Source organism: Parambassis ranga, chromosome 7, assembly GCF_900634625.1.
Source record: "Parambassis ranga chromosome 7, fParRan2.1, whole genome shotgun sequence".
In the NCBI taxonomy this organism is placed as follows: Eukaryota; Metazoa; Chordata; class Actinopteri; family Ambassidae; genus Parambassis; species Parambassis ranga.
In genome coordinates, this window is record NC_041028.1 from 8,928,958 (window position 1) to 8,999,580 (window position 70,623).

The 70,623-nt window shown below is 40.7% G+C and overlaps 7 protein-coding genes across 15 annotated transcripts; all 7 read right to left on the minus strand.

Moving 5' to 3' along the window:
* Positions 1-3,649: 3,649 nt before the first annotated feature.
* LOC114438327 (homeobox protein Hox-C4a) lies at positions 3,650-54,710 on the minus strand. Of its 8 annotated transcripts, none has more exons than XM_028409579.1 (5): positions 34,462-34,926; positions 20,255-20,296; positions 6,702-6,846; positions 6,202-6,374; positions 3,650-4,801 (listed from the first exon to the last, which is right to left on the minus strand). In XM_028409579.1, the coding sequence occupies exons 3-5, from the start codon at positions 6,803-6,805 to the stop codon at positions 4,242-4,244; spliced, it is 837 nt and encodes a 278-aa protein (XP_028265380.1). In that variant the 5' UTR covers positions 6,806-6,846; positions 20,255-20,296; positions 34,462-34,926; the 3' UTR covers positions 3,650-4,241. The 8 variants fall into 8 exon arrangements, with proteins under 8 accessions (XP_028265380.1, XP_028265375.1, XP_028265381.1 ...); XM_028409581.1 differs by lacking the exons at positions 3,650-4,801; positions 20,255-20,296; positions 34,462-34,926 and adding exons at positions 5,556-5,686; positions 14,575-14,929; positions 15,436-15,877; XM_028409575.1 differs by lacking the exons at positions 3,650-4,801; positions 20,255-20,296; positions 34,462-34,926 and adding exons at positions 5,584-5,686; positions 14,575-14,929; positions 15,436-17,169 and having other exon boundaries at positions 6,202-6,368.
* Positions 24,118-26,857, minus strand: hoxc5a (homeobox C5a). The gene is made up of 2 exons (XM_028409588.1): positions 26,266-26,857; positions 24,118-25,081 (listed from the first exon to the last, which is right to left on the minus strand). The coding sequence occupies exons 1-2, from the start codon at positions 26,741-26,743 to the stop codon at positions 24,873-24,875; spliced, it is 687 nt and encodes a 228-aa protein (XP_028265389.1). The 5' UTR covers positions 26,744-26,857; the 3' UTR covers positions 24,118-24,872.
* On the minus strand, positions 27,652-29,884 carry hoxc6a (homeobox C6a). Of its 2 annotated transcripts, none has more exons than XM_028409586.1 (2): positions 29,210-29,884; positions 27,652-28,753 (listed from the first exon to the last, which is right to left on the minus strand). In XM_028409586.1, exons 1-2 carry the CDS (start codon positions 29,604-29,606, stop codon positions 28,440-28,442), a joined length of 711 nt encoding a protein of 236 aa, XP_028265387.1. In that variant the 5' UTR covers positions 29,607-29,884; the 3' UTR covers positions 27,652-28,439. The 2 variants fall into 2 exon arrangements, with proteins under 2 accessions (XP_028265387.1, XP_028265388.1); XM_028409587.1 differs by having other exon boundaries at positions 28,146-28,750.
* On the minus strand, positions 37,910-41,579 carry hoxc8a (homeobox C8a). The gene is made up of 2 exons (XM_028409585.1): positions 40,795-41,579; positions 37,910-39,471 (listed from the first exon to the last, which is right to left on the minus strand). Exons 1-2 carry the CDS (start codon positions 41,228-41,230, stop codon positions 39,155-39,157), a joined length of 753 nt encoding a protein of 250 aa, XP_028265386.1. The 5' UTR covers positions 41,231-41,579; the 3' UTR covers positions 37,910-39,154.
* hoxc10a (homeobox C10a) lies at positions 40,048-57,669 on the minus strand. Its single transcript, XM_028409582.1, has 3 exons — positions 56,985-57,669; positions 54,979-55,228; positions 40,048-40,185 (listed from the first exon to the last, which is right to left on the minus strand). The coding sequence occupies exons 1-3, from the start codon at positions 57,667-57,669 to the stop codon at positions 40,152-40,154; spliced, it is 969 nt and encodes a 322-aa protein (XP_028265383.1). The 3' UTR covers positions 40,048-40,151.
* On the minus strand, positions 45,083-47,333 carry hoxc9a (homeobox C9a). The gene is made up of 2 exons (XM_028409583.1): positions 46,683-47,333; positions 45,083-45,678 (listed from the first exon to the last, which is right to left on the minus strand). Exons 1-2 carry the CDS (start codon positions 47,224-47,226, stop codon positions 45,431-45,433), a joined length of 792 nt encoding a protein of 263 aa, XP_028265384.1. The 5' UTR covers positions 47,227-47,333; the 3' UTR covers positions 45,083-45,430.
* Positions 57,670-65,330: 7,661 nt separating the features above from the next.
* On the minus strand, positions 65,331-67,630 carry hoxc11a (homeobox C11a). The gene is made up of 2 exons (XM_028410130.1): positions 66,910-67,630; positions 65,331-65,563 (listed from the first exon to the last, which is right to left on the minus strand). Exons 1-2 carry the CDS (start codon positions 67,628-67,630, stop codon positions 65,331-65,333), a joined length of 954 nt encoding a protein of 317 aa, XP_028265931.1.
* Between the last annotated feature and the right edge of the window lie 2,993 nt (positions 67,631-70,623).

Sequence of the window (70,623 nt, forward strand, 5' to 3'; positions counted from 1 at the left end):
TCATCTTGAGCAACAAGCATCTAGAGAGACTGGTGGGCAGCAGTTACTACAGTGGAGTGGAAAAGCCAGAGAAGGTTAATAGGTCATAAAAAGAAGCAAACCCCTGAAAGGGCAGGCATAAAAGTTCAGGGTTTTACTCCACAGTGGACCAGAGTTCTGGGAAGGTTTCACCTCTAATATTTAAAATTCTGATGTTGTAAAAGGAAAACATACGAAAAAGTAGTCTCCATTATAAACTAACAGTGATGACAATAAGAGAGCATACAAAAGGACACTTTAAGGACAATGCGGACAATTTTCGGTTTTCACTGTGTGCAAACTTTCTTGTCTTAAAATAAAAAATAAAATGGCAGAAGAACAATATTGTCACTATCACTGATAAGATATTTACCTTGTAGAGGACATGTAAAGGTATGCACAAATTTAGGTGACAGGGACAGGGCTTCATATCATTGAAAAAATAGAGCAGCCCTCTCTCACATTTATAATACTCTCCAGCCAAATGTCCAGGTTAAAAGTCTTAAAGTACATTCAACTACAAAAAAATCAAAAATGTATTACAATTTTTTAGTTCCAAAATTGAGGCAGCAGTACATCTTATTTATAATTACTACAGTTTTTTTGACTATAATAGCTAACTTTGTGATGTTATGATAAAGTAGCTGAAACTTATTTTACTTTATGCAGTTATCTTAACTATTATTGATCACAGGGTGAGCATCCTGCGTGATGCTTGTCCTGCCCACCTTCATAACATCATACCAACGATGGCATTTTGAACATGTGGTCTCACTGCTAGGGCTCAACAAAAATGTTTTTAATTTCATTTAGAGGATCACCCCAGCATAGTTACACCATTCCATCTGACATTATCTCATCGTTAATCTGGTGGGCAGCCTTAATTTTGTGGAATAACAAGACCCAGCTGTCAGCCTGCAGCACATACAGCAATCTACCATGTTGTCATTAAACCTGTATGGTTAAATGTGACCCTTTCCCTCTCCAGAGTGCTCTGCTTCACTCATCCAACATTTTCTGTTTTTTTAGGGGGCGTGTTCTTATCTTTCTTTTGACACACACATATATATATATATATATATATATATATATTAAGTATGAAAAACAGCATAACAATGCAGTCTCTTCTTTTTCACAAAATGTCCTTCTGCTTGATATACAATATCGCAAGTGTCATGCTAAATGTGTTCTTATATTATTTGTATATCTTGTGTATTTTGTCTGCACCGTAAAAACAGTACATAAGTGTGTTTTGCATGTCTTTGCATTCATGTTATGTTGACAATGTATCTTCTCATTGCAGAATAAAACCAGATGACAGCAGGGACAGTGTTGGTGAGTAAATGTGTTTTCTGTTGTTTTCCTAATTGTGTGTTTCTCATCAAAGGTTCACTCTGTAATCTGAGTTCATAAGTGATTAGGTGTAATCCATAAAGTTTTCCATAAAATGCGGTTTTAATTTTTAGAGAGGGATTTGAAAGTGTTTTCTTTAATGACAAATGCCATTTTTTTTGTTCCTACCCCCACACACCTGCAGATGTTTTCTTAATCACTATATAATGAGAGGGATATCTCTGCTCTTCATGGGTTTAGATGAAGCTGTGTTTACTAATTTAATAATACTAACTTGGTAAATAAAGACACTGAGGCCACAGTTTGACAAGAAATGATGGGGTTTAAATGAAATTATTCCTATATTTACTCTTAATCTTATTCTTAATCTTATTCTTAATCTTATTCTTAATCTTAATCTTATTTTTATTCTCATTATTATCATCTCAGTGATTGATTTTGGGACGTAATTCAATGGGCTCCTGTCTTGTTGAATGCAGCAGTTTTATTGTAATCTCTGTTAAGCACAGAGCAGTCTTGTTTTCATGGCAGCTTAAGAACCGTCCTCATGCACGGAACATTTTTCAAGTCTAACCCCAAAAAATTCACAACAGCTGCAAACAGGACAGTTGAACATCAGTCACTGTAAAGGACATAATGCACAAATTTATGAAATTAATGATGGACCATAACCAAAGCTGGTTTCATGGCATTATTTATCACTTCAAAGATCGACTTAAAGCAAAGCCAAGAATTTGAAAGAAACATGTGAGGGTTTTTGACTCGGCAGATCCCAGTCACCTCTACGGCTTAAAAACAGATGTCAGGGCAACAGAGTCAAGTGAGTGAAAAGGAAATAATGTCTTTAGCTGCTAACTAGGAGCGACCCTGTGAGTGAACAACTGGCTAACTTAATGTTGGATTGGAAGTAGACTGTTCCCCCTTGCAGTGGGGTCCTTTGGGGGGAGGCTTCCCTTGACCTCTGGGGATCCCCCTTGACCCCACACAGAATTACTGCACTCCAGTGTGTGGATCCTCCTGGCTTTTAGTGTCTAGTAGGAGAATGTGTTGAGGAACCAGAGGTAAAGGTCTTATTGAGCCTCGGCACCATTAACACCATAAATCACCCGACATATGCAAGAATCTCAGGAATCCAACACACTGTGCTGCTTCCTCCTCACAGTCCCCCCTTCTTTCTGTCTCCTTGTACGTGTTTTTCAGGGAATACTTTTCTTCCTTTTTCTTGCTCTTTATTGCCTTGCTCCTAGATTTTCCAGCTGTCTTCACCTATTTGATACAGATGTGGTATAGACTTTACTTTATTTGATGCAAAATGTTCACAGTTCAAGTTATAGCTGCTCATATAGTTCCCCTGACACCTACACAGACCGACTGCAAAAAAAGGTGTCAGCCGATGCAGAGACTGATTAGGTAATGAATATGGAGCAGGGAAGTCATTCTGTCAAGGACCACTAGGGGATCAACTTCCTCCTTATACTTCCTCTACTTCATAGCTGTCAGTGGTCCTCTGTGACAGCTCATTTACAGTAAGGCCACCGATATAAAGCTGTCAGCAAACCGAAATTTTGTGTGAAGCTTTGTTTAGGGTTATCAGAGAAGCTTCGCTCCTTCATCATGTAAAGTAGCTGTCTATGTTTGACATGTGAAACTGTTAGGACCCAAGAGAACATATGACCCACTTCTGTCAAATGCATGCATAAAATAAATGCCCCCTTTGGCTGAGCAAGACTTAATTTAAAAATAAAAAACAATAAAAAAAGGGTATAGTGGAGTCTCCCTCATTATACTTTAAGATAATATGTTATCATCAGTGATTGAGCTACATATGTCTCTTGTGGCCCTGTGGCATGTTGAAAGGGCTTCTACGCTACAAAACTAACATGCCCCCTGAGAGAGAGGCCAGTCCCAACTTGCAGCACTACAATTTGGCTATTGAAAAGAAAAGGGCTGGGAAGGAGGAGGCAGGAGATCTTGTCATGGTGCCCAGTGGGTTCAGAGCTTGTGGTTGGAGTGCTGGAAAGGCTGCCTTGTCTTAGTGATTAATGGTGGGGAACTCAGAGGCAGAAGCAAGGGAGAGGCTCATGCAAGATTGTACAACGTGAATGCACAATACTGTAGAGTTTTCAATGAATCTAAAGCATGCGTTAATGCGATTACAGAATCTCTCTCATTTTTTCTATTTGGGATCTCATCCAGGAATCCTTAATCATAAAATATTGCTTGGAAAAAAATGTAATTCTAATCAGCAATGAATAGGATAAACACTGCACAAGAGCTACAGTTTTCCCAAATGCATTTATTAAGCATGTACAGTATGTGACATCTCAATTAATCAAGAGGAGTATCAAAGACTTGCTGTGTATCCTTTAATGGCTTTAACAAAAATATAACATCATTCAATGTAAACATTATTCTGCCCATTTCACAGTTAAAACATTTTGCACAAACAACCTGCTATTTACAGCACGTAATGAAAAAGATGCCTAATGTGACAACCACTTAGCTATTATCTGATGACAGGGGGAAAAAATAGAAAACTCACTCAGTCTGATACACGCATGCATTAAACATGCAACAATACCAATGTTACTCCCACAAAATTACAGCATAAAACACAATTATTTGTTCAAATGTCTTGTTCATGCAATGTATGTACAATATGAGCAGCAAGGCCTGATGTGCCTGAGAAACTCAAACGTAGCTTAATTAAGATGTGTTCATATATTTTAATTAAAATGTTTCATGAATAGTGAAAATGTGCATTAAGGGGATTTCAGCCCGGAGATGCTGATCAGTCTTTCATAAGTGAGTGAAAGTAGATGTATCATTGAGATTTTGATGAGCACAGGAGGGATGGCTGTTATGGGGCCCTAGGGCCAGTTTGAAATGCCAGCATGGTGATGACGATCTACGCCCGAGCAGGAGGGCAGTGGACCATTTGCAACAGATGGAAGTATGCAGTTCAGATCGTGCATTTCTGCAGGGTAAAAGCACTGACCACCCCCACTGCCCTCACTGTAAGAGCCAAAAAGAGTGGACATAGAAGCATACTCCATGGAGGGAAAGTCTGAGGAGGATGTTCTGACCATACACGCACCTGGGTATCTCAGGGGGTCTGCACAATCATTTGAGTCAGGGACCATATTTCCTGGAGACCACTTGGAAAAATCTGTCACCTTTCCATACTTGTGCTCCTTCTTGAACCTCATCCTGCGGTTCTGAAACCAAATCTTTACCTGGTGGTCGGTGAGCTGCAACCCAGCAGCCATCTCCAACCTCCGAGGGCGACAGAGGTACGGGCTGAAGTGAAACTCCTTCTCCAGCTCCAGCAGCTGGCTGTTGGTGAAGGCAGTCCTCTCCCTCCTCCTCCTCCTCCTCCTCACGCCTTGCCTTCCTTTGCCTGATAGACCAGCTGCCACACCACCGCTGACTGATGAAAGAGGAAAGCACATAAAGAAGTGCGGGGTGTTAAAAGGAAGTGCCACACATCTCTAACAGTTCTATCCTGAAATGTATAACCTCTACATGGAAGCCTTCAAGTGGCCAGGAAGAGCCCTGTGTTAATCCTCAGCCAATCAACCCGAGATCAAGTAGAGCCCACAGCCCTTCTTCTGTATTCAGTCATGCTTGAGACAGTATACAAGACTGGCTGTCTACTGTGTCATGTGTTCAGGGAAAGTTACCTCCTGAAGAAGCAGTCTAGGGGAAACATCTGACGCCACTACGGCTGCCTGACAGGCCACATTAATCAGAGCTACACACGGAAGCAGACCTGTCAAATCCCCATCTCAGTCACTTAAAAGGTACCTTGGGACCACCACTGAAAATAACCACCATTAGGGATTCCGTTTGACATGTATATGAGCAAAGCCAGGGCCCTGTTGATAACAATGTAACATACAGGGGTTAATGGATACTTAATAAGGCCTAAAGTGACCTCAGAGAGGAAACTGCACTCTTTAACAGCCAGACTGTGAGGGTGCCTTCTTCTTACATGCTGTGCTTGTAATATGTTTGCAGTGTCAGGGCAGTAATGTTTATCTTTTTCAATGGATGGTAATTTTTATTGTTAATTGCACATGTAGATAATTGTCATCTTCTTTAAGGGCTGAATCTATTTTTCTGATTCTTTTAAAGGGGCAGTTCACCCAATATTACAGTTGTCTCCCTTTTTTTTAAAATAAGAGAACTAGATGATACTCAGATATGGTTCTGTGCCATTTTAGTTGCCAGGTGTAGTTTGATAGTTCCTGCGTAGAAATGCTCACACATGTCCAAAACTGCAATTCACATCAATCCAAATCGATAAAAAGCCCTGCAGGCCACAAGAATAGAAACATGAATATTTGATTTTGTTGTCCCTTTAAGAAACAACAGATTGTAAATTGAGATTTGCTGATTAAAAAAAAGAACATCCTCAGTTCTAAAAGTGCAGTTTAATTGAATTTATATATATTTTTGTGCAGCCTTCCTGCTGCAGGTTTCTGTTTTGATCATTACTTTGCCTACAGGACTGGAAGAATAAACAGAGCTTGACACTGACATTTGTTTAACTGTGCTGCAACATTAGCACTCATTCATAGACTGAGGAGAAAGAGCCTTCACATTTGATGAACGTTGTTTTGCCTCCTGACATCAGCTAATGCAGATAACTTTTACTACTAATCATTCATTATTTTACTAGCAGTGTGGCATCCATGTAACAAAATAGCTGCAAGAAAGTTACACATCCAGTGCACAAATGAAGGACTAAGGAAGGATGTCACATGTTTCAGTTGAAAAAATAAATTTAAGAAATTTTAAAAATGTATATAATGATTCAAAAGTTACCAGATTGTTCGGAGACAGCTGTCCTTGGATTCATCCAGGGAAAAATGACTCCTGAGCGGCAGATGGTGAGCACACTGCAGCCCCTGCTCTTGATGTCCAGCTTGCCCTTTGCATGACAGTGAACCACTGGCTCCAGTGGGCATTCACACTGGTCAACCGGGTTCAACCTGGAACTAAGATCAGCAGAGGAGGTCAGGTTTTGATGATTAAGTTCTGCATGTTGGCCTCCACCACAGCCTCCTCCTCCTTCATTGTTTCCCGCGCTCAGTTTTGGCACTTGTCCAGAGCTCATTGCAAAACTGTTGCCATGCAGCTGCAGTAGGGGGGCAGGCTGGTGGGGGTCCATGGACTCATCAAAGTGTCTGAAATAAAACCAGGAGTCCCACAATAGCAGTAAAGATGAGGACTTATCCTGTCTATTATCAGATAACAATTAACCTGAATGGATGCAGGCACGCAGCACTTGGAGTAACCATGTGGAACGTTTGAATAATATTTACCAGAAGGGTGCCGTAGTCACGTGTGACCGTCCTCCAATGGCCGAGCTCTGGAGTTGCAAAGTAATCCGCTGGCAACTTGGAGCGCCCGAAGAAGCTTCTGCCATATTTCTTGAGACATTTCTTTGAGCAGCCTGCGTTTCTTTGCCTAAGGATTAAAAAAAAATCACATCGGAATATGAACAGGCGCCACAATATTCAGTGTAAGAGAGAAAGAGGCAGATGTGTTTACACGGAGAGAGGAAAAAATGGCAGAGAGAGAAAGAGAGGGAGGGAGAGAGACAGACATCACACGTGTGGTGAGGAACGGCTCATTAGAAAGTGTGCGTAAAATTCATGTAATGCATAAATCCTCTAACAGGACGCGTTTATTTGAAGAAGCCGCCGATTGCAGCTGCACATCCTGAACTTTTTCGGTGGTAGGTTTCATCAAATGTAACGGGAGGAGTCTCTGCTGCAGGCTGTCTGTCTGAGAGATGGGACAATACGGTTAATTCCTGGATATCTACCACAACTCGTCATTTAAAAAAAAAATGTTTAAATGTAGAATAACTAAAAATAAATAGCTTTTGCGGCATATTGCCGTTTAAAAATAATGGTAAATAAAGACGTTTATTCGTGGATTTTTGCGCTAGAAATGCTCAATGTGCAGTAAAGATATTTTTAGCCTTTTATATAAAATTATTCTGACCACTTAGTTTGCAACGAATTTAACTCTTTTCGTGAATCGGCGGGCTTTCCTTTAAATAACAGCATATGCTTATAACTGTCGGAGTGCAGCTTTGCCTTATTAGGATTCACTGGGAGTGGTCAAACAAAGGCATGACAGTCATTGCCACACAAAGACAAAGAAGGCAATCATTAGAGAATTTTTGCCTATAGAACAATCTAACGCATTTGCATTAATTAAGCATCACTGTACTGAAAACAAGTGCTCCTGTCTGAGGCAAACAACTGTGGACAATTTTTTCTGGTAAATCCCGCTTTGCTGCACGACTGGATGGACAAAAAAGGGGGGGAGAGAGGGAGATGCTCGGTGTGTGCGCCTGTTTGCAGCTACAGTGCCGAGCATATACACAGCAAGCAGAAATGAAGGTGTAATAAATAAAATAAAAAAATATGAAATTTGTAACTTCATTTAAAAGCCCCGTAACAAATATGTTTTTGTGTGGACATTACCTGAGATTAAAGCTACGCCAAGCATGGCCTAATTGAGCCACAGCACAGAGAAACAACCCATAAAATTGTTTAATTCCAGCAATGCACAATTGTATGGTAAATGGATAAAATAACTAGAATAATGAATCTAACGCAAAAATATAAATATAATGCACTCCCCTAAAAATGAGATGGTTTATGCAGACTACAATGTTAGCATATTCTAGGCCAGCATTAATCTTAGTTGAAACATGGCTTTTAGATATAAAAGTTCTTTCTGGTGTTTCTGTACAACAAAGCTGTCGAGAAAACCCTCTTTAGATGTCTCAGAGGTGATGGATTATGCACTCAGGGTTGCATAGCTTGGAAGGAGAGAGGAGGTTCCTTCCTCCTCTGTTTTACCCCTGCTGCCTGCCTCCATCACTGAGGTTTCACCTGAAGTCACGTCCTTAGAGTTTTCTTCTTCAGGTTGACAACCAAAGATAATAGTTTATGCGAGTCGTTAATGAAAAATGATTAAAATTGGATAAAATGTTGAAAGTTTAGTGTTGAGACTTGGCTGGAATTTTAGATAGCCTAATGATAATAATAATAATAATAATAATAACAATAATAATACTAATAGCTGTTGTTATTATTATCAAGAAGGAAGTGTACATGAGTCTGGACTGAAATGGGGTTAAAGTAATTAAATTCATTTTGTTTTCCTTTACCTCGCACCCTTGAACACACTCTCTGAATTGGAGATAGAATCTATGATATACTAGCTCAGCAAGACCATAATTTAGCTCCTCCGCGCCTCCACCACAATTCTCCGTGAACTCTGTTTGAACCGCCTCAGTGGCAATAAATCATTTTTCTCTCTCACACAAAAGCGCGCCGGTCGCTCTGGGTGTCAACCCTTTTACAATTCCTCCTTACCTTCTGCGCTCTCTCGCCTGCTGACACAAACAACCAAGGATATTGTCGATAAACTTTTTATTTTTCCATACCAATAAGGTACAGAGAAAAAGAGAAAAAAATGCATTGGAGAGCATCCGCAGCTGCGCACAAGCGAGGGGAAACTGGCCAAAGCAACAGAAATGTTTTTTTTTTCCTCCCCACAATAATTATATATTTATGTAATGTATAGATTCCTTACACCTAGAAACATAATTGGTTCTGGGAGCTCAAGGAAAGCACGGATCAGTTAATGCATTTCCAGGGGGGACAGAGCTCCGCAGATAAGAGGAGACTGAGAGAGAGCTGGGGAGAAGACGTTAATGGGCAGAGGATGCTGTCGGTTAAAACGGTGCATACAAATGGCGCTGTCTTGGCAGAGCAAGGAGAAGATTTATGGGCCCGATGCCCTATATTGCTGTAAACAATGCAGAGTGAAATGAAAGGACTAGAGTTTGCAGACTGCACTTCATAAGTGAGGAAAAGACACACATTGTCAATTTCCCAAACAAGTCTGGACTTTTGTGTAAGCATGTGCATTAACATAGAGCAGCCTATTAATTCTTTAGGCCTGTTCAGCAGAGATCACTGTAAATCCTGGTCTGTCTGTGCAGAGTGGAGGCGAGCATAAATCCTGCAGAGTCAATGAAGCATCATCTGAAAGTGTAACGTTTTAAAAGAACTTAAAAGTTTCTTAACGTGATATTTTCAGGATACAAAAAATGAAGCCATTTTTTAGATTTTGCTGTGGTGTCCAAATGTAACCATAGCTCACTGTATGTATTAGAACAGTGAAAATATCACATTTAAAAACACTAAAAAATGTGATCTATCCTTTTTCTTTCCTTTTTACATGTTGATTGATAATATTCAGCCGCTGCACATAATATAATAGTGCAGCAGAAATGCAACTGGTGGTCTGACAAAGGCACCGTGAGAATCATTGTCACAGAACAAATCAAATAAAAAGCACATTTCACTTAACCTATAATTGTGGATCTATAGTCATATTTATATCACTTTTGGTAATGAAAAGTGAGTAACATAATCATAACTCAATCTAGTGACTGCCTGGGCCCCTGGTGACACCTTGAACGGAGGAAAATGGCTGTAATTTCTAAGGTCTTCAACGATGCAGCAAATAGGCTAATTAAATATTTCTCAGCGAGGCGTTATGGTGACATAAAGTGTACTCGTAAGTTTACCCAGGCCATCATTTCCTCTGTGATGTGAAGTCTACAGCCCCGGCTGCTGCTTTGTCGTCCCCTCGTTTGAAATGTTTGCCAGCACTGACAGTAAATCATTCTTATCATTTCTGATGGATTTTTAAAATCTAGTTTTATGTAAATCCATTCAACTCCACCCCTATCACGCACACGCTCACGCACAACACTGGCGCATTTTGCTCTCTGGAGTGAAGTGATGGGAGAGAGATTTACGGATTTATGACACACCCACTGCTGGTCAATGTGAGACAGCCTCTCTGTCCCTGGAAAATAGCAGCGTGACCCCTGTTTCAACTCTCAGCCTTTATGCAGCTGCCATGGCTGCCGTTTAAACACACTACACCATAACAATACACTGGCCCAGGACCTTTCATTATAAAGCAGAGTGAAGAAGACACTCACCTGAGACGAGTGGGAAAAAAACAAACAAAACATTTACCTCGTAATGGAAAGAAGGAAATAAACCACCCATGCGCAGGAACAGCTGATCGTTAGTTTTTGTTTTTGCTCTCGTTCAAACATTTCGATGGCTGTTTGTGTAAAGTTTTTATATCTTCCGAGAGAGAGAGAGAGGGAGAGAGAGAAAGAGAGTCCTCGCCTGAGGTGCTCATAAATCACAGGCAGCCTGCAGCGGTGCAATGTGAGCTGAAAATCATGTGTGATTCAACAGTCTCAAGTCAGAGAAGAAACCAGTTAGAGCTGAGTAAGTGCTACAGGAATTTAAACACTGAAGTTCAAACACGTGAAATACACTGATATTCCTGCAAGGTGCTGAGGTTAAGAATAACCACCGCCTTTTAAGTTACTCTGCACAAACAGCTAGAGGCAAAAGCATCCCTAAATCTTCAACGTATTCACACAAAAGACAAAATATTAAAACATAACGTTTTAACGTCTAAAGAATTATGTAAATCCTTTTTAAACAAGTTTAATTAATTGTACACTTGCTTTGATCATGTGAGGTCAGAAAATAAGTTTGCTTTTTTTACATACTTGAAATTAATGTTAAAATATAAAAAAAATATTGAAAAGACTTCTTTGTACGAAATTGTTGCGCAGCAGTTTATTTTATAAAAGCGTGAAACTGATTTATGATTGAGATTTGTTTAAATAATAACGTTTTATTTATTCCCATAATAAATCCAGCAGAGCCTTGTAAATCCCTGGCACAAGTCAAATTACGCGTCATGCACTCTGTTTCTACTTAACACAAATCTGGAGTTACAAGAGCTCAAACAAAAGGTCTGTGTCGTCATTGTTGTTCAGGCTGTAATTTGAGCTTCACCTGTAGCCACGCAGACATGAGCAGGAAGATGAATTGTCACATAACAACTGACAGACAGCGAGATTAGTTTGGCTTTCAGTGCCGACTGTTTATGTTGGAAGTAAATGCTGTTGAATATTTTTCCATCAGCGCTGAATATTTGGCCACAAAACAAAGACAGAGAGATACCCATTGTGAGAGTGTTTATGGTATAATCCAGGCTGTCTGTCTGCAAGAAGAGCCCTGAGTAACACTTTCCAATAATAATAAACAGAAAATAATGTTGCGAAATTATCACATATCTATGCTGTTGCTATAGATTTCTCGCATCTGAGGAAAGAAACGCATGTGGAAAGTCTCCGTGGAAAGTTTGCAAGGTTTTTGTGAGTAGAAACTTGAAGGTTCTTGTTCATAAACTAATCACAATGACCAACTGTCCCAGTACTGTCAGAAACACCTATAATTGGCAGCTTACTTCTGACTGGAAGTCCTGACCTGAGACCAGCTATTCTCTTAAGTCTCGCAGAAGTCACGTGACCCCACCAAGTCAAACTATTTTTACTGTCCCCCTTTTCTGAAAGCAGACTTTAGGGAATGTCACATGAAAGGCTTGTGTCTAATTGTAATGAAGTTGTTTCAAGAAAGTGTTTGATAAGATATAAACTGGAAGAATAACTCTACAAGATCTAAAAAAAGAATATGGGATTCATGGTGCCAATGCATTAACTTTACTTCAAACTAGGTTCCCACAAATCTTTGTCCGTTGGGTTGAAAGGATTTCAGATCTAACCACAAGCTTCAACGGAAAAAAGATCCAGATCTGCTGGACGCAGATACTATGTCCAAGAGTTCAACAACTGTCCGGTGTCACCCTGATTAACAAAAAGGGAGCATCACATTCAGTGATGCCTCGCCGCAAGCCTCTCCACAGGCACGACGCAGAAAAACCAACAAAGAAAGCGGAGGCCAAGGAGGACCAGTGAGGGCGCACCCAGAAGGTACACGTATAGAGCCTGAGTCAGGTCACAGGGTTGGAGAGGTCGGCCATCCAGACTGAAATGAGCCTAATGGGACAGAAAATGTGTCCTCGAGGTGAACTCGGCCTTCTCCCATTTCGCCCCCCAAACTTCAATAAAGTACCTTTTCAGCCTCGCGACATGGAGGCGACAGCGCCTAGAAAGGGGCTGGAGGGATGCTGCGACTGTGGCGAGCACATTAATTTCTCTAATCTGTCCAGCAACATAAAGGCTTGTGGATTCATTTTTCAGCGCCGTCTCACCACCAATCTGGTGCCTCTCCAAAAGCCACGTCCAAAAACAGCAGATTTTAACCCTGCTGCAGTTAAAACAGTCCAGTCTAAATCTCACATGTGTAAACTGGCAAAGATACGACCTGATACACAACATTTAAATAGGGTCTGTAGGAACTGTCTGTTGTCAGAAGTGTTTTCCAGAACACAACACAAAGCTCTGCAGTGAAAGATTGATGATGGAGAATACCTCTTCCTTTTGTGCTCCTTTGCCTCCCACTAGGCAGGGCATTTTATAAGGCCTATTCATGTCACAATTTCAATAATCTATCAAATTCTTGCGCTTCTTTGGGTTTAAGACATGTCTAAACTCAATTCTCTGTATCCAGGTTTGTCCAAAAAAGAGTTCCACTTTCAGATGAAATGCAGTTTGAATGTTATTTTCTTAAAGTGTTGTATCAGTCCAGTATAGAACTACAGTGGTAAACAGTCCTGCCCCGTGTTGGTCCTCCTGCCGGATGAAAAGCACACGATGACGTTGCACTGAGACGCTCTTAAAGCGCCGTTTTTTGAAATTGTAGGTTTTTGCGCATACTATGGAGGCAAAGTGCCCCACTTTGGAAAAGAACAGACGAGCATGGCAAGGAGTTAACAGAAGCAAGAGCCAAAAGAGTCAACACACAAGAACACATGAGCATTCCTCCCTATGATGAGGACACTGCAGCCTGATAACAAAGGTCAGCTCCATCCACTCCTCCACTGTGATCATTTAACCACACCACGCATTATATATAATCTATCTGCAGATCACGGCTTTATTATTTTTTATTTATTTTATACATTTAAAAAATTCCAATCGCATGGCGCAGTGGACTATTAGAAAAAAGCAGGGCAACTACTTATGTTACAAAATGAATAAGAATAGTTTCACAACAATCTATCACCTCTAACACATTGCAAATAGACTCTAAATTAATCGCATGCATCTCTGTGTTCAGGTCAGGGCGAAGGAAGCAGAGAGCTTCATTTGTGGCACTGGCAGAGGCAGTGTGGATTGGAGGGCCTCACTGGCTTGTCTGCAGCGTTAATTGAATGCCCTTCAGACTGATGAGGTTGCACATAATGCACAGCGCAAACTATTTCATTTTCATATTTCAGAAATAACTTTAGCCCATGAGTGAGGCTTCAACACAAACACACACACATTCACACTGTCTGTCTGTACAAATTGCCATTTTTAAAGACGCAAAAAGGGAGCTGCAGAATAAACACAGTTTGAAAACACAGTGATCCTCGTTCCCCCCTCACGAAATGTTGAATATTCACACATCTGTACACTTTAAAGGAGATCCTCCTAATCTAGATTAGTAGACCTCATTTACCTAAAATGAAGTTCGACCAAACGTATATAAAACTAGTAGACACTCACTGTTTTATTGACCAATATGATTAGCACAAGTACACTAAACTCCGTTTATTGCATTACACAATAATCTGCTTTTTAACGGTCTAAACACAACATCAACACCACAAAACTAAATTGTAAATCAAAATCCTGTTTTTTTCTGAAATACACGAGGTAATTCACACATTATTATCCTAAACATACAAGTTCAAGATCAATGGTGTGTTCCAGCTTTTTTTTAATACCAAAAATAACTATTATTATAGTGATTTCCTTCCAGTGTTGTTTGAAATAAATAGATTGTGCATTTCACCTTGGGCAGCAGGGCAAAAGAATGGCCCACAATAACATTTTGATAAAATGTATATTTTTTTCTACTTTTTTTTCTTCCTTCATTCAAAACATTTTTTTAATAAAAAACATCATTTTAATTGAACTTCAAATAAATTAAACCCTGTGTCACGTAAAAATAATTCATCGGTATTCGCAGTAATCCATGCTATATAACATGCATTTTATATAACTTTGGACTTAAAGGAAACCGCACAAGATAGCTACGAAAACAAAATATATAATTGTTCTATAAATAACCAGTTCTTTTTTCTACCCCCACTCGTGGTTCGTGGTTTTATAACCTGGTAATATCCTCGCCATGCTGTGCTCCGGTGAGTTCGTCTGGGGCCCCAGTGTTAGTGGCCGAAGCAGCGGCAACAGCGCCGGCTGCTGAGCCTGTGTTGGACCCGGAGGAGGAGGATGAGGATCTCACTTTGGTGTTGGGCAGCCTGTGATCCTTTTTCCATTTCATCCTGCGGTTTTGAAACCAGATTTTAATCTGTCGCTCGGAGAGAACCAGGGTGTGTGCGATCTCGATGCGCCTCCGCCGAGTTAAATATCGGTTATAGTGGAATTCCTTCTCCAATTCTAAGACTTGCTGCCGGGTGTATGCTGTCCTAGACCGCTTGGGCTCCGTCCCATTGTAACCAGAGTTCACTGGAAAAAGGAGAAGTGGAGAGAAAGGGAGACAGAGAAGGGAGGAAAGGAGGGGTAAACAAGAATGGCCTCAACTGAGATATGGCTGGAAAGATTTATTGGATATGAATGTTTAGCTGTTTGAGAAATTTAAATGGGAAGTTAAGAACTTCTCATCGTAATGAGAGGACACTCACATCCAACTATGAGCTAAATTATTAATGCAAGATTACAAAGCTCCCTTTTTTTCTTATTCATTTCTCCCTCTCTCTCTATCGCGCAATACATAACAGCAGAAGCCACATGGTGATACGGCTGCCCTGAGTATACCTCGGCTATAAAATTTATGGTGGGTGTAATTACCAATGCCGAGTCGTAAATCCGCCTCAATTGTGCCATTTCAAAGGCTTCCCTGCTATCGGAGCAGGGGCTGGCAACGAGATGGGAGTCAGAGGGACTGATAAAGGGAGGGAAAGGGAGAGAGGAGCATGAGGAGTGCAGGGAACATAAACACACAAGTTGCCTACCAGTGCTGACGTGAATTTTCTTCATCCATGGGTACACCACAGGCTGTTTGGAGGAGGCTGTGCTGTTTGGATGCTCCGGGGTAGCTTGGTTGCAGGCGGAGGTTGCAGCCGGTGGGGTGGCGGGGGACATGGACAACTGTGGGGTTTCACATGAAGCAGGTTGCCCTTTCCCTGTCAGTAGGTGCGCAGAATGGGGTATTCCATGTCCCCTTGGCGTGTCAGGTTCAGGGATGCTTGCACAGTTATACTGGCGCTCTTGGTAGCTCGCCCGCGGAGGATATAACTCCTGGTGGTGATGCTGGTAGCCAGTGTCCCTTGCGCGGCTGTAATATTCTGGACTATGCTCAGGGATGTAGTTATTTTGCGAATATTCCTCGCATGGAGGAAATTTCGGATCAATGTAGTTAGACTCCATCAAATACGAGCTCATGATCATTAATTTCTGGAGTGGAAAATAATTTTTCTAGCTTTGTCGTTTTTCTGCTCCATAAAGCCCTCCTACTTGCGAGCAGCCCTGTAAAGTTACTTTAACCACGTGACTCAATGGCCCAATAGCAGGGTAAGAGGTAGTTCCCGGATAAGGAACCAGAGGTATTTAGCATACCTACAGTCGCCATTGTGGGCACAAATCTCTCTCTCTCTCTTTCTCTCTCTCTCCTTCTCTCCGTCTCTCTCTCTCTCTCTCTCTCCCCCTCTCTGGTTGTGTTACCAAGGCAATTGATCTTGGGGACAAACTAGTAGCTAGTTGCTGACCAAGGAAAAAATAAAACAGGCAAAATACACTGGTCTCAATTATTCAAAGGGACAATAGGTGGTTCGCCAAGGATAAGGCACAACAATAGCAAACCAATCATTTTCGTTAGTTTGCATGCCTTGTGTAAAGGTTATCTGCTAATTAATGAAGGCAACGTCTTAACCAACAGCACTTCAGCTGTGAAACTGATTATGCTCCATTAATACACTTAAGAAATACTGCTGAGTTGCTTATTTCTAAGTGTTATTTCTAAAACCTAATATTCGTGACTCCAAATGCCAGAGAGCAGTAGAGAGGTGAGAGGCTCTGGAGGTGTGGTGGAGTTTTGAAAATAGGACTGATCATTTATAATGTTGGGGCAAAGTGGACAGGAAGAGTCAGCCTGCCCTGTCAAAAGCCTTCGGTCCATGATGAGATATTTATTTTGGAATCATATCCTTTTTTTTTTTGCTTTCAGGCTATTCATTACTGAACCCTGCCTTCAAGTTTTAATTGAAAACTGGTGAGAATAACATTAAATATGGGAATTAGATAAGGATTCTTCATCAGCAGGTGCTTTGAATGTCACAGTAACATAAATCGATGACAAAGTTGTTACAAAAACAGAAGAAAATGAAGAATAAAATCATATTGGCCCTACACTATGACAATCACTGACCTATCATCTGCTGCTGTTCATTAACAACTGTTATTCATCAGAAAACCCACTTTATATAAATACAGACTTCATTCAGAGCCTTTCATGGCAGAAACAAAGTGACACAGCTATAGCAGACTAACACAATGTGGTGTCACAGAGCTGAGAACTTTGCAGAGCAGCATCATTATGAGGTCTCAAACCAGTCAGCAGTGAAACTACATCATTTTGACGACACAGGCCAGAGAGTATGAGGACATTATCATCTGCTGATGGAACTGCAAAGGGCTAGTGTTGTGTCACAGTGGAGTTAGGCTTAATCTGGCTGTTGCAGACCACAAGTTGTATTTCAGCAGAAACAAAATAATCCCACATGCAGCAGATGCCTTGAAGATATTTTAAATCTCTTAAAGATGCTGCTGTTAGCAATATTATTGCCATCTCATCAAAACTATGGGTTTACAACACTAAAAAGCCATCACCTCCCTACACATGTGGACAGCCTGAATAAAAGCACAGTAACAAAAGCAGCTACAATCCTAAATGCTAAAGAATTCTTCAAGATTAAAACTTGATAAAAATGAAAAAAGTCCATAAAATTACAATAAACTGATTAATATGTTTCACTGACATTTATATCTAGGGTTTAAACTACAGCTGCATCTGTATAAATACTAAAAATAAAACATGTAACAACAATATTTCAGCCTAGCTGCCATGTGGAAAGTGTAGCTTTCACATGCTAATCGTGGCTGAAGCACTGAACAGGAGCCACATTACTGGTGGTCTGCTGTTGTATTGTAAACTGACACTGCCTGGCTGCATAAACTTGTCATGTGCTGGAGGCTTCCCATTCCTCTCTCAGGATCAGACAGAGAGGTAAACACCTACCACCAACCGACAGAAGACATATTATTATTATTACCTATACAGTTTCCTATACAGTTTCAATGTGAACATAATCATAATCATAATAATAGAACAAAAGTGGTCCACTAGTCGATATTTTGGCCACCAGCACCACTTTGTAAGTTAAGGGATCTATTTCCACAGAATAATTACATAATACGGTTAAAAACGTCGGGAAATTGCATATCATATTTCTGGCTGTACTGTTTGTAAAGAATGCGCACGACATTTCTATTACCCTAGCGAGGATGTTAGAGGCGTTTTATAGAGCAATAAAAGCCGTAAATCAGTCACTTTTAAACGACCCTTGGTTCCTAACGTGTTTTACAGGGTCTGACACAGTAGTAGCCGCTCACTGCACACATGGGTTTACTCTTTGTGGCCTATACCTGCGCAATCTACGTCTGTCTGAACTATGAATACACTTTGTGACAGTGTTATCGTATTGCTAGAGACTGGAAGTAGGCTGTGTGGATCATCACTGATGCTTGTACATGGAAAAGCAGAGGAGGGGGGAAAAGAAGGCAGAGAGGCGTGAAGAGGAGCAGATGCAGATTAATCCATTGGCTGGCGTGGTATTTCAGTTGCCCATGTATTCCTGTAGAGACGTATTTGCGATTGTTTGTACTTCACACAAATTCGGTTCTACAGGGTACATATAGACAACTAATGTGTTTTTAGGTTAGGCACTGCAAAGGCGATCTGTTAGGTGAATGTCTGGTGAATGTATGCAGTCAGATGAGCATGCATTTGAGGGTAAGTCATAATATATATTAAGGAGAAGCGTGCGCAAAGGCGTTTGTCAAGATTTCTGCATAAACAAACACATTCTCTGCTATTAATATATTTCCAAACAAAATACTTTAGCGTCTTTTCACTAAAGAAATATCCATGCACACAAAACACACACACACACACACACACACACACAATCGTGTGCAGAGGACAGAGAGGCTCTCTTTTCTCCACATTCAACCTCTGCCTTTGAGGTACCTCCTATATGAATATTCAGTCACAAACACGGTGGATACAAAGGGACGGCGTGACAGCACAGATGAAAAATAAGTTTCTATTGTTCCCAACCATTTCTTCTGCTCGCTATTACCATACTGACCGCTCGGTAACCTTTCTTCCTGCCACTCTGGAAGCTAATGAGAAAAGCCTCGGATGAAAAATGCAATATCAGACATGTGACCTGTTTCGGGGTTATTAAAAACAGCAAACATGCTCAGATTGTGAATCAATGGAATTGATTACAGTGGAGATGCACAGGGGACTTCAAACGCTGTCAAAAAACATCTCAATCTTTCTTCTTGTGTACCAATAGATTTTTTTTTATTATTGAACACGAAAGCCAGCAAACAGTAGGAAGTCTATGAGATAGTAGCAAAAAATAAAATAAACATAACTCGTGCCATTCGGTTGTGCTCGTCTAATAGCATGCTGTTTGTTGTGCACCCAGCCAGTGTGAAAGAGCTGCACGCACACCGCATACTCCCTCTCGCCCCGTGCGCTCTGGAGGACGCATTTTAATATTAGTTAGACAGCCTGACCCGCGTTTCACCCCTCGCGTTTGACTGGTTCCAATAGTTCACTGCCAAGGATTATTGATGGAGAGACAGCAATGAATTCTTTCTCCCCACAAATGGCTTTCAGATCGTGCACCTAGTTCAATAACTAGTTATAATGTAGAAGTACAAAAAATGAGGCCCTCAGGCGCACTAATTTGATGTTTCATTTGTTCATTTGAGAAATTGTTAAGCTTCCCTTGGACCCCCCTCTCCAAAATAACAGCTGTACAAGCGTGTTCACACATGTACATATGTAAACAGAATAAATCTGTGCAAAACTATGTGCACGGTTGTTCTGTCCGTGCATAGTTGGTTTTAATTTGGTGGCCTGAGTACCTGACCTGGATGCAGAGAGCGCAGCAATATTCCAGCTCCCTGATGAAAATGGTTACGATGCGCATTTAATCAAAGCCTTAACCTAATAGCTTGTGCACGTTTACGCTCCTCAGGTGTAATAACGTTAAGAGGGGTCGTCCAGTTAAAATAAAAAGTTTTAATGAAGTGCAGACAGACTGGAGACTAGTTGGATATGAATACCTTTTAAAGGCAGCAGTCAGGGGAGCAGGATAAACCACATGAACCACTGGTTGGTTTTACAGTAATGCTGTGGTTCATTAGACTCAGGCTGCAGTGTTGAATCCGGCTAACCTGAACAACCTGCTACTTTTCTGGCTATTCACTAGAAACAAAAAGTTTGCTGTGCAGGATTGATTTTAAATCAACATTTATGTTTTTTTAAAGCATCTATAATGTTTGAAGCTGAACCAGAAAATGCAAAAAAATAAATAAATGAAAACAGCTAAAATGAAAATCTCTAAACAAATTAATTTAAGGTGTAGACGTCAGTACAGCCAGCTGTTTGCCTTGAGCTAAACAGCAAGCTCCATCATGAAGGTTCACTCTTAACTAAAGTCAGGTGGATGTGCGTGGGATGATGCATACACTTACTGATAACTCCGGAGTCCCACTCATTTTGACCCGATGAACCGTCTAAAACAGAGAGAGAAAAAAAAATAGATGAAGAAGGGTTAAAAAAATATTCCCCTAATGTCAGAACATGACTATTTATATCCAAAATATAAAGCTTTTAAAACATTCTAAAAAAATGCTAAATAAATATCCAAATAAAAAATGTTTCAGATGAATCATATTCTAAATTATTTGAGCAAGCAGCATATTTGTAAGGTCGCATATTTCAGGCATATAAAGGAGGAATTAATGGGTGCACTTTATGCGCCATATTTCGTTTTTGATCAATTTAAAATTGCCACCATCGTCTGAAAAATAAAAATAGATCAGATAGAAATAATGAGCAACAAATGATACGAAATAATTGAAAAAGCCCAGCATATATTTATCTGACTGGAAACACTCACTCCATGTTTCCTACAGTTAATCTCTCAGCGTTCAAACACAGAAAGGAACCATTTTTGATATGTTGCCTTATTAATGCTTCTTAATGATCCGTCAGTCCGTCCCTTCGCCTCTGATTCACCCTGTTATCTCCTGAAGGGAGGCTGTCCTAGAAACAGCTTTGACATGTGTGGGGCTCTCCTGCAGAACTGGGACCGAGGACAGAAATTTAGGACGGGTCATTTTCAGACAGTAAAACTCAATTTACAAGCATTTTGGTATTTCCTTGGGCAAATGTTCCAGGAATAGAAATCCCTGGACTTCAGCGCGACTGAATTATGGAGAACAGTCAATAAAAAACCACGACTTTGTCTTCACATTGTAAATAAATATCTTGCTGTGGTCAGAAGCGATGTAATGGGACTTTATGGTTTTTATTTGGGCTCAGACAAAGGGAAGTCTGTGCTCACCCGGAAATGACCTCTGTGGATTGAATGATGACGGTGTCAGCTCCACAGGTCAAAGAAAGGAATACAGCATAGAACACGGATGTTTGCACCGTTTCACTTTTTGTTGTTGTTTTGATATCACACAGTTTTGATGTGGACTGTCTTAGTTCAAGTGAGATTTAACAATATATTTCATTCAAAGTTCCTGTTGGCTAAAAACGTGGAAAAACTCACGTGAATAACATTATTTCGATTATAGGAAGCGTCCTGTATCCTCTACGGAAATAACAATACACGAGACAAATTTGTTTTTAATTTATTAGTAAGTAGAAATGATTTAAATGTTTTAATTGTGAAAATAATCTTTTTTATTTGGAATGTTTTTGTTTTCAGTCTGGGAGTTCTGGTATTATTTAATGAAAAGCAGCTTCTTTAAAATCAATTTTCAAATTAAATACAACTCTAAAGAAAAAAAAGGAGATCTATTCCATGCCCTGGCTTGGACACGTTGCCCCCAACAATGTATCACCCACACAGGAGCGTGTTACACAGTGCCCCCTATTGAAAGTGTTTAAATTGATCCTACACACACCTGAAAGAAAGCCTGCACAGACTGGATTAAAAATAATCCTGATACCAGAGATTAACTCTCAGGTTAACAGAACAATAGCTGAAACTGCTCTGACAGTGCATCTGTGCAGCTAAATTCTGGAAGCTTTTGTTCAATAATTATGAGCATTTCTCTCATTTAAAGCCCAAATCTGCCACTTTTGCTGCCTCACGGTCAGATGCGTTTCCCTGTCTCCACCAGCAAAACACACACAAACGAGACTTAATATCAAAATATGCAAATTAAAAACCCACACATCGATTTAAAAAAGAGCAATGTTTAAAAGCTGTACTGCTTTCTAATAAATGCGCAGAACAGAAAAAAAATATTGAGTCTATAAGACCACTTCGCTTCATCAGTCTCCAGGCTGATCAATTCCCTCATATCTGCACCACTAATGAGACCAGCAAGTAAAAAAAATATAAAGAATAAGATGAGGGGTGTAGTTAAGGCAGTGCACACAAAAATATATATTCATATATAAAAAGACTTTTTAGTCTTAGAAAGCATGCAGCACAACAGATCACACGGACACAGTGTGCTTCAGTGTGGCTGATGCCATAATCGCCCTGCAATGTGCCTTTGAATCAAAGCTCTACCATGGCCCAGACATGACCCTAAAACAACAGGACCGCAGCTCATGAATACAAACACTAACCTCATGTCAAGGTGAAGCAGAAACACAAGGCGGTTTAATCAAGCAGGCTTTTTTTTAGTTTTTTTTTTGTTGTGGGTTAAATACACATTTTTAACCAATAAATGACCGAATACCGAATAAAGTCAAACCATATATATAAATACACGACTGTAATTAGAATGAAACTAAACATTTTCCTTTACAACTTACATGCAGGTAGAAGTGTGTCCGTGTGTGTGTGACAGACAGACAGAGGGTGTGGTGAATGTTGAGGCTGGACTCCAGATGTTTTTTTTTTTGTTGATAGTTCTGGCTGACTTTTCATTTTCCTCACCTTGCGTTCTGATGTTTTTCATGTCCGGACTAACATGCAAAACAAACTGTTGAATCGGACGGGCTGCTACTGTGACTCAGAGCTGTTGCATGACATTAAGATAACACTTCCCCTGTTTATATGCACCGATTAAATTGCAGCATAAATTCAAGGATGGTGTTGTTTTAAATAACAGTGTAATTATGACAAAAGAACACTGATAGTTACTGTTTGTGTGATCCCGAATTCACAGAACAAAATATGCAGCCTCAAATATTTAAAACGGTCATTTTCGATTATTATAAAAACATCCAAGCTTTATAAATATGATCAATTAACAGCACTCATTTTTAAGTTAACCGATGCTATATCCGTTGCATTCAAAGTCACACTAAACATAGAACAATAAAGATATTTTTCGGGGTAAAATAATCGCAGGCCTGCTTAGTCAAGTTAAAAGCAACTTACTGCAGCAGCTCTCAGTCCTCCGCACCACTCCACTACACAGTCCGGAGAAAGGTACTGCATCCTCACTGCCACAAAGCCCTTTCTTCCTCCGATAAGGGGAAGCCAGCAGCTGCGATTCCGGACAGTTAAGATTATATATGATGTGTATATATCGAAGGTTTGTCAGCTCTTCCAGGCCATAAAACCCACTTAAATGACACCACGTGCTTCCTATGCACCATTCACAGGCCCTGCTTGGGGCAATTGGCATATGTAACCTTGTAAACTTTAAAATACCCTAAAAGAAAGACATACAAAAAGGCATTGAATACGTTGCCCATGTATAGGTTAGGCCCAACAGAGCGCAGAGAAAGTGGACGCTGCGCTGACCGGTTCACATAACCGTCATGGAAGTTCAATAGGAAGCTATTAGTTTGAGAGGTGAGTTGATTTTTATTTTCTTTAAGTAGTAATAGGGAGAAATTACCTTCTAACCTTGGGGCTACATACTGCGTCACAGCAGTAGCTGCATCTGAATACAGGCATACAGCAACTGGCAGGATTTTATGTCATCTATAGGCCTACCACCAACACAGCGCTGTTTTAACTGCAATGTTATAATAATGCCCATATGGCCTCTACGGCGATGACGCGTCAGTCTGCGGCCACAGGAAACCAAATATTTGCATCCACGTTGTGTTGTGGGCGAGTGTTATCACAGTGTGTCTCTTCCTTCCCTGACAAAACAGGAAACGGAGTGTCTGTATAGTGGAGAGCTGGAAAAAGGGGGCAATAAAGTTTTATGAGGGCCTTAAACTTCAGAGCGCGTTTGTCTGTCAATGAAATTCTGAGGATTCCGAGTCAAACCAAGGAAACAAGCGAGCAGGAAAAAGCAGAGGAAATTGCACGCGTTTTTTTTTTTAGTTGGCTGGTTTTAATTCAGTAGACACAGCAAAAAATGAAAGTCTGCTGATATGATGGGAAAAATAACAGAAACGTGCATAGTGACAGTAAGAAATGTTCTTACTTCTAATGAGACTTTATTGGTTACAATCAACAAACAGGCCACCTATCAGTTATTGTAGGCCCCGCTGTTAACCAGGCACCTTAAGTTTACAAAGGGGAAGGAGACATAGTTTCATTGCACATTACAATATTAGCACATACAGTCACTGAATAACACACACTAATGATTCAGATTCACGGTGATACGGCAGACAACATGGAGAGTAACATCTCACATCCAACAACATCCAAACATATTCAAGAATGAAATGAAAAAGAAAATGGAAGGAGTCGTTTCCCTGGCGTGGAGCAATCTGACTGCTGCTTATGATTTCGCCTTTATCTGATGAGCTGGAAGTGGTGTAGGCTGTATCTCCCAACTTTTAGCCCAATTAAAAACATAGTTAGTATTGTGCAGCATCTCGGTGCACTGCAGACCCAAAGCCCACAGCAGCCTGAACCCCTTCAACCCCTTGTTCCCTATTCGTGCAGTAAAGTGAGGTTATCATCGCATGGGCAGCAAATTAATTTAGAAATGTAAACCGATTGATCAAAGTGAGTGATATTCAATACATTAGGTCCCAAACTGCAGCAAGTGACACATAATTGGTGATGAAGCACACAGAGCGGTGTCATGATGTCATTGCTCCTAGCAGTTCATCCGAAGGTCAGGCGGCACTCCAGCACTGTGCAGTGAGGGGCTGGGAGGAGGACAGAAAAAAAAACCGTGCTGCATGCACCCCGGTCACTGTTTATTCCTTCACTTTGATCTTTGAGTCCTTCTTCCACTTCATTCGTCTGTTCTGGAACCAGATTTTGATCTGCCTCTCGTTTAGACACAGAGTGTGGGCGATCTCTATGCGCCTGCGGCGGCTCAGGTACCGGTTGAAGTGAAACTCTTTCTCCAGCTCCAGAGTCTGGTAGCGGGTGTAACTGGTCCTGGACCGCTTACCCTCCGTTTCTGAAGTGGTATTAAAATAAGTTAGCTTTTAGCATCATTGTAGTGATAAATGAATATATAAATTGTAATATTATTACATTAAATAAAACGTGGCTATTCCTAAAAGAAGCATTGCAAGCAAAAAAAAACATTAATTTAGGTCCCCTTCCACCCTCATTTAAAAGATCAAATACCTTTATCTAACCTAATTTAACCTGATATTACTTACTGTGGATTTATGCAATAAAAATTTATGCCATGCTGATAAGGATGGTTAGCCTAACTAGATCCTATAAATACACTCAAGAAGGGCCCTCTTCATTCTTTAACACCAAATACATAAAATAATTACTTAAGAAATCTTATTTTATTATCAAATATAAAACAAGATAACTAATAAAATGTTGGGCTCTGTGTACACTGGTCTTGGCCTAATATCGCAGCAGAGATTTGTGGGAGGGGGAAAAAGGAATGTAAAATGTAAAGAAGCGAAATTACTTAACAGGAACTGATGTTTTCCAGATATATTTCTGCCTATTTACAGACATGCAGATACACAGGCGTACTATAAAGCAACAGGCCTGTGCTGCTGGATTTTTCAGCATCCCAGCTGTGGGCTTCTGAGTATTTATTTGCATAAAGTGCAACACAGACACAGTAGCTGCCTTTTCTGCAGCAGCAGCTAATGTGCTTCGTGTCTATTTTACAGAGCCCCAGCCAGTGGTTTTAAGGCTTGCAGAAGGAGCATGCCTATTCAAATCTTTTTGAGGTGAAAAGTTCATGATTGGGTCAGGGCGTTGGTGTGTCTCAGAGTTCAATTTAAGGCTAAAGCTTCTTTCTCACAGACTGTGTCATGATGTAAAACATGTAGCTTCTCTACGACTATAAACAAAGCAAGGCAAAGAAGTCATACTTCGAGATGAGTTTGTAATATTATTTTCATAGTTTTATCACATTTTTTTTCTCTTATCCAATTATACCCCCATAAATCACCCCACAGATCACCTCTTCACCGTAACAGAGCAGGTTTACGAGCAATGGATGCCTTTGTCATAAAATTTATGACCGCGAGTTTTTATTATTTCCTGCGTTTGGCCTATAAAACTCAAGAGGGACATTGGAACGGACTAAAAGAAGTGTTGCAGCGTTAAGAGTGAATAAGGGAAAGCATCTTAGTAGCACTTTAGAAAACAGGCAAACTTTACCGTGGCTCACGTGCAGTTTTGTCATCCATGGATAAATCTGTGGCCGCTGTTCACTGTCTTGAAGCTGGTTAACATTTGTGTTTGGTTTCACCGATTGCGTGTTATCCGCGTTTCTGCCGCTCTCCTGGCTCTTGTTGCCGCCGGATTTTGCGCTCTTCTCCGGGTCTCTGTCTGCCCCTCGTCCCAGCAGCGTGCTGCTTCCGTAGTTGAGCCCGCTTGCTTCCACGGACGAGCTACTGGAGACCATGGTTATCTGTGGTCCTGACGAGAGAAGCGTATCCGTATTGCCACGCAGGCTAGTTTTCATCTCCTCCCGTTCCACAGAGGTCGTGGGGACGGGACAAGAGAATATCCCGTTCACATTAACACCCTCAAAACGGTTGGACATGCGCCCAGACAGATCGAAACTAAACATAGTGTTAGGAGAAGTTGTCTCGCTTGTTTGCATAAGACTGGAGCTGTCAACATCAGAGCTCATTTTTAAACTACCAGCGACACTTTCTTTTTAAACCAGACAGGGCTGCGGGACGTATGTTGCGGTTATTTTCTTGTTTTTGTTGATCATTGCTTTTCTTTGTTGCCGCTTTTGGAAAATTCAGACCAGTCAGCCCTTAAAAAATAATCCAGGATTTATAGGTGGAGTAGGCTTTGGTATCTTTTTTTAATTCTTGATCCGACGAGCGCTGCCCAAATATGGGGTATTTGTATGGGATCACGTGCACGTGTTGGCCAGTCATAAATTGGCTTTGATACTCAATGGGGATATTGATGAATAGGAGAAACGTGTCCGGTAAACTTTGAGCTGTTGGTTGTTGAGGACCAGGCAGGGATGTTTAGCGTAAAAAAGGGCAGGACAGTAAGACAAGAGCGTCATCTGGTGTCTGGTATGGGGCAGGACGGTCAGGACCGGTCAGAACTCTGTGCCCCTGACGCGCTTCAAGTCTACCATTACTGCATAATAATAATAATAATAATAATAATAATAATAATAATAATAATAATAATAATAATAATAATAATAATAATAATAATAATAATAATAATAGAATTGAAATGTTCGCGGCTCTCTTGGTTAGGATTTACGCACGTTAAACGCACATTACGCACGTATTTAAGCACATGAAACTTATCGCTGGCAGATACAGTTACGGGAATGTCATGGTATTTAACTAGGTTCATGCACAATGGCTCATTCTCGTGCGCCATTGTAAATCAGAAGTTAGTTTTTAAGAGCCCATAACCCGTCTATTGGTCATGGGAATGGATGTTTGGTCCTCACTTGTCTTTATATGATAGCTGAGTTGGTGCGTATTTATGAAATGTCTCCTTATGCAGCCTGACCCATGTCAAAAAGTGCAATGTTCCCAAAAACACAACATTAACATGAAAGTTTTACAAACATTTTATTCCATGATACACAATTAAGACAAAACAGGAATTTGAAACAAACAAAAGTGAAGAATTACGAGTGTACAAATCTATCTCACAAAGAAAGCCTATTGTGTCAAATGGTCAAAAAAGGAAGGGCATAAGCGGATTTTTTTATGTTATGCTGTGTCTATCAAAGCGGCTAAATGCATAAGTCTTCACTGGATTTACATATTATGCTGTTACCTTTTTTCATTATAGGCATTTCAGTTGTTTTTGTATGTGGACCGGAGACTATCCGTGCAACTCAGGTTAATGCAGTGCACCTTTTTTTCTCCTCGGACGTTTCAAGTAGTAGAATACTGTGACCAAGTGTCCGCCCGATGCTTTCCTTCCGTGGAATGTGCATGTACAATAATGACCAACACTGTATTTAGTGAGGTGATCAAAGAGTTCACAGTGATGGATGGGCTGTAGGTAGGTAAATACACAGATATCCCGTACACAGGAAATAACATAAAAATGAATACTTCTTTTTTATTTTCACAATACAAGTGTGACATCGCATATTATTATTTTTAATAATAAAAACTCAATGCTCCAAATGTCACAGGGGCCATACTGTGGCTGAAATAATTTGGATTTCTGAGGCTCAACACTCCTGTGGTCAACATGAGATTACAGTGGGAGAGCTGCGGGGTAGCCATCATGCAGTGAAGTCGCTCTCAAGTCCATATAGATATTTTTTTAGGTAGTTATGTTGGGTTTTAATGGTCATCAGGTGTTTTATCTCACATCCTTTTTAACTATTCTTTCTTCTTGTCCTCCTCATCCTTCCCTTCTTCTACTGCGCCACTGCGTTCCTCCTCTTGAGAGGCTCCTGTCTGTTCACTTCCAGTCACCGTGGAGGTCAGGTTGCTCTCTTTCTTCCATTTCATGCGTCGATTCTGAAACCAGATTTTGATCTGGCGCTCCGTTAAACAAAGCGCATTCGCAATTTCTATGCGTCTGCGCCTGGTCAGGTAGCGGTTGAAATGAAACTCCTTCTCCAGCTCAAGTGTTTGGTAACGAGAGTAAATCTGACGTCCTCTGCGTCTGTCAGTCCCGTAGCCCACTCCTGCTGGGGTACAAAGTAAAAGTGTCTAATTGTTGGTTTGCAGAGCAAATTCATAACACATAACATTTTATATTAAAAAGCTGCCTCTGTCTCAGGGCTGATTATACTTAGAGACAGCTGAGCATAAGTTTTGCCTCCTTGTTAGAATAATAATCTAAATCCGCCATGGAAAATAAACATGCTTTAGCAGTCAGGCAAATCCTATCTCAGAGGGCATCTTTGCTTTATTATGTAAAATTATGAAAACATCTTAATGTATTCTGTGTCTCACGCTACTGATTATAGCTACTATATCATGCTTCAAATGAAAGCTGTTTGTTTGCACATGTAAAGGCCCATCTACAAGTCGAGGGGATACAGTAATGTTTTATGGGGCCATAAAAAGTAACTTACTCTCTTGGTAAGACATATCGTAAAACTGGCCCATTTCCTTAATTTATTTGTCGTAGTAAAACTCACCGCTGTGTGAGTTCATTCGCTGCATCCACGGGTAGATCGGGATGTTAGTTTTCTGCTCCTGGGCTCCTGCTCTTCCTTGATCCAGACTGTACTCTTGAGCAATGTGGCTTTGTGTATTGAGTCCCATGTTTGTTTGCCTGCAGCTGGGCAGCACGTCCTTGTCTTGAAGAAACACGTTTGATCCATATTCGTACTGTGCCCTGCCAGACCCAAAAACGACATTATCTTGTGGAGAGTAGAAAGGTGCATATATCCGATTCTGGGTCACAGCGGCACCGTACGACGAAAAATGTCTAACTGTGTCATAGGTGGTAGAGTTTAGGGGTACGTTAGGCAAAACATCTTGACCACCGGATAAATGGCAGGAGAGCGACGGGTTTGCGAAATAAGAATTCATACCTTGCTTGTAACCCTCTCTCCAACTCTCCCTACTTCTTTATCGCTCTCTTTTCAATCTGCTTCTCAGTAAATCTCCTTCCCGTCTGTGTCAACCAACCACACCTTTCTCCAAGGTCTTCTTTTTTTCCTTCGTACTTTCAGCTTCTCTAACTAGACGTGGGCTACTTTGAGGATTCAATATTATTAATTTCCAATCTCCGGTTAAGACGCACAAACCCGAGTGTTATAGCCGAGGCTTGGCTCGGTGAGAGACAATATGACAATGTCAGCTGACCGTTCTCCACCAATTGAGAGGCAGGAGTTGAGGAGAAACTGTAGCTTTTAGCTCAGAGCTTGAACATTAGTGCTAAATGCCGATAAACACAGCGTAGACTTGGAGTGGCACGCTATGGAGTCAGGCTGGATGAGAAGTTTTTTGGCTTGAAGTTTAAAACATGTGGTGTTTAAGAGAACACACGATGCAAAATGTGGCCATTGTCATTCAGTGCAGGGATCACACTGAAGGGGAGGGTGGAATCGGAATATATGAAATCATGTCCAAATGTGCCTCAAAGAGCAGAATTCAAAACAAATCACTGCAAAACTCCAAAATAATAAGCACTGTGTGACTTAGGTGTGAGTGGTATTTTTTATTTTTTACTACTGCAGAGATACACGTCCTGCCCTCATCAGCTGTCTTTGCATGAGGACTAAAATGAATGTTGAGCATTTACTGTTTACCTCAGCCACACCGACGAGTTTCCAGCACACTGTTAATGTTTCCTTTGTGTATGAATTATCCGGCATGTGAGCAATTTCTGTGCTTTTGTAGTGAACCGGGGAAGGAGGAGGTGGTAAGAATGCGTTTATGGTCCCTCTTCTGTGAGGGCAATAAAACAAGTGACGTTCCCCAGCTCACCAACAACTATCTCTGCAGCAAAGGCTTTGCAACACAGACGTCAGAAATGAAAGCACTGCACAGCACAGGGAGATAAAAGGACTATTCACGTATAGCACACACAGGTACGGCCGACCAGTAAACATCTGCGTCTGATCTGACCTGACTTCTGCCTCCATATTGAAAAATCAGTTATGCGACTGTTCAGCAAAACATTACACAAAATCATCCGCAGGTTTAAGTGACCGGCCAGTCCTCAGGCATGGTCTCTTTAACTTCTAACAAAGAACACACTTCAAATCATTTTGGCTACAATGCAACGCGTAAAAATGCTTATGCAGATGTTCCAGCCTTTTTTCCTGTTCTGATCACATTCCTTTGACACACACAGAGGAAGCGAGAACCGATAATTATCTCAGCAGCAAATGACGGGTTTGGAAATGACTTTGGAGGTGTTTTGCACAAATCTGGTAAAAAAAAAACAAACTCCTGTGTGGTCAGGAAAAAAATACAATATTAAAGATAAAGGTGTCATTTATTCGCAGTCTTCTCTTTTATTATAATTGATTGCTATTTGAAATATTTACGAGAGGCGATATTTGTGTTTCTAAAAGTCAAACCCTTTAAACGAAATAAATAAAACAACACGTTCACTTACAAATATAATTCACATTATCCTGGCGTTCTGCAACAAGCCATAATAGATACCAATATAATAATCGATAAAGTCATTGAAAAATGGTCGAAGTGATTCGCGCTGCCTATACAGCCGCCTATTGGTTCGCCAGCGCATTGATTTGTTCAATAGATTGAATACGTGCAGCCTAAACGTGTAACAGTGTTTGGTCTGTTGTTTGGGATCCTGAATGGCCCATAAAAGAGACAAGAACAAAGAGAAGGAAGTGGCTGGTGCAATAAAAGTTTCCCTTCCCTATTCGTGGCCATATGTGACATCCGCGTCGCACAGATTTGAGGCAAATAAAGCGCAAAAGTTGGAGCCTGTAACATCCTAATATTGCTGCCCTGGGATTATTGTTTATTATTATTATTATTATTCTCTTTCAATTTATTGTGACAGGATGAAAAAAGGAGTCCCAAATTTACTAAATGCATTTGTTTCTCTGAGTAAAGTCAGAGGAGGTAATGGCACGTAAACCAAATGTTAAAATGTGAATTCACCACTTTTAACTGCAGCATGAATTTTGGATTCAAACAGAATAATCGAAGGGCAAAATGAGAAAATGTCTCTCTTTTAAACTGTTGCTACTTTTTTTTTAATCTGTCGTGCTCAGGAACAGCACAGGTTTTGTACCTTTGTTTCAGTTTAACACCGAGGCACCGCTGTCTCAGTTTGTAAGCATGCAGACGGTTTCATTTTGACGTAAGTTTCAATATTTTGTGTCTCATTTTATTTTGGATTTGAAAACAAGCATTTGCTTTGGTGTCACTCGCCAACACACGAAAAAGCACGCTGCCCCATAAAGTTTAGGTTGTAAATAGCTGAACAGTAAAGTCAATGTGTGGACTGCAGAGGCTGGAATGCAGCAGAGGTTGTTGTCAGTGTGCAGAATTAGAAAGGTCATTCTTTCCCTCGTGTTTTAGTGTTTTATTGCGGCCCGTGAGGCAAATCTAATGCACGGCTTTTGATGAGAGAAGGAGAGGAGAGGAAAGGAGCCGTTTGGTGCTCGTAATTCAGGAGTTTTTTAAAAAAGGACAATATGACGAAGAATATGTGGAACAGAAAACACTATCAGACGAAAATAGGAAATTATTAATAATGGCCTGTACTTACTAAGGGAATTAATAAATCAATTTAATTAATCAATGAACCTTTTACGTTCTTCATTTACAGTTCTAGGCTGACGCGCAATGATTGCGTTACGCAAACATTATTATTATTATTATTATTATTATTGTAGTTAATAATATACACGCTTTAAAAAGTTGCTGTGCCTAAGGCCTAACTTTTGAGCAGCCTGTTCTCCTGCTGCACCACAGGGCCCATCCATGGACCTCTGCAGCGCCTGAAAGCTTTGAATATCTACAGTCACAACATTACTCAGTATTAGTTCTATGGGACCTTTAAAATTTCTACAATATCAACCATGATTAAAAACACAGCGAGGGAGGCACAGCCTGGTCAGCCCCTGATGCTTTTCCCTCTCCCCCGCTTCTAAACCCTACTAATAAGGAGTAATTCACATACTAACAATGTAAAGCCCTCTATAAGCACTTTACCATTGCTGGCTAGCCCAATTAATGTCCGGAAGTGTTCGACTTTATGCTCGTTAAGCACTCAGGAAGCTGTTGCCCAATGAGCGCATGTTGATCCACACATCATAAATTATGACCATTAGGCAAAATTTTTTGTGCTGTCGGGATTTGTAAGTGAGGTTCTAAATGTGGTGATGCGGACAGATTCATGACTTCATGGAGTTTTATTCCAACCCTATCTCTGGTTTTAAAACCACTGCAGGGCAAAACAATAGACTGTGGTTTTCCCCTCTTATTTTAAAGTAAGATTTACCTTACTACCCAAATGGCATCTACACGCACTCAGTCTTTCTCTGTCTCTCTCTCTCTCTCTACAGGCACAGTGTTGGGCAGCACGGACACGATCCACTGCAACAGCACTGTTTTATAAGGGAAAAGCAAACGTGTGTAACAGTAGGTTATAAGACTTCCCAGGTTTCTACAACGAGGCTTTAACAATAATTCTATTTCACAACTCACACACACACGAATAAACGCTGAGGGGTCATTACACCAAGCATAGCTTTTAGAAAACAGCCACACACACACACACACACACACGAGCAATATATAGGCCCCTATATATATACTTTGTACACTTGTAGTATTTTATTTCTCTCTCTCTCTCTCTCTCTCTCTCTCACACACACACACACACACACACACACACACTTGTTTATAGCAGAGTTTTTCTTAGACAATCTTTTGTGTGTGTTCGCACCATTCATGTATTATTTATTCTAAGCAATCCACTTGTATTACCTCAATTATAATCTAATTTAATCCATGTTTAATGCCTTAATGCTGTTGCTGCTGGATTTGATGATAATCAGGATATATTTGTGCTGATTTCTGTTCATGGTGTAAATAAAAAAAACGTGCCAACTTTCTCAGAATGTCGTCAGTGATATATGAGACAGCTTACACAAATCACTGCTTTTTATAATACCACATCAAAACAATAAAAGCGACAAATTCCTCATCCTCCAAAGTGACAACAACAAATCAGACACACTCAGAAACACTCCTCTGCTGGCAGCAGTGTATCAGCTGGGTCAGCTGACATCCGCAGTGAACAGCCGCCGAAAAGCAGCAGCCATAAACAACAAGCCTCAACACCCGCCCACTTCCACATGCAACACTTCTGGTCGCTAGGGGGCACTGCCGGGAGCTCCCAGTATGTCCACTGTGTACATACTATAGCTGATTGTGTGTATTGTGTGCGTGCAGGAGACATAAGCGTGTGTGAAATTGCTTATAAATGTTATGCAGTCTCTTGGCACAAACTAGATTTAACAAGTGGCAACAAGTATGGCAGCGAGACATAATTAGAGCACATCAGCAAGCTGTGACAGTAATTTGTCACAGCGTGGTCAGAGGGGCCTGTGAGTGATGAGAAAGTTCACTATCAGAAGACTATTTATTACAGCAGATTGGCACAGCAGCTCTAAAATGTTCAGTTAATGCAAGCTAAAGTGGTCAGCACACAACGCAGGTGCTGCTACACCAGCCAGGGACCATAATAAGAACCGCTCCTATAGCACCAGCAGCCTGCCAGGCTACAGGTCAGGTCACAGTCACACACAATACACACAACTTCAACTTCTCATAATCTCACACACTCACTCATCTGCATCATTTCAGTTCAGCAAGCACCAGCTGATTGGCCAACAGAGCATAAAAAAGCATTCAGAAAGCGTGATACAGAAGAGTGTAATCTTACCTCAGCAGGGTCCCTGCTTTGTAGCGTCACTGTGGTCCAACAGCAGCTGAGGGGTCACGATGGCGTGTAGGGAAATATCAACACGGCACACATCTCCACTGATACTGCTGGCTGTCCTCACATTCAGGCGATAAGGCGCTCATGGAGGCAGGGTGTCTGTTTTCCGCGGATAGTCTTTTCTAGCAGGCTTGCTTGCTCCTTTTGCCTTCCCAGTCGCGGTTTTATTGCCTCCGGTGGGGGGATAAACGCAGGCGGCAGCGGCTGGAAGAGGCGGCGACTGTCCCGAAGATCCCTCTGTCAGGAAGTCGGAGATCGGGTGAATATCAAAGTCAGCAGCGTCAAAAATGACTGTGCAGCATTTTTTTTTATTATTTTAGAGTTAAGAAAAAAAAAGACGTTTCTACGCCCCGGCTTAGTCTGCTGCTGATACAAGGGAAGGACCAGAGAATAGACAACAGCATAAAGTTCATGTTCATAGAGCGTGTGCCACGTGGCTCGCTGCAGCCAATAGCAGAAAGGATTCAGTCGTAAACTTTTATTACTCAGCTGTAAATTTCTCCCTTTAACAACCAGGAATGTTTGCACCCATCTTTTCCTTTCTTTTTTTTTCGATTGCACAAAACTAAAAACGACCACACAATATGAAGCGGCGACGCTGAAACCCCGCCAATACGTCAGACAAATCAGACATGCGTCAAAATATGACAGTTCCCCCGGTGGACACACTGTGTGCCATGATGCACCCAGAGCCAACGAGAGAAGGGAAATAAAAAAAAGTGTGGGAGTGGGGAAGAAGGGCAGAGGAGACGGAGGACACGGTACAGTGGAGACAGACGTCTAATTAAACTTCAATTAGTCGAAACTCTTCTTCCGTATTAGGGCTGTCTGACGCACACATGACAGCAAGCAGATGTCAGGTATAGCTGCTCCCCACATGCAGCATCAACTCCAGGTGCATGTGCAATATTTAAATTATACTACTACCAGGACAGATTTTTCTTTTTGGACCTAAAACACCACGGAAAGAGCCAACAAAGAAACACACATCAGCAGCCAGCTAACCTCATAACAAGCACCATACATGTGCTGTAAATCTGGTGCAGCTCCAACCAGAGCCATCACATAAACTGTCTTTGGACAATACAGACATACATTTTTCATCTTAGAGGAACATAAGGCGACCACTTGGCTTTTTGGCTTCAGCAAATATGAAAATATGTGTGAAAATATATGAGTGAAAGGATTCAAGATGAAGAGGACAACAGAAGACAGATCTTTTCATTTAATCCCAACACGCAGGCTTTATTCTCATAAATCCCACCGTAGAGTAAAGAACTACTGACTTTTCTTCAATTTCATTTAAACAGACATGTTGTTTAAGTGAAAGATAAAATACGTTTTTAACACCTATAATAACCAAAAGAAATGTGTGTTACATACTTGACTGAGCGTCCTGTGCACGCTGTCCTCACAGGCCGTGATCTCCACAATGAACCGCGGCGCACTGAGACAGAGAAAAAAGATGCAGGCCCATCTGAGCCGCGTCTTTACACCGCCAATAAACTTTACAGCAGGTACACTAAACTTTATTGGTAATGTCAACCCTCTGCTAAAAGTACACACACACACACACACACGGGGACAATCCGGGGTGCAGGATAGTTGTGACTTAAGGACACATCCGGAACTTACTAAAGACAACACGCACACAAATAGAGAAATAAACACCCTTAAAAGAAAAGAGCTTTTGACGCAACACTGTTTCATTCGCAGGGAAAAAGAAAACACAAAGCAACAACAAAATGAAGATATTCAGACTGTGCTTTGTGGTCCCAGCCTGGACTGAGATTAAGGACAAATATTTACTATAAAAAGAGTTCTGGAAGCGGATCTATGAGCCTTTTTTACACTTACAATCCAAAGGAAAAGGCTTTAGCGCTGTTTTCGTTCATTTTTATTCGTTAGATAAAACTCTATTGATTTACTGTATTTATTTATATTTTTGTTATTTACTGAAAATCTGTAAATAAAAAAAGATAAATTCAAGTAAATAATACGGGTTTGTTCATTTGTTTCTGATTATTAAAAATGTTTAGGGAATGGATTTCCTAATTATAAAATTCTGGTTTCAAATAATAACAAAATGCAGGTAAAGGTACCTGCCTAGCAACTGAGAAATAAGCAGCTCTCTCCACGGTAGGATCTGCATGCACGGTGCGTCATTTTATCACACAGTTTATAAGAGAGGGAATAAAAAACAGACTGCTAGACGCAAAGGAGCTTTGAATAATTTAACTGCATGGCGCTGAAATTACAGCACAGAGAGGCTGCTACTGTTACACCGTGTCACTAATAATTGTTTTGAAAGTGGTTTCAATGGATCATTAAAATTGAAAGAAAAAAAACAGGCTGTTTTTGACAAGTTTAAATTACAGGTGACTGAAATTCTGCTGAAGCCCCATAAGAAGAGGAGGCTGGGGTCCAGTTACATGTTTTGAAGGAATCAGGTTTCTATCAAGCTAATCGAACACTGGTATTTTTCCCTAATGTAGGAGCACTTCCATAGACAGTGTGGAGACACGCTGCAGTTTTTGTGCAACATCAATGTTTTATGCAGTCCAAAAGCAGCAGCAGCAGCTGGACTGAGGCAGAGGAGACACACGAAGAGTTACCTGCACTTGGCCTCATATTTCCCCCCCTTTGATATCAACGCACTGCAGCTTTCTGGAGGGTTTTGGCCTGGGTTTCCACTCAACACCTTGCGACCAGATAAAACCTCCCTCACGAGTTGCCATTAGTTAGTCTGATTATTAACACACCACGTCAGATGTTTGTTCATCTCCTCTCAACAACCGCCATCACTCATCCCAGGACTCATTAAGAAAAGCTCGCGTCCTCCCCGAAGAGAGGAAGTTTCTTATTAAGAGGATGAATCAAATACAGCTCAGGCTTTGGAGAGTAGACATGCTGTGAAATGGATTCGCAGCCTTGTCCCTATAAGGTAAAGAGATACATTGGAAACGCACGTCTAGCCTTATTTTTTTATTTATTTATAATGGAATGAGTTAGAAAGTTTAAATTAGTCACACCTTAGTTAAGAGACGCGCTTTCTCTTCCTCTCTGAACAGCAAATGTTTTGAGCTGAAATTCAACATTTTCTCATTGGATTGTTTCATGTGGATTTGTTGCCCGGGCATGAGAATATGGATCATTCTGAGCTCTGAACACTTGCAAAAAAAATGTGAAAAATGTATAATCTGTAAAAGAGAAACAAAAATGGCAACAAGGCAACAGTGTAGGGTAACTACGACATATGTCCAAGCCCCTTAGAGGAGGGTTTGAGGTAATGTTTTCAATAAAACGTGATTAAAGTATCAATAAAATGAAAACATATAATTGTGAGCCATCTTGTTTATTTGTGATTTTACATCAACAATGGCGAGGGGGGGGGGGAGACACAATTCCGTCTTTCACATGGAGAAACACCAGAAAACGAGCATATTGTTAACATCAATATATAACAAGACGTACATAAAGATTATATTCAGTGCAAAAAAACAACTACGCTATATCACCAGCACATTAAAATAAAAATTCCCTTACTTTAAAATCCTTGTAATTGTAGCAGGTATTATCATACACAGTGAATGTGCGTCATAGGCAGTTTTAGTTGTTGGGGAAATAGCTTGCAATTCAATCAGAGCGATGCCACAAGTGTGGAATAGAAATTTCTGCAAAAGGCAAGGCTCTGAGTTTAGGTAGTGCCGTGGTACAATCTCACAAAAATTGTTTGCTTGGCTTTGAGCTATAATTGTCTTCCCAAGACTCACAAATTGTCTTCAGTAAGTGTATATTGTGTATTGGGTAAATGCTACATACATAACTTAATAACATAAGGGTTGATATAGAACACTTTAAAATTAAAACCATATGAAATCTCTATATTCAGAAATCTCTATTGCAATTTCCCCAGGTTGTTAGGTAGCATCAAAGGATTTCAAACGATTGCATTTCCCTGGTAATCCTAGAAAAAGACGTCTGAGGAGCTAATGGCTATCTTTGTCTAGGCCGTTCACATGAAAACAAGTAAAACAGTAACAGTAACAATGATGATAATAAACTTGGTGGTTTATACACTGGCTGGTAGCCGATGTAACTGCTGCAATGATGTTTGAACACTCACTACTAAGTTATAGGCCTACATTTCGTTTACAATTTTCAAAAGGTTACTCTGAAATGATCTTTTTAAATGTAGGCTATAATCTATTTACAACACGGGTCGGCGATGGTCATGGTTTTGATCGTATTCCGGCTACGCTTTTGATACAGTAATTAATAAAAGAAAATGTGTACAAAAAGAATTAGCTAAGCCATTTTCCGTCTAACATGCTTGTTTTTTACGTTTTACCCCCTTTTTGAAAGGGCGGCAGTGTGAATGGACCTTTGCTACAATTGTGTGTAGCTTCTGCAGAAATCCAAATGGTAATGCGTAATCATGTTAGGGTAATCGAGAGTAAAGAGAATTTTGTCTATTTATGACAGCAATATTGGTGGGATTCCTGTTCCCTCTTGACAAAATGGAAGGGTGGTCATAAAGTTGACGCTCTCTGCCTCCTTGGGACTCTTCGTCTGTTTATGGGACCTCTCTTTTTTTCTCTTTTTCAGCCATATAACCATAAAAACGACCATAAAATCACTCCTTGTTCTCTTCTTTCTCTTCCGCTTCTTTCTCCTCTCCTTCCTCCCCTTCACCGTCCTCGTTGCCCTCTTCCTCGGCCTCGGCTTCAGCCTCTCCTCTCGGACCCGGAAACTTGTCTTTGTTGTTCTCTTTTTTCCACTTCATCCTCCTGTTCTGAAACCAAATCTTCACCTGCCGCTCGGTGAGGCTCAGGGCGTGGGACACCTCGATCCTCCTCTTGCGGGTCAGGTAAGGGTTGAAGAGAAACTCCTTCTCCAGTTCAAGAGTTTGGTAGCGACTGTAGGTTTGCCTCCCATTCCGTCTTCCTGGGGCTTGAATGAAATAAAGCCAAAGGTTAGCTGGACTGAGCACGGCCTGCTCTTCCATTCAAACACATCCTGAGGACTGATCATTCATTCTGCATTTATTTGCCTTTCCTCCAGCATTGATCTAACTTGGCTTTCACACATGCCAAAGCACACTCACTGATAAGGAGCGGGGAATCTCTTTTTAAAGTGCAAGTTGGGAAAATTAGATTTTCCATTAGCAGTAACATCTATCAGCCTGCGCATATCGTAACCACACAGCGCACAGGATGCCTATTATGCGTGGAATCTGTTAATAATAATCTACTAAGTAATAAGAACTGACACGTTCTGTCTGTGCCATTTACTATTCTGTCAACAAGAGTGATCAGCTGTGTGATACAGCTTTCACACCCACCTCCCCAAAGAGTAGGGTGAGTATACTTTAATAATAAAAAAATGTAAGGAAAGGACTAAAAAATCTTCATTTGAATAATATTTACATGAAGTAGAGTGAATAGGGCCTAGACAAGCCTGATAAAGGTTTGCAGTCTATCCACACACACAACACATACAGCACACACACACACACACACGGGAGGACAAGAAAAGAGGTAAAGTACGAGAAAAGAGAGATGAGATAAAACTGCACTGTAACAGTTGGGGACATGTTAATGATATATATATCTCTCTGTGCAGATAAAGGCTTACACCTGCGTGGAGTAAATGTAGCCTGATAGCCTGAACAGGATGATCCGTGAATGGAAGAGGTAATATCTACAAAGCCCCTATGATCATGATCTGTATAAGAGTCGGAGCCACATTGGGCCTGTGGGTCAAATTACCTCCCCAAACCCCTAAAAGCAGGATCCTGGATAATCGGGGTACGTTGTGTGTCAGTTAACCCTGCTGTCACTCTGCACGCTGTTGCTGCTGCTGGTGGTGCTCATCATATTTTCAGCTATGACTTATTCATCCCTCCTAGTGCGTTTAGAGTTTGTGAAATATCTAATGTGAACGATAATTGACTTTAAAGAGCTGCTGTCATGAGGTGTGATCAGCGATTCGGTGTTTAAAAAGCACTTTTGAGAGGCAGCCGTGCAGCCCTGTGTGGACATGTGCTGCAGAGTAACAGCAGCCTGCACAGGCTGCATGTGTCCCGTCATGTTGCCTGACTTATTCTGTTATTATACTTTAGAGACAAACTCGTGTAGCTAAATGCTCAGGTATCTTTAGCACACATGCACAAACACATTGACAACAAGCATACACACGCTGACGCACGCACACGCGCGGGCTCGAGCCACAGAGTAACACAGAAAGAATAGGAAATAATTGTATGATTCTGACCGTGGGGTCTCATCCAAGGAAACATAAGACTGGGAGAGGAGTTTTGATTTAAGTGGCCTTGTCCTTCTCCGGGGTTAGAGCTGCTCGACGATTTACAGTCTGGGTATTGCGCTAGGCTTGCGTCTTGCTGGGTACCATAAAGCGTTTGCCTCGGAAGGGCTTCATATCCATAAAATTTCGTTGCGTCTCCGTGGCAAGCCAAAGCACAGGGGTTTTGCTGGTATCCGGGGTTGGAGATCCCAGTGGTCCCGTGGTGGAAAAAGTCCTGCACATGATGGGACGGGTGCTGAAAGCCCGGCGCGGCTGCTCCGGGTCCGTAAACCAGCGTGTGGCTGCGGGCAACGCTTTGTGGAAACCTGCAGTCGTAGTAAGTTGGCTCCAGTGACTCGCTGCCTTTGTATTTAGAAAAAAGGGGGTTAACAAAATAGGAGCTCATGTTTAGTTAGCATCAAGCAGACGGGCTCTCGCGCAGTAGAATATCTCCTTTAGGATGATGGCAGCCTTTTGTTTAGGGTCCCAACTCGCACAGCGCACACAGGCAGACAAACCGGAACTAGGAGAAACGCTGCCCCTTTGGACAATCTACGGCAGCTCACTCTCTCTGAAACGTTCCTCTCATCGGAATCCTCTCGCAGTCGTGAGTGTGTTTTTTTCCCCAGGTTTTGCAGTCTCAAACCCGGCTCATGGCATGTGCTTTGGATGTGCGTTTGCTAAGGTTGAAGCTGGCTTGCTCGACCGGCACAGTCACAGACGCTGCTCTTTTCTTTCTTTTTCCTTTTTTTTAGCTTCCCACCAAACCACCCCCTCCACAAGCGCCCCCACCCTCCTCCACCCCCCCACCCCTTCATCTTTCCATGACCGGTCAGACGTGGGCCCTACGTATATCCACCTTGAGAGGAGCTTCACTAATCATAACCAACAATCTAAGAGGCTGTAAATATGATCAATGTTATGTTTATCACAAAAGCTTTGTTTGCAGCTGAACATTGGAGCTGTGAAAAGATGAAAATATAAAGACTATGAAGCATGATGTAGTCTGGATTTATAGTTCAGCTTGTTGTGTTTGTATGGAGGTTATGAGGTGTTTAAAGCAGGAAAGAATCCCCCTTTTATAAGATGATATCAAGATGTTATGAGTTGGTATTTGCCCTGTCAGGCCCAAAAGGTTATACACGTTTCCAGAATAACAGCTGACCTTTAATGAAACCTGGTAGGTCAGTATGGCAACTGGGAGTTCATGAAACAACATTCAAAATATAAAACAGAAGCTATGACGGACCTGAAAGAAAAAAAAGACTTCGAGACATAACATCCTCCTCGATGTAATCGAGTAAAGGCCAAGGCGACAGACTTGTGCCAGGCGTTGTAAAACACTGACACACGCAAATATAAACACGACCTGTGAATACTAGGTGCCACTTACTGACCCCGTAAAACCGACGAGGATACGCAGTAAATCTCCACGTGGAGGAGTTCATAAAATGTAACATTGGATGTTTAGCTGCAATCAACGCGCGCACGATTCCCAGCTCAATAGTTGTATGGCCCCTCTTTCTCTCTCTTTCTCTCTCTCTCTCTCCAAATATGCCAGTGTGGTTTTTGTGGGGTTACTGACGTTTTATACACATCATCGTAAAATATGAAAGGCGCACTGGGCGAGTTTATAGACCTTTCACACTCTATAAATATGCAGATTACCAATCACTTCCTGGAGACTTTGAACTGCTGCTAGACATAATAACCGAATATTGAGGATACAAATAAGCTGGTAGCCCTTTGTTTACTGAACACTACAGTGACAAGGGGATTATTATTATTATTATTATTATGTTCTTTTTCCCGTTCTTTTTTTGTGTTATTTTGTTGTTTATTTTGCTGCCCATGCTATTTATTGTTGCCATTGATGTCTTGTTAGTGATGCTTGTTTACAGACTGTTAATAAAATACTCTTTAATAAATATAGCTTTTGGATCTTCATTAATTATGTATTATATGCGCTTGTATATAAGTGTTTAATGTAGTTACTCTTTTTTTATTTTCTGCTGTAAAAATGAAGTCTAAAAATCCAGAATTTTATGCAGACCTATTATAACGTCTGCATTTTGATTGGATGATAGAAGTAGGCCATCCTGTGTGGATGCAGATTTTGCCTTTTTGTCTACACTGAAACCTGACGTGAGGAAAATAATTGTTTTTAATGTGCATCCATGTTTAGAAATAATTAATAATGATAAAAAAAACATCCCCAAAAAGCCAAATGTAAACACATTTAAGAACGCTATTTAAAGCAGAAAAAGACGCCAAAAGTAAATAAAACATAATAACATTTTTACAAAATGAAACAGCAAAAAACAGCAAAATATGCGGATGATGCACACATCCTGTGTCCAACACAAATCCCTGTTCGCTGCATTCCAGAAAGCTGCTCTGCGGCCTGTTACACCAAATGCGGTGGGTGACCATATCTGTCATTTTGTCATCGATAGGTTACTCTTCATTCTTCAGCCAAGCCACAGAGCTGTAAAAAAGAGCCCTTCAAAGCGTGGACCCTGCTCAAAACGTGGGCCAACAGCGTCATCTAGTGTTGAAATGCGCCTATAAACCTGACAGAAACCACCAATCAGAGAGCACCGGCGATGTGGACAGAGAGGGTCTGATCATTTGTCCAAACCTTGTATACATTCTGCTTCTTTTCTTGGCTAAAGCATCAATTTAGAAAACAAACAAACAAACAAACCAACAAACAACGACTGCGTGCCTTCAGTCGCCTTTGTTTTACTGCATGGTTGTTGCTCTGCTGTATCACTGCCTGTCATGGCAGCTCTCTGCTTCCATATAACAGATATCCGTGCTCTACAGCACTTATATTCATGCACAATAACTATTGACTTTTTCCCATCTAACTGTAGGCTAATAGACCAACTGCTGTGATGAAGTACAGGGGGGGTTGCGGCTGCAGGCAAAAGTCCCTTGAAAAAAAGTGCGCCTGACTCTCCTTTGAACGGGTCCACCACCAACGTCCATTAAAACCATAAAGTAATTTAGCCCAGACGTCTAGCCAGTTAGTGGAGTTTGCTTTGTTCGTCTGCATTTGAGACAAACAGCCGAGCTCCAACAGGGGCTGTAAAACTGGCATTTTTGTCCGAGCTGAGCGGAAATGCACTGGATTGGGCTTTGAAATCCAGCATCCTGTCCGTATTGTTTGCCACCACAAAAAGGCAATTTAGGCCTATCCCAGGAAACAAATGTGAGACATGGGAAATTGTCTCTGCCTCAGCTGTTCAAATTTTGTCGCACATTTTCGGATCGCCTTTAAGTCTTGTGAAGGTATATAATATATATTAAGCAGAAGCGAATACTTTGCTGAAACGCACGCAGCGCTGCGTATTCAGAAATGCGCGAATTACGCAAACGTGTAAAATTAGTTAGGCCGTTTAAAACTGGTAAATAAAAATCACATGCGTCATACTTTTATTTTGTTTTTCTGTCTTATGTGAACTATTCGAATATAAACTAAACACTCGCTCATAAAAGTAAAGGCGTAAATACCACAAAATAAATTACCGTGTTGGAGCAAATGTATCTTTTCAATTAAGAACACAAGCGTGGTAACTTGGGTATTTAATTAACGTCTATGTAGACTACTCACCTCAAAAAGCAACACTAAAACTGTGAGTGGTTCATACTTAATTGTGGATAATTAACTAGCATTTAAAGCAATGCAAAACAACGTTAAAACTAACGCTGAAACATTAAATCTCAGTTCTGGAGAGGTAGAGGTCACTCAGGCCTCTTCTTGTGCCATATATGTACAAAACAAATTTTGAATTTTGAAAACATAACTATTAAAAAAAGAAACATCCACCTGATTATAACTGATAGTTTAGCCGTGACTCAGCCTCTCCTGCCGTTTTTAAATCCACAAAACGGCTGAATAATAGTTTCGTTTTTAGGCCCTCTGTGCTGCCATGTTGGCTCCTAAATGAAGGCGAACACAAAGTAACAATAAACACAGAATACAAGCTCTTGTCATGATGGTTATATTTGCAGAGGTCTACATCTACACTCTATAGTTAAACTCGTAGAGACTACAGTCAAAAAAATAGAGATGCACAAATACAGCAACAACTATCACAAAAAAAAATCAAGACAGACAAGTGCGACCGCAGATGTTCTGTTTCTGTACAAAATACTACACCTGCACAACAACGTACAAAGAAAATAAACATGATAGGAAACATTCACATCATAAATTATTATGGTTTTTGTGAAATTCAAAAGAATTCAAGTATTCTCTTTCTTCGGACAGTTTCACGTATCCAAACTGCTCTGCTTTCATTTCTCTTACAAAAAAAAACATATAAAGGTATTTGGACGTGAAAACAGAATGTAACCATCTCCTTAGACGTGTTCTCCTTTTTTTTCTATTTTTTTTTTCCTTAAACGTTGGACACATAAATGTGCACTAGAAAATAATAGTCAGCATCAAACCGGTCTCGAAGGGAAGATTAATACAAAAAATCCAACAAAGTGATAAATATGAAGAGGAGAGAGGGGGATCATGGTGTGTTTTGGTACATCTGTGCTGTCCGTGTGACTAGTGGTTATTATGCTTATATTCTCACTGCAGTCCACATTATTGTTCTTTGCTGCTGTCGCTCTTTTCTTTGTTCATTTTCTTCATCTTCATTCGCCGGTTCTGAAACCAGATTTTGACCTGCCTCTCGGTCAGATTCAGCACTCTGGCGACCTCGTATCGGCGGTCTCTTGTAAGGTACATATTGTACAAAAACTCCTTTTCCAGTTCTAGAGTCTGGTACTTTGTGTAAGGACACCGCTTCTTCCTTGTGGAACGGGCATGTATCCAATTTGCCACAGGATTATCTGCAAGTAAACAAAACCATGATAATAATAAAGACATAATAGCAACAGAGCAACACTGCTGACATTTTCAAAACAAAAACAATGATAAATGAAACCACTTCTAGAAAATGTGCCTCTGATTTCTGTGGACTCACAGTGTGCCATACATAAAAAATAATGTCATTTCACACACGTTAGGTGTTCACCACTAAAGCTGACAGTTACCATTTTAAGGAAAGATTCTCACTCTTGCTATCCAGGCTTCCTCTGATTTGCCTTCGTGTCCCTTTAACTTGTGAGTAACACCGTCGTAAAATAGTCAATGCGCTTATTCACTTTATTGGCCCATAAAATGGCCCGTGGTTCAAGCCTTTACAGGTCCGTGGTGAAAGTCCTCGACTATGTCCCTACATTCCTCAAGTTGGCTGAAAGAGTCATGAAAATTTGTTTTGGATTCTGAGAGAAGAGCAACCTTTTACATACACAGAATCTTCTCACTATCATGAGGGCGCATCTTGTATTTAAACACTGAGGATCAGATGTGCCCAAATTTTGCTTTTTTCCCGTCAGAGGAAGTTCTGCATAAAAAAAAGCTCTAACTGAAAGTCAGCTTATAGAGTTTGATGTATCTTCTTTAATGGCACGGGCTCAAAATATGGTCGTAAAAATGAACCATATGGTATCCACTGTTAAATATTGATTCACGTGTCGGTTCAGTTTAAAAGAACACCTTGAATGTTTTTATCATTATGCAACAACCTTCCAAATTCAACGTCTTCCTGTAGGTTTGAGTCCATGTTTACAACCCCGTCTGGTTTATAGCCCCAATATTAGCCTAGCAGCATTTGTCTTTTATAGATCCTAAAGCGTTCCCCCTAGCAGAGGCGATTCAGAGCTGGGCTGAAAGGGAGGATGAAACAGCTTATAATTTCACATTAAAATGCCTCTGAGCAAAAACAGCTTTACACAATCTCCAAAACAAAACTCCCACCCGGCTGTAAAAGACCGTGGGAGCTTGAACTTACTCGGATCTAGCTCCGGCTTCTCGTCTTTATGTTTCCCTGAAGCCACGAGCTCCGGCTCGGGAGAAGGAATATTCTGCTGCGTCTTGTCTCGCATGTCAGTGGATGAGCAGTACAGATAATCCGTGTAGGTCCGTCCGCCGGAGGTGAGACATTCGCTGGCTCTGTGCTCCTGAAAGGCGTCGGGCTTCAGCCCATAGTGCCTGCTGTTCCCCGGATAGCCATGGAAAGGCACAGCGCCTGAAATCGGCTCCAGCCATGACCGCATATACCTCGAGTCTGTGCCTAAGTGAGGTTGGTGACTGTATGGATGGTAAACCACTGATGACTGGGAGTGTACAGGGGCCCAGGAGGTGGAGAAGACGGGTGCCTTGGGTGCGAAGCTGCAGGAAGGATAGTCAGCACACTCCGGTACTAGGGACGTCGGACGAGGGCCGGCTGGGTGCGAACCGGGCGCCGAAAACCGAGTTGCAGCAAGGACATCCTCGTTTTCATGGTTGATCAAGGAGTCCACATAATAATTACTTATGGGACCCGTGGTCGACATGTCGAAGCCTCCCAGACTCTTTTACATGCATCCGATTATTATATGGAGTGTATGTGTACTTTTTTATCTGGCCATAGAACAATCAAGGCAGGTAATTATTTCTCAACGCTTCCTTGGCTGCTATTGGCTGCCTCGCTGACACGTGATTATATTTACCCCCACAAAAATTGTACAGTGGATCAATGCGCCACACATCCTGGGATACCAAAGCTCATAAATCGGATTAAAGAATGTGCTTTTTCACGCGTTTTCTTGGACGTGGAGAGGTAACTTCAACAACTGTGTTTCTTTGTGGGGAAAATGTTCATTTGTTAGTGTTTAGAGTGGATCTTTCTCCAGTCGCAGTGCAGACCTGCGCACATTACGTCTAAAAGCAAGGCACTATTTGATGGTGTAATCAATCTCTGTCTGGCAAAATCCACCATAGCCCCGTGCTTTTGCAATGGCTTGTATTACAGCATTAAAGTGGTCATTGAGTCATTTTATCTGTATTAAACCAGCAGCACATTTGATAAAGTGAAGGGTTTATAACTTCCTGTGCAGTGCTGTTTATTTCTTAACAGAGAAAGCCAGCAGCTACACAGGACAGAGAGGAGAGCGAGAGAAAATCAAAATACAGGATGCAGGATACAGCAATAATAAAGTTTGCGCTGTTTTAACGAGAGCAGACCAAGCATTTCCTAAATGGGATCTGCGGAGATAGGAGAGGAGGGGATTCAGATTCTTGACAAGCAGCCTACTACAGCGGGCTATATTCGGCTAGTGACCGTTCATGTTTTTATGCCCATCAATAAATTTTAACGAGGACCATTTGATTGTTCATAAACGTGTCGTTAATAAGGCTGCATCCGAGTTCCTCGCTCAACATAAAACCACCAGCACTGTGTGTGCAAGTCAAACAATTCCGATGAAAAAAGGCCAAAAACAGCAAAGGAGGAGACAGGAAGAAGTAAAAAGGTTCGTTTAAAGGGCTAACTCGATGAAAGCTTTAATAACAGGGATAATGTTAACTGTTGTATCCACTGATCCAGTGGCATGAGTGGGCTGTTTTGCCCTGCAACATACTGGAGTTCAGCCTCCCAGTTAGTAGGACGTGAATTAGCCCTGCACTCTTTAACAAAGATGCTGCATTACAGAAAATAACAATACTAAAACACAATGAAACTGAAGTAACCAAAGACGCCACCAACGTCACGCGCAACACAATGCCCACACATACTAGAAAGTGTAATGTGTTTGTGCAGCATTGATGAGGTGGACAGTTTAATCTGTGAATTCTTAGAAGCTGCACTGATGTGATTATTGTGTGTACTGTGTTCCTAATGTTTCAGTTTTTGGTGTGTGTGATGTTTAAGGCTGTGCGTAATTTATAGGATGCTGTGCGTAATAGCCGTTGGGATTGCTGAACGTTATCTCGCTGTGCTTGTGAGCCATGATTTGTAAAACATGTTAAATTATTAGGAAAAGTTCGATTATGCAACTTTTAAGACAGTAATTTTAAATGAATGTGTGTAGACGTGACAGATGTAATGTGCAAATGTGAAATTATGGTAGCGTTGCTTAACAAATCACTCTTCACTCTGCAAAAATGACGGCAAACTGTTCCATAAATTGCCAGACATTGAAAAATTGAAAAATACGCAACAGCAGTAAAGCAGAAAGACGAAAAGGACAAGTGTCAAAATAAATTCGAACTTACAGCTGATAAGTGATTATAGTGCATTTTTAGAAAGATAAAAACATGTCGTCACTGCAAGGATTAAATCCCTGCACTAGTTATCTTAGATAAAATTCAACTTTAGCCAAAACTTATTCTTACACTTGGTCATTAACTGATGAGTAAATCAATATTTAGGATCCATGGCGTAAAACAACATGTGATCAGTTTACGCATTAGGAAGCCTTATGTTTGTCCTGGCTGCTGAGTTCAGATTCAACCATGAAATTTAAAAGGCCAGACGCCAGACCTTAACCCGGATAACGCCAAACGGTGTCCTGGTGTGTGCTGAAGAATGCGTAAGTCTCAGCCGACATAAGCATTTTCCCATATGTTTACATAAATAAAACCGTTTACTGTGCATTTCATACAATTAAATCAGAAGTTACTAAAGTTTTTGTGTGTCTGTGGGTTAAAGGTTTACGTCATTTACCACACTGCTGCGAGTAAAACACAATGAATGGCGCGCACTGACCATCCCATTGTAACATATGGACATATAAAACACATTACACAGAGAGTGTTGATGTCTATAATGATCCACTGAGATCATTCATAATGTTTTATGTGTAACTATTTGTGTAAGTGTGTGTGTCCGTGCGCGTTTGCGTGTACGCTTAATAAGTAAATCCTTTATCTGCTGCATTGTTTAATCCACTTTGATGTGTTCTAATAAAAGATTACATATCAATCAATACATCTGTGTCGCCATCATCTCTAACTTGTACAGTTTCTGTCCTTAGCACAACTACAGTTACACAACTGGACCGTTTGGGATTACGCTGCTGTAGAAAACTCCTCTCTGTTGCATCGTGAAACAGTTTCATATTTCAGCTTAATGTTAAAACGAGAAAAGTTTGCTGTGTTAATCATGGCATTCATTGGTGTATGAGATCGAACATATGTGCTCAATATCACCAATATAGGAACATAAAGAGCTAAAAAATTGATACGACAGCAGCACTTAAGAAGTTTATAGGATACAAAGCTTTTTCCCTTTGTGAATCAATTCTTTCATATGACAGAAAAAAATCACATATTTGTTTCCGATGGATTTACAGTCTGTGCAACATACGACACCTCTACCCCCTGCACCTAAAGACTCTCTAACCTTACACTGACTCCATGTTATGTTATCATTTTAGTACAATTCAGGGTTATACTGGATTAGCCCTATACGTCTCAAATGCAAAATCACTCATACGTTTAACTGGGGGATTAAATCAGTGATGATATGCTGTGACTCCGCCACTTCCTTAAAGCCTGCTCTGACATGTCTTAGGCACATGGAGTTTTAGTTTAGTAACTCATTTGATCTAAATGCTACATTTAAAACAAAATGACAAATGTGTGATTTGCGCAGAATGACACAAAAAGAACAGCCTAAAGCCTGCTGGTCGTACGCGTACAGACGTGGACAGTGTTGTTTTTGTTTTCTAGTTAGAGCATTTTGTGAAATCTTGAGCAATTAGATCTAAAATGGACGCTACAAAGGACCAAAACCTGACAGTGAGGCAGAGCTTTGGTGCATTCTCTTATTGCCGCAGTGCAGCGATGCTTGATTTTTAAATTGGAATTACTGCTAAACATGATTGTGTTCATCCCGTTTTAATGCAATTTGCGTCCACGGTTTTAATCCAGTAACACAATAAGCTCTTGGAAAAGATGATTCCATTACAGTTTTATAAATATGCAGAGAAAGGTCCATTATTATTTATTCAGACAAGCACAGGATCAAATCTCAAGGATGCTAAAAATGTACAGACTATATCACATTGCATAAACTATTTGTATCCTCAGACAGAGCTGGAGAGGCGGATCCACCTCATATGATACCCTGCAGAAGGATTCCTCTTCATTGTCAAGTCAGTTTGTGTTTACCTCGATCAGCACAGCCAGCATGCGCCTTTGCCAGAAAGATGAATAATCAAACAACGATTTGAGCTATGCGTTGTAACAAGTCTTTCTTTTATTAGGCTTGTGCGGGCACGTTTGTTGGCTTCTGTGCACTGCCAGGGTTGTTTATAATGTTAATGTAATTATAATCTCCAAGAGACAGTCTCAACAAATAAGCGCCGGAAATTTGCCAATGACGTTTCAGTTTCTTTTTCTCACACAAACAAACAAAGGCAGTTCAGTCCCCTCAAATTAGGCTTACAGGGTACAGTACATGCAACATTTGGACCATATTATCCCTGCCTTAAAGACTACATATGGAAAATCCAAAAAGTGCATATCACATGTTATTTATAACCTCCCATGTGCTGAACAGAACGCACCGCAGAGTCACATTGTGATCAGCCGAAAGGCCAAAAATGATATAACTGCAGACAATCCTCTACAAGAGCTCAGCTGCTTATTACAGTTTTAAATGCCTATTTTTTAATGTGATAAGTCCTTTACTTCGCTTTAAAAGGATAAAAATGTAAGCATTTTTCAAATGATCTCGCGCGTCATGATAAGTCCTGCTAATCAAAGCCTGCCGTATTAGATCTCTGGATTTCCGTACAACAAAGTTTGGTTATGGATAAAAACGCAGCGTGTTTTCATTAGATAGTCATCAAGAACAAGTACATTTAATGATGCTATCTGTCGAATCTGTTTTTATACTAGCTTTTTATTTTTTTCCATAAAAGTCTTAATTGAAATTCTCAACAGGGGGAGATGTGGAGGGGGGATTCCCAATTATACTTAATCCAAAAAAATCTTCACAAAAAGGTACATTTGAAATTAGATTTTGCAAGAACTCGTAAAATAAATTCGCCAAAAATGAAGCCAATGTCCCAATGTCTCCTTTCATCTGCGTTTAACCATTTCGCTTTCAAAAGGTGCTGCAGATCAAGTTTGAGGTGTTAAATTCTCCTATAATATTAGAAAAATCTAATGCATGTCAAAAAAAAATAAGAGGAAAAAAAGCCGTTAGCATAGTTGGTTCATGTCTGATCATGCCAGTGGCAGTAACGCATCTCGAGCTGTCCCAAGGAAGTGGCTGTCTAAAGGGTGCAGCTTCTGCGCCACTACAAAGTGAAATAAATTGCTTTATGTGTATATGGTTTTAGGGTGAATCTGTGCAGCTCTCGGGGCTGTTTCCAGCGCTGTAAAGCTTTTGTGAGTGATGCATTCCAGGGGAGACACTCATTCACTCAGCTGAATGAAAGTGACTTTGGATTCCAGACTGTCTCTTCCAGTGGCCACTGCAGCCAAAAGGAGGGGGCTGAGAAAACAAGGGGAGATAGTGACCAGCACAAACACTGGGCTCCAAGGCAGAAAGGATGCTGACTGCCTCTACAATAAACTCTTCTACAAATTATAAGTTATTGTCTTTCTTCTACGCAGGAGAAATCATTGGCTGATTTTTTTAATCTTATTTCCTAATTGCCTAATTGCCTATTCTTAATTTAAACATTCTTATTCACAACATTGTTAACTATCACATTGTGCACATTTTAAGTCAAAACATTAATAAATGAAATTATGGCTTGAGGCCTTTACTGTGCATTTCCCTGCTTTATAGGCGTGCAATTAAAATTTACAATGTATAATACACACTTTCTACTACAGGTGCAAGAAATGTATTAAAATAAATTATTGAATGTGTGAGCTATGGGCAATGATATGTGCATGGCATGACAGATTGTTTTAATAATAAAATACGGGCAATCATGTAGGAAAATGATATATGAAAAAGCAGAATACCAGACTACGATTATATAAACAATGGCATAGAGGAGTTAAGTTATATGCTGCATAAAAATTGCAAAAATGTTCATAAAAAACTACGTAAATAAAAAAATAATAGATATTTTTTTAATATATAAATACAAATAAATGCAATGCTATGGTTGCTGTCAATGTAAGTGTTTAAATGTGCGTTAAGGTTTCCGGAAGCGTTCTTCAGAGTGTTATGTTAGATACAGCTCTATTTATATGGATAAATTAGGTATTTTGGAGTAAAGACTGAAGCAGTGGTGCATTAGCAGTCAGATGAAGAGGATAGACAACATCATATGAATGTCAATAAGCATCCATTTCCTGTTATGGAGCCAGGATCATTTGTCAGATAAATGAATGCATGGCATCTGTCTTTTAGCCGTCTACATCTCTATCCAACTCTCCGTCTGTCCGTCTCTTCATAAAAACAGCTGAAACCACGAAACCTAAGCCGCCAGCCAGTGATGACAGATGCAATACAACACAGTCTAAAACTTTACCCCACGTTGTTTACAACCTATTCTCTTTCTGAGAGCCTCAGAAGGTTTTACAGCCCACCACAAAATCACAGCAAAGAAAGAAAACGTCTCTGTCCCAAGGTATTGCAGCTCAGTTCATTTACAATGCCATTTGCGGGGACCTGGGTGACTATAGGGGGTAATTCAGCGGAAATTGTGCCCTTGATGAAGACGAACTGACGTAATCAAGGCAGTTTCTTGTTGCCGAGCCAGGAAGCCAACCCCAACAACATGAAACTACCTAAACCACGCTTCAGCTTCGCGCGGAAAGGGGTTAAAATCCATGGAAAGGAACAATGCATGCAAAAGCCAAGTGAGGATTAACACCATCAAGCACAAAGAGAAAAGGCGAGTATACCAATACAAGAAACACTCTATGATCTGTAGGCTGCAATCAAGCACTTTTTTAACACTGCATTGTATAAATCTTTGCATGGCTTCATTTGCATACTCATAAAAACACCCCAGTCTGATTTTGCTACTGTCCTGATTTATAAATAGTATATGCATTTATCCAGCTTTTACGAAATATTGGCTAAAAATGAAATCACAGGAAGTAAACCAAATGCAAAAACAACCAGCAAGCAGCATGAAGATTTAGGTGAGAAAGAGAGAGAAATATTAATCAGCAGCACACAGCAAGTCAACTAACTTCATATAAACTGAGCAGGCGTGCACCATGCGTGCCACATGAGCTGTCAGGCGGGCTCCACTGACAGATGTGGCATACTTCCGAAACAGGAAATCAAAATATTACGTAAAAAGAGTCCTACCTTCACATGGCTCCGGTAGACGCCTTCCAGGTGCGGCTTTGTTATCCACGTGTTTGCCTGTGACGCTTGTTATTATTGTTCCTGCAGCCGTAGCGGTGGCCATCCCTGTATCCTCCATCTTTCTTATCTCCTGCTCCCATGAAGCTCCATTATCCCGGGTGGAGGCGGCTGCTCCTTCCAGCCCAGCGGCTCGGCTGGATCCTGCACATTGCAGTCTCTGCTGTGTGGATTAGCCCTCCTCCACACACACCTTTAAACGCATCTTTACTGCTGCAGCACATTATATTTGCAGATCATAAAATCCACCCCCAACGCTTTCCAGGGCGAACCTGACATTAGAATTTTATGACCTTGACTTACTGTGGTCACCTGGATAATATTTAAATCAACGTTATGGTCTCTCACTTCTATTAAAACTGCCATGATCTCCTTCTCTCTCATCCGCAGTGTCTCTCCCTCCCTCTCATTTCCAGCACTAGCCAGGGGAAGGACAAAGTTGGTAATACCTTTCCATTTTCCCCCTGCTTTTATTGTTTTGGAATCGTTGGCCATGACATAGCTTAATATCATCTCGTGCATGCACACTGCACGGAAGCTGCCACAGCAACAGACACCAACGAAGAAGCAGCACAAGTGGCAAAACATTCATTATAGCTCAGCAAAGAGAAACTGCTTACATGCCACTGGTAATTTATATACACTGCTTCCCATCGCCTCATCCTTTTCTTTGGTTCATGTTAAATTTTAATTATCATTATAGGGTAATAACATCTAACAGTTCCAACGCTGCTGCAACTGTTCACCTGGAACTCTAGTCTTGTCTGCAAGTGGGAGTGTGTGTGCGAGTGTGTGCGTGTGTATACAGTGAAAACTGATGAGTGATTAAAGGGTGCATCACAAAATGGCACATGCAGGCCTGTCTGTATTTGTGCTTGTGTCAATGCATTATGAGTGTGTGTCTGTGTGCATGAATGTATGCATGTGCGTGAATGTGTGGAAATATCTTCAGGAGTAGTTGTAAACTATATTGTGCTCCCTTTCCCGGTTCTCTCTGTTAAGTTTCTTGAGCTTCATGCGTCTGTTCTGGAACCAGATCTTGACCTGTCTGTCGGTCAGGTTGATACTCCGGCTGATCTCCAGGCGGCGCTCCCGAGACAGATACATGTTGAACAAGAACTCCTTCTCTAGCTCCAGCGTCTGGTGCTTTGTGTAGGGACATCGTTTCTTCCTTCCACTTTTGGCTTTTAACCAGCTTCCCGTTGTCTTTTCCGCGCATAAATCATCTACCAGGACGAAACAAATACAACAGTGAGCGAATGCGGACAAAATCCTGCCAGGCACGTTGTGCAGAGACTGCACGCATCCTTCAATACACTGGAGAGCATGCGTACACGCCCATATCTCTAATGCACATTCAGTACCAAAAGATTCAAAACGTGCAGCATATAAGAAGAGCTTTACCTGTGAGTGGACTCTTCGTTTTCACTTCAACAAATGAACAAGGCTGCATAACGAAGCTTTTGCAACAAGCATGCAAATTGCCTTTGTATGAGGAAGCTGCAACTATAATTAGATCGAATCAAAGTAGGGCGTGTAAGCACTTCTTTTGTCTATGTTGGACCTCAGACTCTCATAAAATTTATTACTTTTGCACACCGGAGCCAAATGAATTTTTTTGGAGGTTCATCTCAAAACAAAATGAAGTCTCTGATGCATAATACCCACTTCACAAAAAAAATACAAAAATACGGCGTCTTAGTATTAGCAGGGGAAAAAACACACTGATGTTCATTCATTTAATTTCTTGATTAGCCTGCAGACCCTGGGGAATAACGCCTCTGTTTCTCAAACAAACACACACACACAACACGCAGGTTATAGTAATAATTACCCTAATGTGAACGCTCAGTGTGTGGCCCACATTTAATCATTACTAAAACATTTAATTCAGTGATATGGGATTAAGACAAACACACACACACACTCACACACTCCTATTGCTTAGCTGTAAACTTCAGATAAATATGAATAAAATTATTCTGATGGTCGTCTTGTTTGAAGCAGTTAGCAAAATCTATAAAAAAACAAGATACAAAATAATTTAAAATAAGAACTAAAAATGGCTGTAAGTGTAGTTAATATTAGTGTTTAGGTTAAAAATAAACACGTGTGTTTAAAATATGATCAACCGAATCATACAATTTAAAATACACTGAGATGTAAGTGGTATTTGACACATAATGGATTTGCAATAATAATAATAAAAAAAACATTACAAACCAACTGTAGCCACTTGCTAATGTTAGCCTGTAAAATGTTAGAGGGGAAAAAAATAAAAGGTGGAGTTACAGTTAAATAACTATGTGAAACCTTGAGTAGATTATTAAGAATTTCCTCTGCATGGAGCGTGAGAGTGTAAATGTAGGCCTACTTATAATGTTGTATATTTTACATTTCATACTTAGAAGTGTCTCCTGACAGCCGTAATAAGCCGGGGCACCGTGACAAAAAGGTTTTAAACTGTGGAGCAAAATCGTAGAATTTTATGTTGATTCAATAGCAGAATTTTGAGGCGTAAAACAGTGCTGTTGTAAAGGGTTACGTCTGACAATGTAAATGAGCCGTGTTAGAGAGAGAAAGTGAAAGCCAGTGTGCATGTGTGTGTTTCTATGTGTGTGTGAGAGAGAGAAAGAGAGGGGGAGAGTGGAGAGCGTGTTTATTTCAATGATAACTGCCCATCTCACATTCTCACATTAATGGAAAGGTGTTAAATGCCGTGGACACCATAACCCCTGCTAGGAGAGGCTGTCAAATGCCCATATAGCACATTTCACTGCTACACACGTCTGTACTGTAAGACCAGGACACAAATACAACTTGCACACGTGGAATAATTTCAGTGAAACTATCTATAAATTATTGGCATGTACAGGTGAATGTTCGACTTATATGCATAGAAATGTGTGTTAGGGAGGGGGTAGGGGGCGTATAATAACAGTAGTAGTCTACCTTTTGACTCCCCGTCCGAGTTATCTGAACAGCTGTCACTCTTGGCCTTCTCTTCCTTCCTGCTCTGACTCTCATCTGTTTTTGAAACCTCTCTCGCTGTCTCCTGCGTCGATTTGCCGCAACTTATTGTTGATTCTGCTGCTGACTCAACAGATGTCGCCAAGTGGGTCAGAGAGAAGCCGGAGGGGAACTGCTGCTCGTCCTGCTGAGGCCTCTCTCCGTCGTACACCTGGAAACAGCCGCTGGACGAGCCGGCAGTTTGCTCTGGCCGGCAGCTATTGTCCCCAAGCCGGATGTAAGTGGATGACTCTGTTGTCTGTTTCCCCTTATTGCTGTCATCCTGATAGAGGCAACAAAACGCCTCCTCTTTGACGCTGCCCGCTGGAAACGAGCAGGGTTGTAAACACTGGGCAACAGGTTGCTCGTCCCTACTGGTTTTGGAGCCTGGGGTCCATGTGGCCAGCTGTGTTGACAGGTAGGGCGCATCCTGGAAGCCGCTTAGCGACAAACCGCCCGCAGAAACCTCGTCTCTTTTGGAGAGGGAAGATGGTCCAACCTTCCCACTGTTTCTCATCACTGAATATCCGTACTCTGCAGCTGAATGGATGTACATTCCGGGGTTGCTGGAATAACCCTCACCCCTGAAGGAAGATGATCCTCCCATTAAGGAATCCATCAGGAAGTTACCGGGAGCTATGTTATTCGGACATGACATTTTCACATATGGAAATACAGGATTAGGTGTTCCTGGTCTGAACTACGGGATTTCTCCAGGAGAAGGAGGACAGTGGGATGCTGACATCTTTTGGAGGGGGGTGAAAAAATATCAGTAACATAATTATGGATGCTCGGATATATGTCATGTGAGTTTCAGACCAATAGCGGCGTGGAAGTGGCCTTGATGCTCCAGACTGACGTGACGTCAGCGCGGTCAAGTTGGGAAACCTGAGGGGTTTTTGGTGGAGCAAGAGCGCCACCTAGCGACCATCTGCTGGTCAGAGCAGGAGACTCACACCAGGAAGAACAAAGGACGGCTGCTGCTGCGGCAGGGATCTTTTAAGGCTCCTATACTACGTGGCTTTTTAACAATTTAATTTCAAAACTTCAGATGTTTTTAAAGAAAATCAGCCGAGTCTCTCTCTCTGACCTGGGGCCAGTGCTGTGGAGGCGAAGCCATCGAGGATTTGTCAATAGAGTGCATTTAGTGTCAGTTCTTTTTGTTTGTTTCCATCGGTTTGCTTTGTTGTTGAAGCAGATTTAGAAAGGTAAGCAGTGTGCAGGCGTGCCGTTTATAACAGAAAATGCTTTTTTTTATTCTAAAAAGGGTCAAAGGGCTCTTAAGTAACATAACAAGTAAACTCTCGTTAATGCGTTTGACCTGCTAAATAGAAGACTGACATCACCCGAAATATATTTTACTGGTGCCTTTGTAGAATTACAGTCAACTTGGCCTTTAATTTGGACCTCAGACAAGTAGGCCTATGCTACCGCATTACTACAGTAAGACTGGAGGGAAAACAAAAATGTGACATTTCATAGACCAGCTGATTAACTGAACGAACGTAGGCTGTTTAATTGCAACTCGTATTGAATTTAGGTACATTGTACCAGAAGGTGGAATTCGCACGCATAACTCACACGAATATTTATTATAACGGTGAAGAAAATTAAATCTAGATTGACATCAAGCGCAGTGAAACTACTTCAGTGTAAAACAAAACAACTTATAACCTAAAAAATGACTCCTTCCTCACCTTAAGCTGCTGTTTTACATTATTTTCAAGAGGTTTCCTGTTGCTTTGCATGCGGTTTTAGTGCCTTACTGATCTGATATTTATTCTTTCTGGCGGTTTTGTTGTTGTTTGTTTGCTACTGTTGTCAATATTAAACAGATGAGCTTGCATACGAATTAAGGCTTTCATCTCAAATCCAATGCGGGGTTTGCACTTAGCTAACATTAATAAAAGGTTTATCACATTCAGAAATCCCTCCTTTCCTATCAACAAATAATAAATATTATCCAGTCAGACAGGACTTCACATTTGTTCCTCTTATGAAGTTTATGTAAAATAAATAAGTCAGGAGCAGACGTAAACAGATGCAGCTGAACTCTGTCAATGACAGTACTGTAGTGAAATAAATTCAGCAAATGTGATGGAATAGGCCGTCTGCATTCTTAACACGTAATTAAATTGAAAAAGCACGAGGACACTAACGTCATTATATTTTACACGCTACAAGCAGGCCGGAGTCAAACTGCTTTTTTTGTTGTTGCACGGAGCAGTCCACTGGAAGTTGTTGATCTGTTTTTGTGTGACGTTAGTGCCAATTGTGCAGTTACCTTTGAACTCACATTAAAGGCCTCCTATAGTCTATTAAATACACACTCCATATGCTGTGTTAAGTTAAGCCGTGTTCGTTTGATGTAACAGGGGTTGAGTTAGGCCTGGGACAATCAGTTCAGTCCAAACAGACCCGCAATTAAAATCAGGTAGTGCTAATACTCCGCTGCTGAAACTACATGACATGTCGATGAGGCTTTTAAAGCCCCGACATTTAATGGAAATAAACTGCACCAAGAACGCAGCTGGGATCATATTATACATAAAACATTTGATCCGTTAAAATAACTCAACGTCACTTAAAGTGTAATTTGTACAATTTCTCCTTTAAAAAATATATTTTTTTACAGACAATAATGTAAAGAAACAGTAAACAGGGCACCGGCAGCAAAATGTCGCGTCAGCATTTTGGTCCTCAATAATTAGACTGTCCTCATCATGAAATATGTAGTCACACAGCTTTCCAACAGATCTTAAACATTTCAGTGCAGAGTATGATGGCATGCGTGTAGGCAGTGTAAAAAAGGTTTGTAGGATTCCTTAACCACAGCTATGCGGACGTGCTTGTGTCCTTTTTGTTGTGAGGCTGACCGTCTGTCTGCACGCAGTTCAGAATCACTTTCAAAGGCAAGGGCATCATCTTTTATTAATGTATGGAGTCTAGTATTTGAATATAAACAGTGGTGTTTTCACATGCAACAGAAGTGTTACTTGTATGCACTTGAAATAAATATTCAGAATAACTCTTCACCATTGTCTCTGTGGTTATATCAAATAATTTCACATGTAGAAAATAAGGGGAAAACGTGGTAGTATGGACTGATGGCCTTTTACTATATGTTTTGTTGATAACCCTTAGAAAACTATGACACCATAGAGGCCTATATGATGTGTATAATAATCTGAATTTAATTTCTTTTTTTTTTGTTCTTTACAAATATTTTGGAATAACAGCCTAAATCTTGGCAGCAAAGTATTGAAATATGCAATTAATACAAAGAACCCTTTAGCTATTATACACACACTCTCTGCTTTATGTAGTGATACATTAATAACCACACCTTAGCCCACTGCACCAAGTCACAGTACTGACAACACACACAAAAATTGCTTTATGACACATCACACCTTGCCTGCAGGCTACCACAAGCACAGCACACAAAAAGTTGTGCCATAAAAACAAATTATACACGTACAACTTTGAAAAGGGGGCACCGGGCTGTAATTAATACTTAAAATTTAACTAAAAAAACAAATAAAAGACAGAGAGAACATTGCGACCTGGTGTTCTAATCTGACAGACCTGGCAGAGCAGGAGTATGGACTGTGAGGTCATGTACCGTAAACGGAGGAATAACTAGTGTCACACACCTGACGGAACAACACAGCAGTTACAGACCTGCCAGGGTCATGACAAAAGTACTGTTGTGTTACAATAAGGAAATATCTATTATGACACCATATCACTGAGAAACATGAGCGTGTGTCTTGATACTATCACTGCACACCGTGACAGAAAGTCTGCAACGAAAATTCTGTAATAGCTTAATTATTTTTCTTTGTAATGCTAAATATTAAAACATATATAAAAGACAATAATATATGTTTTAAATATTAGGAACAAAAAATGTTATTCAAAAAGAGAAGTCCTCTTTCGCTGTGCATGCATACCTTTCTTTTCCCATAAAATGTTTGCTTATCCAGGTCGCTCTCTCTCATGGAAACAGGAGCACCGTTTTATTTCCACTACGATATCTCTGCAGAATTCCTGATTTACTTTCTTCAAATATCTGTGGAACACTTTGTCAAATTTTTAACACATTTAAAGGAAAATTGTCATTATGAAATGAGGAGGATTGGACAGGACATGGAGCTACAAGAATTTACACACACACACACACACACACACACACACACACACACACACACACTTGCTACACACACACACAAAGTTGTCTGAGACTGTATTTTACTGTGGTCTTTACACTTGTCTAAACTACAGCCAGCACTGGCCACTAAATTATAGTCCAATTGATTGCAAACCTGGAGGCTGTTATCATGATGCAAACAGGTATGTGTTGAATGCTGCGGGACAGCCGGCCTGGTAGCGGGTTTCCTTATTGTAACTAATCAGCAGCCACTGGGGCGACACAACTAATTTGCTCCTGGCAGCTACTTTGAAATATCTTTCCAGTTGGATGTGAGGCGGTTCTGCTTTGTGTCTTTTTTTCATGCTGCTGTCCACTCCATGCGCTACTGCAAATTTATGACGCCAGAATTCATGCAAGTTCTTAATTAAAAACGAAAGTGATAACCACCTTTAAAGGTTCAGCTGTATCAACCCAAGGTGTTAACTAAAATATACACATCGCTCCCACATCCAACTTCAAATATTCTGCAAACATTAGTCAATATATTTTTGCTGCTAATGTAAATATAAATGCCCATGTAAATTCAAAGGGTTTAAAAGAGTTAGTCAGTTCCAGCTGCAGCAAAACAGGAGGTTGTTTTATAGCGACGAATTGTTTTATGGCCTGGTAGAACAGGTTAGGTGCTGAGCTGTGAGCACAGTGTAGTATGAAACCACTGAAAATCCTACGAGCTGCTGATAAGAATTTGCATAGAATAAAACAGAGGAATGACCAGATATTTACGCACAAAAAAATCATTAACTTGCGTTTACCTTGAATGCAAAACTAAACACACATTTATTTTAAGCTATTTGTTTTATCTACAATAAAGTTTTTTTTTCTGTAAGTATGTAAAAAGTCCTCCCAAATCCACCCATTTTATTTATTATGTTTATAAGACTTACAAGACTAAAACACTGCACTGTTAACTTTAAAGAATAACACAGTCACTGAAAAGAATCTAATAGGAAAACATTTGTTAACAGCCTGGTATATAAATGATATTGATAGTTTTATAGCATGAGCTCAAAAAACTATTCTTTAAAAAAAATAACCACTTATTATAACGCAGCTGATTTAATTAATTTTCCTTTTGCGTTTAAATGGCACCAGGCTATATCCTCTCCCTCCTGGCTCCCCTCATGTGCATAAAACACACCGCCATTTTCCTTCACCACAACACCCCAAGTGCACAAGCCAGACTGAGACATGGCAGGAGCTGCATTCCAGCAGAGCGGACTGTCCTTCTGTCGCACAACACACTACAAAGAGGATGTGTCTACGACTAATAATACTACTCTGATGTCACCGAGGCATCCATGTCAGGAAACATTTTCAAGATCCCGTTGAGGAAACAAAAACAGTCCAGAGGCCGGGAGAATCCTGGCCCCCGTGTGGCTGATGGACAACATTTGCAGGAGCCTCTGCAGCGCTCTCTGTTAGTGACGTTGTGTGTTGAAGAAACCTACAAATTATCCACGTCACCATCCCAGGGCCAAGGTTGGTGGGTGTGGCATGAGAGGGGCTCTCTAGCCTTGATCTCCGCTATTGTGCATCGGCTTTCTTTTGTCAGTACAGCACTGTCCTTCCCTATAATTTACCAACATATGCAGATAAGGACTGATCCCGTTTATGGAAAGTGCACCGCCAGGTCTACCTTAAGGCAATACAAGAAAAAGCGCGGATCATATGGCTGCAGCACACTTGTTTTTTTCCGTCTTCACAATAAAGCATTCAAACCCTGAAACCTTCATCTTCGCCCTTAAAGAAATTACACAAAGCTAATTAAACAATCAGAAGTAGCCTAAATGCACAACAATGCAGATGGCATATTGTAAAAACCCTTTTGATAAGCACAGCCGAGCAGGATGCCTTTGTAAAGTCAAGAATCAAAGCGTTGACTCACCCAAGCACGCACAAACACATCAGGTTTGCGCCTACAGAACCACCCATTACGACAAGAAGCCTACACTGCGACAGCCACACACCAACATGTTTTCTTTTCTCAGAAAATACAAATCTAGGACTACAGTTTATACCAACATGTTTTAAAACGTCTCATGCGTGAAAACGTATATATTTTACAAGGACAATAAAGTGTATTTACTGGGCGTGCTAAAGCTGGCAAAGTTACCTGCTGTAGTTTAATGCGAGGGGTCAAAGTTGGTCTGTGTACACATTCCATTTTCTGTTCCCACTCATTCTCATTGGCTCATTCCGCCGCTGCACACATTTCCGGGCTAAAGGGGCTCCTTGATTCCACTTTATTGCAGCGGGTTAAAGGTGAAGGCCTTGACATTATTGAAGTTCAAAGACTACATTTAATTATAAATTGTGCTTAATGCACACGTGCAATCATCATGCACATATGTTGTGCGCACGGGGACACATGCGAAATACACATGCGCTCACATAAGGCACACACACACACACAATTGGAAAAAAAAGAAAATGCCAATTATGATTTCCTTTCCTCTAGCTATCTCCTGTTGTAACTCCTAACACATGGCCCAATTAGTCAACAATTATTTATTCATAACGTGTTGAAATATACACGTGTGAACAAACGTTTATTTGACACACACACACACACACACACACATAGGCTATATGTATATAGTATATTCTAAACTATATACATATAGCCTATAGTGTGTAGCATCTGTTAGCATGGACCTTTGTGCGTAAAGGTTGGTTGGTTGGTTTTGACGTTGCAGATGCCACACATCCGAGTTCATGTCGAAAACCTCTTAGCAAGTTTTTCCTCCCTTCGGACATCCAGTCTTGCTTGTTTACTATTTACTGCGGAAGTGAACGCCATTTCCCCCGAACAGACGGTGCAATTAAGAGAAAAAAATAGCCATTTAGTGCCTCTGTCTTTATGGCAGTGTCTAGACTACAAGAGTGGCGATTCCATTTAGTGGGCACTAAAAGAGGTTATCATTCCCCTCTCTTTCTCTACATTTCTAAGATCTGGCTCCTATCTTCGCTAAACACGCGTGTTAAAAATCAAACATGGTGTTACCTTCAGATAGCACAAAATGTGGAAAAAGCCTATAGGCCCGTGGGCACCCATTCTTAGTTGCAACATCGCCACTATACAGCTAACGCAATGAGTTTGTGTGTATCGCTCTATACTGGCCATTGACATTAGTTTTAATGTGTGCACATGTTATGTTGCTGTGTAGGCCAACAGTTTTAAGGCTATGCACATTTATGAGCTATTTTCCAAATGGCTATGAGTCACGATCAAGAGAAGGCAACAAACACTGCGCGTGTGAAGAATGAATGCAAAAGTCAAGTGATGGCAATTTTGTGATAATGGAAGCACAAAAAGCACAAAGTCGTTGTGTTTTGCCTATATGTTTCTGTTTATTTCATAGGTATTATGCTAATGATACACAGGCCGACAATCTGTTCCTCCTCTCTGGAATCCAAAGCACCAATGTTTAAAGCAAATAATTTAACGAGTGTTGGCGTTAAAGCTGTTAAAGTTGTACGGGCAGTGTACTGAAAAATAGCAGCAGGGATATGGGGGGGAGATGAAATTCAACATACGCCTATTTACAGTCACGAATGCACATTGCATAGGCTACTCTGTACAGGGTGGGGGGTATACTTTCACAGATTGGACATCACAGCTCTCAATGGCGAAAAAAAATGCAGCCTGGACATTTTCGATAACTTGTTCGTACTCTGGTCGAGAAATAATTAGATAATGATATGCTATATACATAGACCAGAAGAAGGGATAAGAGCTAAAAGTTGTCTGCGCGTTACATTTGATATTTTAACAAATATGTCTATATGAACAGTAGAATAAACACAATGGAGAATCGTGATAAATAGAGGGACAAATTCAAGAACAGCATATAAATGATTATTCTAGTCATGTAGGCCTTTCTGAGGACCAGCTTAGAAATTCATCGCCGTCCTCACAAGAGCAATAAGAAAATGGCGACTTTATCCCTTGCAGGCCTGTTACTTCCACTGTCCACTTTAACATTGCACTGTTGGTGATATGGGCTCCTTTTAGAAAATGGTTAAGCCCACGGTTACAATTCAATGAGATAAGAGGAGGCCTTATTGCCACTGTCCAAGACCGTGACACTTTCTGCTCCTGTTCACAATAGGGGGTTTCCAGAGAAGTACTGGAGGCGATCTCTGCTCAGCTTCTTCTCTTTCATTCTTCTATTCTGAAACCAAATTTTAACCTGACGGTCAGTGAGGTTTAACATTCGGGAAAGCTGAAGCCTTTTCTCTTTGTTGATGTAAACGTTAAAGAAGAATTCCCGCTCCAGCTCTCGAATCTGAAACTTGGAGTAAGGACACCTCTTCTTCCTTGTTCGAGGAGCGCCTGGGGAAAAAATATATATATAAAAATAAAATAAAAATACAATCAGAGTATCACCACAAATGATAATAACGTCACATTAATTCACACAAATATATAGGCAATTTTTTTTAAAGTGACAAAAAATAGGTTATGGTGCTAAGATGGCGATAAGCTTGCAAGATGCTAAAAATTCAAGCTCAGTGGGCATTAGTAATGATAACATTTCAGTCAACATTCATCAAGCGAAGTAGCTGTGGCTATCAGATAAACCAGCCATAAAGAGTGTTAAATATCCAAATGGTTTGGAGTAAATAATATCGACTTACAGCCTCTAAGTACGTGTTTATCTGTTATAAATACACAACAACAAAAGTATTTCACCGCATTATGTGCGCTACATTCCTCTGGAGCTAAACTAACAATTTACACAATCTTTTGGCAGTGGCTTGAAATGCACTGCCCTTGTCTGCTGTGGCCTATGCAGACCTCTGTGGCCCCATAACGTCTTATCAAACAGGTGACCAGGGAAATAGATTTTTTTATTGTTTTGATTTGGAAAAGGGGGGAAACACTACAGTCTCACGTAGCTTGTATCTGCCGCCTGCCTGAGCTAATACAACAGCTAAGCCACCAATCTGACCTACATGCTGCAAATAATAGCCATTTCAGCTAGGGGAAATAAAGCATACTACTCCATGGTGGTTATTAACACACATTTGTCTGGTAATATCATGCACGTGATACGTAGAAGGATAAATACTCAAATCTGAAATCTTTCTCAGTGGTTTCACAGAAAATGGCATAATCTGCAGGCATATGCATTCTCCTCATACATGGACGAGGCAAAAAGAGTCTGTTCTCTACCACTGATCCATTTACTGTCTGCTAGTAAATGGAGGAAACAGTTCTAATCTGTCATTATAGATGGATAGATATGAGGACGCGTTTAACCGTAAAGTGTCTAACACACTGTGCAGCATGGCTTTTTCAGGGCAAACCCAGTGCTAAAAGAAAATTCACAAGACGCCAAAAGCAATGTTCTGCCCAATTGGTTTTTACTCTCGACAGCCCAACGAGAAAATCCCTTAAAATGCCCAACGCAAGTTCATGATCAAAGTTAACATTTGTCACAATAGCTCTCTCTTAAAAATTTCACAGACTCTCACCATAGAGGCGTCTGTGTATAACATCCCCCTTTTTTCAAAGCGCTTTCCCATCGTAAAAATTCTTCTCGTTGCAAGAAAGAGCTTTGTAGGGTTATAATAAAATCCTTTGAATGCTTATAAAACTCCACATAAAATCTGACCGACAAAACACCGGGCTAGTCCCCTTAACCTTCCCCCATTTTACAGCTTCGGTATACCTACTCGAGTGGCTGCTCTTGCTGGCGTTGCCGTCCTTGGTTGTTGCGGAGGAAGAAGTGCAAGAGCCTGAATTTGTATGTTCCTCCTCATCTTCTGGGTCTTTTTCCTGCTCCGGGGCTCCGGGTACCGAGGCTGTGGACTGCTGCTGCTGCTGCTGTTGGGAGTCGCTTTCCAGCTTCCCCCCCTCGCCCTTTTGTAAACAATTGTCTGACTGATTGTCCGTGCTGCTGCAGTATGCGGTCTCAAAAAAGCGGTCGAAACCTTGCGGGAGGACGTTGTTTTTCCCCACGCCGGAGTAAAAACCTGTGGAAGGGTGATTCGAGCCCGGGTGGGTGTGATGGTGATGGTGGTGGCTGTACACACTCTCGTTTTTCATAAGCATTTCTGTCATGGTGGATGGTGGAAGACAGTCCCTATGCACCAGATCCTCTCCCGAGTAGCACGATGCATAATTGCCTCTGTGGTGCCATTTACTAGCAGGGTCCAAGCCGTATGAAACTTCCCGTACCGGCTGTACTTGAGAGAGATTTGTGGAATAAGGGTAGCTGATTTGCCGGGACGGGGCCTGTGGAAGAAACGAAGAGACGGCAGAAAACTCGGGGACGTAGTAGGTGCAGCTGGGGAGGTAGATGTTGGACGCACAGCCTGTCCTGTCCCCAAACTCGGATGTCCGGTCTTTGCGCGTCTGGGAGCAGAAGTTGCCCAGATTCACCGAGTTAAACATCTTTCTCTCTCTCTCGTACTCCGTACTATAGATAGATGTTTTGGATACGAGCTGCAGCAGAAGGGGAAAATTTGGGAAGGCGAGATGACGCGCAATCCGTCTAAGTCGCCCCGCAGACACGTGATCGAAAGTAGATATTGTCATATATCAATTTGGAAGAGTTGAATGTGTAGGAGTGGTTGGCTTTAGGTAAGATCGAGGAGGTTCAAACGAATAATTCTCAAACACCACAGGCGCACTATGAAAACCAGTAACAGATTCTTGTTTGCTGGCTTATGACAATTAGAGAGATGTGTGCAGTGTGTGTTTATGTTTATGGGCTAGTGGTAGGCTAGCTAAACAGCTACAGCCCCTTAAAAAGGCATAGCACAAACTGCAGAGTGCACTCAGTGACACGAATTTCATAGTATTATGGCGTTTTACAGGTAAGATTATTATTATTTTTATTAATATTAATATTATTATTCATATTATTACTACTACATTTCTCATTCTTTCTGGACTGTTAAATAATGTTAATTTTAATGAAAGTTCTTATCGTTGATGGTGCACACAATACAGAAGAAAGCAGGATTCTGTACATGCAGCCCAAATAATGTGCCCTTTAAGCCAGTTAAAGAGCAATCCCCTGAGCTTAGCCATAGCTTTCATCACTTTACTGCTTGCAGGGGGAAAAAGTTTAACAAACCACAATATGTTTTTCTACAAAGCGCTCACTCTCCCCAGATGATTTTACTGTGAAGATGCAAGTTTTTGTTATATTATCTGTCTTGATCTCTTTTCTGATTCTTTTACAGTGGTTATCCAACCGTGCTACACATGATTATTAAACAGAGGTGTGACTGCCGAGGTCAGCTATTTGGAAACTATGCAACATAATAACTTCTCCTTCATTTCATTTAGCTTTTTCTATCTTTCACTAATAAATGAAAACCTGCTTTGGAGGAGTAGTAAAAGCAAATAATGCTGCTGTAAACTGAAGCTGGGGCACTGGTTAGGCTGCATGCACGTAGACTGAACAAGCTGAACTAATCGACCTACTCTTATATTCTGCTGGACTTTGGATCATGACACAGCCTATGGAGGACGACTACGTAATTCAAGACACTGTCCTTGATGTTCCAGCAGAAAAAGTTGGGCCGTGGACCACGCATCTCACCCAGAGGGATAATGTGTCCAAATTACATCCATACAAACATGGAAAAAAAACCAAAATATTCTGAATGATGTGCTCCGACCATAATATCTTATGGTGTGTAACTTTGAAAAATATTTGTAAGGATAAATCTGTGTGTGTGACCTTGTATTTTGTTGTAAATAAAGTTAAATGTTTTTGGGTGTATTTTGCATCCACAGGATCTAAAGCAGAGCAACAATTAATCCTTTCAGTAACGAGCTACTTAAAGGCCATTCAGACTGGGCCTTATTGACCAAGTAGCGTGAATGAATCCGACGTTTCCCTCTAAAATTAAACAAGTCCCAGGTGATATTCCAAGCTGCTGTGATCATTTTTTATTTTCTACCAGAATGTGACAGACAGTATGTTCCCCTAAGTTTGAAAAAGATGTAATAAAATGAATGGTTTGGAGAAAAGATGCGCCTGCGTGTGATTTCCTGCGTCATTGTAAACTTTTAATTGTACTATTGAGGCCCATCTTCGGATCTTTATAGACTAACTGATACTATCACAAGGTGAAATTAATACGATGGCCCATTGTTTATGATTATAGGCTGTTTCCTAAATGTAGCAATAGCCTTTCAAATTATTGCCCAATATTCCAATAACAAAATGATTCTGTTACTATATCACTTACGAGACACCTGTGTTGTTTAAAAATAATGGAGAGCAAAGTTCGTGTCTGTACTGATTCAAGAAATGAAAGGACAAGAGGCAACAGCAGACCTAGACATTGGAAATGAGAGTCCATTGCAGGCGCATTTGTGAAAACGTGGCAATGGCATTAGCTTGTTTACTACCCCAACTGACAAAAGGTTGTCTCACATGATGCATCCTGCATCCAAGTACAAAGAAAGCAGACAGCTGTCCAGACACAGCACTTGAATTTGACCACTAAAATCCTCTCTACGTCCACCATAAAACTCAGAATGGCCGTAGTAACGCTAAATCCTTTTGTTCTATAGAAAACCATAAACGTTTAGAATGAGAGGAATTCAGCACAAGAAATTCTGCAACTCAAAAGGAGGAGCTGCACGCTGATTTTTCACGTCGAACACCAATAACGCATTTTCTGCCTTAAAGACAAGAATTTCAGAATTTTAAATCCTCTAATTACAAAACAGTAGTTACACAAATAATAAAATAAAAGCAGATTTGTTATTTTGGGAATGCCAAATATTCTATTGAAATGAATCAAAAAAAATAATAAAACAAAATGGGGACAAACAGATCGAAGAAGCAGCACGGTTCATCCTCGCCCCGTGAAGCACAGCTGCTGATGTAATTTTTGGTAGATCAACAACCGCAGCTATGGAAATATTTGTGTAAACATACTGGCCTGTGGCCTGTATGGACACATGTTCGACACATGCTCCTGCATCAGTGTTGTGCAGTTGCATAACAATAATTCGCACATCAAAATGTCATTGCCTATTTTAACAGTTTGAAATACACAGTACACTGTATAATTAAAAATCAAATAAAAGGCGAACTTGTAGCCGAAGTTTACTTTCTAAACCTGGAGAAGCCGCCTTGGTCTTGGCGATGGTGGCAAATTTGAATTATGACATTTAAAATGTATCCATATGTCAACATTATTACGATCATAATATCAACTTAAAAAAATGGTAATAAATAAATCGTACAAACTAGTCTTTCACCAGGCAATAACAACACAGACAGTCCAAAACAATACTGCCAATTCATTTCCCCATCATAATATTTCCAATGATGCGTATTAGCTTGGTATAAATAAGTAATGAGAGGGTATGAATAAACTATGCCCTAATCAAATACAAAAGTTAGGGATGCTGAT

Bases quoted from the DNA above. Each gene is read 5' to 3' on its own strand.
- hoxc5a (XM_028409588.1), bottom strand. From the start codon at position 26,743: ATGAGCTCTGATGTTGACAGCTCCAGTCTTATGCAAACAAGCGAGACA. The intron at 25,082-26,265 runs GTAAAGTTTGCC...ATACCACTTCAG, and splicing joins AAAACTGCACGTGAGCCACG to AAACGGAGGGTAAGCGGTCC.
- hoxc6a (XM_028409586.1), bottom strand. From the start codon at position 29,606: ATGAATTCTTATTTCGCAAACCCGTCGCTCTCCTGCCATTTATCCGGT. The intron at 28,754-29,209 runs GTGAGTTTTACT...TTTGTACCCCAG, and splicing joins GCGAATGAACTCACACAGCG to CAGGAGTGGGCTACGGGACT.
- hoxc8a (XM_028409585.1), bottom strand. From the start codon at position 41,230: ATGAGCTCCTATTTTGTTAACCCCCTTTTTTCTAAATACAAAGGCAGC. The intron at 39,472-40,794 runs GTCAGAATCATA...ATTTCATTCAAG, and splicing joins TCCTTGGATGAGACCCCACG to CCCCAGGAAGACGGAATGGG.
- hoxc9a (XM_028409583.1), bottom strand. From the start codon at position 47,226: ATGTCGACCACGGGTCCCATAAGTAATTATTATGTGGACTCCTTGATC. The intron at 45,679-46,682 runs GTAAGTTCAAGC...GTTTACTTGCAG, and splicing joins GAAGCCGGAGCTAGATCCGA to ATAATCCTGTGGCAAATTGG.
- LOC114438327 (XM_028409574.1), bottom strand. From the start codon at position 54,063: ATGGAGGATACAGGGATGGCCACCGCTACGGCTGCAGGAACAATAATA. The intron at 6,847-53,945 runs GTAGGACTCTTT...TTTAATCCTTAG, and splicing joins TCTACCGGAGCCATGTGAAG to GCAAAGAAACGCAGGCTGCT. The intron at 6,375-6,701 runs GTAAATATTATT...TGCTGATCTTAG, and splicing joins GTGACTACGGCACCCTTCTG to TTCCAGGTTGAACCCGGTTG.
- hoxc10a (XM_028409582.1), bottom strand. From the start codon at position 57,669: ATGTCATGTCCGAATAACATAGCTCCCGGTAACTTCCTGATGGATTCC. The intron at 55,229-56,984 runs GTTCAGATAACT...TCGTCCTGGTAG, and splicing joins GAAGGCCAAGAGTGACAGCT to ATGATTTATGCGCGGAAAAG. The intron at 40,186-54,978 runs GCACAATATAGT...CATCCTGTTCAG, and splicing joins AGAGAGAACCGGGAAAGGGA to GCTATCAGGCTACATTTACT.
- hoxc11a (XM_028410130.1), bottom strand. From the start codon at position 67,630: ATGTTTAACTCGGTGAATCTGGGCAACTTCTGCTCCCAGACGCGCAAA. The intron at 65,564-66,909 runs GTAGGTATACCG...TTTTTTCCCCAG, and splicing joins CAGCAAGAGCAGCCACTCGA to GCGCTCCTCGAACAAGGAAG.